Source organism: Eucalyptus grandis, chromosome 5, assembly GCF_016545825.1.
Source record: "Eucalyptus grandis isolate ANBG69807.140 chromosome 5, ASM1654582v1, whole genome shotgun sequence".
NCBI lineage: Eukaryota > Viridiplantae > Streptophyta > Magnoliopsida > Myrtales > Myrtaceae > Eucalyptus > Eucalyptus grandis.
Window position 1 is genome coordinate 54,758,694 of NC_052616.1, and position 70,523 is coordinate 54,829,216.

The 70,523-nt window shown below is 39.9% G+C and overlaps 2 protein-coding genes across 2 annotated transcripts; both read left to right on the top strand.

Moving 5' to 3' along the window:
* Positions 1-21,578: 21,578 nt before the first annotated feature.
* Positions 21,579-25,028, top strand: LOC104447063 (putative cysteine-rich receptor-like protein kinase 35). Its single transcript, XM_039314155.1, is given in 8 exon segments — positions 21,579-22,193; positions 22,584-22,703; positions 22,855-22,976; positions 23,440-23,650; positions 23,805-24,042; positions 24,152-24,159; positions 24,162-24,301; positions 24,686-25,028. Coding segments are annotated over 8 exon segments (1,605 nt in total). The 5' UTR covers positions 21,579-21,664; the 3' UTR covers positions 24,923-25,028.
* A 31,076-nt stretch (positions 25,029-56,104) lies between these two features.
* Positions 56,105-59,650, top strand: LOC104447048 (putative cysteine-rich receptor-like protein kinase 35). The gene is made up of 7 exons (XM_039314153.1): positions 56,105-57,033; positions 57,290-57,418; positions 57,707-57,828; positions 58,093-58,303; positions 58,474-58,711; positions 58,827-58,977; positions 59,089-59,650. Exons 1-7 carry the CDS (start codon positions 56,112-56,114, stop codon positions 59,425-59,427), a joined length of 2,112 nt encoding a protein of 703 aa, XP_039170087.1. The 5' UTR covers positions 56,105-56,111; the 3' UTR covers positions 59,428-59,650.
* Positions 59,651-70,523: the final 10,873 nt, after the last annotated feature.

Sequence of the window (70,523 nt, forward strand, 5' to 3'; positions counted from 1 at the left end):
TAATCTGGACCGTCGTACCAATTGTCAAATATATAATAAACTTACTTTAAGCTGTAGGAAGTGTATAGGTCCACAAATGTTTGTTCTTAGAGATCAAATGTTGATGTTGAAAAGATGCCACGCTTCGTTCGGGAACACCACTTTGAATCTTTCAAACATGAGTTTTTCGAAAACACGAATAATGTTACGAGTTTGGACATGGCAACAGATCGCATTATGTGCACATAGACAACCGGTTGGGGACATGCCAATGAGTCGTCAAGATTCGTCTACCTAAAACATTACGAGTTTGGACCAGCTTTTTTCTATAGACAAGGCCTTAGAGATGAAGACTCTTCCTCATTATTTTTTGGCCAAAATATCTGATATCCCACCCTTTGATGGGATCATGCCTTTTTATAAGCTAATCTTGGGTATGTTTCTTATTGATTAAATTTCTCATGTGCTTCATACTATAAGACTAGAAGGAAATAAACATGCAATAGATATAGCTACTTATGATCTAGACCTTAAATCAGTTTACAGGCACATGAAAGACAGTAATCAATACCATCATGGTTTAACTAAAAAGGGCACGAGATGCAAAAGTCAAAACCCGCAGATAAATCAAACAGAACCTACATTGCATTCGCGTGCTTCAATTTGACTTTATCTTTATCAGAGTCAAAGGGAAGGCAATGTGAACATGATTGAACCAACTCAAAAAGGAAAGGGAAAAAGCCATAAAAAACTCTAAAGTTTACCCAATGTGATAAATTTATCCTGAATTTTTTTTGTGAACAAAATAAAAACCCCAAACTTTACCAGTTGTAACATATTTACCCCAACTTTACAACTGAAAAGCATTTTCGTCATTCAATTTTTAATTTTCTTTTTCTTTTCTCTTATTCTCCCTTCCAGCCGGCTCAAGCAGGGGCCACCCTCCCCTAGATCGAGCCTCCCAGATCTGGCGAGGGCAACCCTCGCTGTTGCGACCTTCCTAAAGGTGAATTACTCAAAGAAGGCTAATGGATTACTAAGTCCGAAGACTTGGCACAAACCCTCCCAAGTCCTACTAATCGCGACTTGATACTAAGAAATTAATCCATTTAAATATGCAATTATACTCAATTTGGAGCCGCCACTAACCAATTAGGGCTGGTTAGAAACTCAAGTAAAGTATGGGAGAATACTTTACTTTTGCGAACTAGAGATTCAGTAGGTCCGGGGACATAATTACGCTAGATTAATCTAACGCCCTTTCGGTACCTTTTTTATTTTAATTTCAAAAAATATTATGCAGGCAATGTTGATTAATTTTAACCTAAGTTGCTAACATGCAAATGGTGGTCATGCGGGTGCATAATCAATAAAATAACATTCAATAAACCAAAGTGATATATTGCAAGAAATTCTAAACTACAACTACATTGAGGTCCACTCTCTAAAAAAACTTACAAAAATGCTAATAAAAATGCATGCCCTAAACATGATTTTTTAAATGACATGACACCTAATTTTTTATTTTATTTTTTGCAATCTTAATTTAAAATTAATATGCATGAATTTTACTTTAATAACATGTGAGATGCAATTCATATGGCATAACTTAAATCATTACAATATGTGTGCAATCTAATTTATATAATCCTAAATATGCATGTGCTACATGATATGGGATGAATGACATGGTAATTCTATATGCATGTTCTTTTTATGATTTTTCAATGATTTTTTCATTACACGTATGCAACCTACATTAAACAATGATGACATGAAATTGGATCAATTACTTTTGTGTTTTTTTTAAATGACTTAATAATTCTTATTAAGAAAAACAATATAATGATGCAATACTAATCTTTGGCTTTTCTTTTTTTATGAAAAAAAAAAACTATACGACGGGAATATTAAAACATTAACCTATGAACCACTAATTAAAGCGCAACATGTGGTGTGTGACATCCTGAATTTCTCAACCTGACAACTGAGACTTTTTAGGAAAAAGTCCGTTTAGGATCGTCTTTATTCAAAATTTGTCAGAGATTGTTTTTATTTTAAAATTGGGATGCAAGTGGGGTATACTGGAGAGGAAAAATATTAATTTGACCGATGATTTGACAGTTGAATTTTCAGAGGCCAGATTAAATTATTTCAAGAAGAATTGAAGCCCAAATTGTACCATCTCCCTTCTAAATTCGTAACATCCCATTGGACCCAACATTTGGACCTATTAAAGCTTCTAGAAGGGGCATTTTTGGCCAAGAAATTGTGGGTGGAGGACAGCTAGGTGGTGGGCCATGTTTGTGGGGCCAAGGAGTGAGAGAAAGAGAGAGAGAGAGAGCGAGAGAGAACCAGCCCCCCTTCTTCCCTTCTCTCTCCCGTCGCTATATCTCTCATTCTTCTGCTTCTTCTTCTTACTTCGGACGACAACAGCAACCGAAGAAGACCCCAGCAATTGAAGAAGTCTGGCCAGCAGCTCCCTCGCCGTCGCAGCCGGCAGCCGAAGCCGTCGCAGCCTTCACACGCCACCGCGACGCCGTCGCCCTGTTCGCGCGCACCTCCGCCTCTCTCCTCCGTTCCCTTGCTGTTCGACGCCCCTGCAAGCTGAAGACTGGCGAAGCTAACTCGCCGTTGAAGCCTCACCACCGCACGCCGCAACCGGAGTCGCCACTGTTGCAAACCGTTGCTGCCCGCCGCGGCTCCACCTATCTCCGTCTCCCTCTCACCGTTGTCCCTGCTTCAGCCGAGTTCCAGCAGCTTCCTCGAGTAGTTCAGGCCACCGCCGGAGCTCCCTCCGCCACCGTACGCCGCCGCCTGGACCGTTGAAGCTCAGCTGGACCACCACTGGCCCTGTCCAGCTCAACCCGGCGCCGGATCCACCCTCAACCAGCAGCGAGTAGTGAGCAGGAAAATGGGTATCGCAGTGACTATTTGGCCCGTTTTGGCCGGCTTCCCAACCCCGGAAGCTAGGCTCGCCTGGGAGATTATTGACCCTCGTGTCATCCCCGTCGTTTTGAACTGTTCGGCTCGTTAATCAAGTGAGTAATCTCACTAATCCATGCTTAGTTTGTTAATTATGCTTAGCGGTTGATTAGATTTAATTAAATGCAATTAGGTGGTTAGATTAGAGTAGATTAGTGATTATTAGACAATTGTAATGCATATTAGACATTTTGATTGTGCAATTAGCAAGTAGACGTAGTCTACTATTTATTGAAAGTATCTCATGATTTTTCCCGACCCTTAACGGGCTTCAATTAGGCATTACGGGCCTAAATTGGATTTTTAGTATTTAATTAATAATTTTCGAAATTAATTAATTAAATATTTATTTTTCCAAAATTCAATCGGAATGGCCGGTGACTGGAATTTCGTGCTGATCATCGTGGCGTAGTCCGTTTATTTATTTGAGCTTTAATTTATGCTGAATTGATTTAATTGTGGATTTTTAGGATATGTTCCTAAATTGATTATTTGGGTAAATTGAGTATGAATTAAGGTTGTGGATAATTACTTTAGAAATGGGATAAATCATCTTGAAAGGCACGTTGCTCGGTGAATAGTACATCATCTCAGAGAATGCACGTGGCTCCATGATTTGGTATATCGCTTTGGAGAATGCACGTGGTTCGATGATTAGTACTTCGCCTTGGAGAATGCACGTGGCTCGGTGACGAAGTATGTCGCCTTGGAGAATGCATGTGGCTCGGTGACTAGATGTATATATCACCTCGGAGAATGCACGTGACTCGGTGACGAAGTATGTCGCCTTGGAGAATGCATGTGGCTCGATAACTAGATGTGTATATCACCTCGGAGAATGCACGTGGCTTGGTGACGAAGTATGTCGCCTTGGAGAATGCACGTGGCTCGGTGATTGGTTCTATCAGTTAGGACTAAATAGTAATAGCTTGAATGACCGGGAAATGGTCATGCTGATATGTAATCGACTAGGTCAATTGATCAATGCTTTGATATGATGTCGTGAATTGAATTGATTGAGTGATTGATTAGTTGATGTAATGTGAGGCATCTGTGAATAACCGTGATTTGCAGGATGGAACTGAGGCAAAAGTAAGTTCTCTGACCTATGCGTGTTTAGGCAGCCTATAGTATAATGGTTTACTAATCGGGCCTTAGTGTGGTAGAATTTGCTAAGACATAATCTCATCTCGGTTGTGGGATAATATTTCAGGTCCCTAAAAGACGATCATGGAGGACCGGAAGTCTTGGAGTTCGGAAGGTGGAGACTAAAGAATCGGCTAACGTGTCTGACTAGTTGGTCATAGGACAGTTCCATTTTTGTTGAGCCAGTCTATTTTGTAGACAATCCAGTGTTGTATATAAACCTATGTGTTTATAAGAAAACTTGTTTGGTTGTAATTGATTGCATGCTTTTCTATCCCAAGTTAAATGTTGTTAGGGGATTTGTTTCGCTTCCGCATGTGATATAAAAATAAATGGGTCGGCAACGTGTCCTGAGAAGTTGCATTTCTATCAATCGCAGTGGGATGTGTGCGTGCTCTTAGATGATTGAGCAAATACTTGTTTACTATATCTTGTATGACATTTCGAATCTAACTGCTAGACTTCCTAGATTATACTTACTCTCGTTCACATCCTTAAATCACTACTTAGAACTTGAGAAAAGCAAACAACTGGACTGGCGAAAACGTTACAACATAATATTAGGCATTGCTCGACGGATGCTCTATCTTCATGAAGATTCTCGGCTTCAAATCATTCACTGTGATTTAAAAGCCAGCAACATCTTACTGGACAACAATATGAACCCAAAGATTTCGGATTTTGGCATGGCAAGGATTTTCGGAGTTGATCAAACTAACGCTAGCACTAGAAGAATCGTAGGAACCTAGTAAGTTTTGCATTTTTCCAAGTTTACTACTAGGTTCTTCTGGTTAAGAATTGATAAGGGTATAAGTATAGATGACTGTTATCCATACATTTATGGTTTTGGTGGTGGTTTTCAGCGGTTACATGTCCCGGAATATGCGATGCATGGGCAATTCTCTCAAAAGTCCGATGTTTATAGCTTCAGCGTCCTCCTCCTCAAGATCATTCATGGCAAGAGGAATGACTACTACTACCAATCTGATGGAGGTGAAGCTCTCGCAAGCTATGTAAACTTTTTTTTCTTTTAAAAAAATGATTTAATTGTTTTGTGCTCACAAGCAACAATATTGTTCTGTGGTTCACTTGTTGTGTCCAATTGAACTGCTCTAGGCTTGGAAACATTGGAGAGACAATGTGCCTTGGGAAATCTTGGACCCGGTATTGGCAGAATCTTATTCCAGAAGCCAAGTGCTAAGATGCATACACATTGGCTTTCTATGTGTTCAGGAAGATCCGGTTGATAGACCGACCATGGCTAGCATAGTTCTTGCGCTGAGCAGCCAAACTCTTAGTATGCCAGTGCCACGGGAAACTGCCTTTTTCCTCCGAAGATGGACGGAACCACCAAAGAACATCATAGCAAATGACCAAGGACATGATCAAAATACCAACGGCTCCACACCTTTGTTGGTCAATGGAGTGTCGATCACTAAACTCTCCACTCGATGAAGCACGTGAACATCTATTCATGACATGATTTCATCTGCTTTTGAAGCTAATTATGTGGATGTTGCGTCCATAAGTACTATTTAGTTTTACATGAACTGTTTGATGAGTGCGGTTGTAGTCACTAATAAACTGGTAGTAAAGCGGTTGTTTCCTTTTCTCTTTGTATTATGAACAACTTTTGTCTCTTAGAAAAAAAATTTAGTCATGATAAGATATTTATGCTCTCTTTCTCCAACTCTTTTGCCCTTTTCTTATTCTCGAGTTCACACCAGATTCATTTATGATACGAACTTGAACGTTCAGATTTGTTGATTGCATTTCGCTGATAGTTAGTGTATCGACCGGAGAGATTTGTGCACGAAACCATTTGAGCTTCATACATTTCTTCTAGCTACCCCTTGCCCAATGTTGCCCCCGCCACGCTGAAGCACCATCTTTGGCATTGGCATAACCCGGTCAATGGAGTGTCGATCACTGAAGTCTCCCCCCGCCACGCTGAAGCCCCAATGTTGCCCCCGCCATTCTTTTTTGGGAGATAGGAAGGTTAGAATTGGAGTGGGCGTGGTTGGTGGGAGAGAGAGATTGACATGGTGATGACGGCGATTGAGATGGTGACGACCAATGGGAGTATTGGGCTGTGTGGATTTCATGTACCGGTGTTTGTTTTGGGTCACTGTTAGTGTAAGTGTTTTTTCTTTGTGAGATATATAATGTGTACATTTAGCTGACCAGTAACTTCATATACGGCTAAATCTTCCTTTTGCTAATTGACCACCTAATTGGCATCAATATCAACCTCAAGTGTAATTGAAAAATTAGAAAGGCAGTGTTACATTTTTCGATCATATAAAATGGATGGAATTAATTGAAGCACCCGATTATACTTATTGGATAAATTTGTGATCAAGATTAATTGTGTAATTTCATTTTATAGCTTAGCAAATTGAAGATTGTAAACTCTAAGGGTATAAATAATATTCAAACCGAATTGAATTGAAAATTTTGGATGTCTCCAATTCTATTTTCATTCCAATTTGGGTAGTCAGCAAAAAAATATGTACCTCGACAATTCGGTTTGATTCAATTCAGGTACAACACCCGCGTTGACCCGAACCGCATTAAAGAAATCCTAAACAATTAAACAACTCAAGATGAAGAATGCATTAATCCAAAATGAAAGCTCAGATTATGAAAAGCAGAGTGCAAATGGCATCTTTGATCTCACCAAAGTCTCCAACCTAAACTGTATCAATCTCTCTATCTTCTATCGCGACCAACCTTTCTTGTCCAGAGGGGAAATGACATAAGTTTAGAGGTATGCTTAAATGATGACCTTGAGGCATTTGATTAAGTGTGAACTCTCCCAAAACCTTACCTCGCATGTTGTTGGGGCATACGATATTAAGTTAAATTAACACTGTGATGAGTCACCATAAGCTTATTGTGGCCAACTAAAAACTAAGTGAGATATGTGAGTATACTCCACTTTCTACAAAACTAGGGAACTTAAGGCCAAAGACTTGATTACATTAGTCAATTAACTAGTGCCCCTTCGATACCTAATTTCATTTATGTTGACACCTAAATTTTGATGATCTAATCATTTATTGCATAGAAAATTAGGAGTCAATTTTATCCCTGAAAAAAAATCAGGTATGTTAGTGATTATGAAAGACGTCAAATGCTTTCAGAAGTCACTCGATGCTCGGTTTGGAATTGAAATTGAAATGACGGTGATATAATATCATCCGTGAACTTTATTTTTGGCTCAGTAGGGTACCTGAAATTTTTTTAGAAGTGCTTCTTCGCTGAATAGTGCTAGATGTAGTTTATTTTTACCGTGTACATTGACAACTCAACCATTATTGAACCAAACCCATGTCGTGAACTTTCAGCTCACTTAATTCGCAATGGATGTTAAGTGGGCTATATCATTCTCTTTTTATGAAGAATTTATTCCAATTTTGTCTCTTCAGCTTATGAACGACTGTGGTCAGCGACCTTTATTATCATAAGAGATGGCCGCGCCCCTATCGTGCGGACGACGTAAACAAACAATTTTACAAGATGAAATAAGAGGTGGAGAGTTCATGAGATCTTATCCCCTTTCACAAATTTCTTTTCAGGGTAGGCTTCCCAACGGGCAAGAAATAGCTGTGAAGAGGCTATCCCAAAGCTCAGGGCAAGGCGTCCAAGAATTTAATAATGAGATTGTGTTGGTGGCAAAGCTTCAGCACTAAAATCTAGTGAGATTGCTCGGATTTTGCTTGGAAGGAGAGGAAAAGCTACTCGTATACGAGTTTGTGCCCAACAAAAGTCTCGACTACTTCGTGTTCGGTTAGTTCCACTTACACTAGCTTTATTTTCATCTATTAGTTATAGATGATTGAGCAAATACTTCTTTATTATATCATATATCATCTTTTGAATCTAACTCCTAGACTTCCAAGATTATACTTACTCTCATTCACATCCTTAAATCACTACATAGACCTCGAGAAAAGCAAACAATTGGATTGGCCAAGACTTTACCACATAATATCAGGCATCGCTTGAGGGATGCTCTATCTTCATGAAGATTCTCGGCTTCAAATCATTCACCGTGATTTAAAAGCTAGCAACATTTTTCTAGACAATGATATGAACCCAAAGGTTTCTGATTTTGGCATGGCGAAGATTTTTAGAGTCGATCAAACTAAGGCAAACACTAGAAGAATTGTAGGAACCTAGTAAGTTCTCCATTTTTTGGAGTTTAATATTAGGTAGCTTATGCTTAAGAATTGATAAGGGTACTAACATTGACAACGGGCATCCCAACATGTATGGTTCTAGTGGTGGTTTTCAGCGGGTACATGTTCCCGGAATATGCGATGCATGGGCAATTCTCTCAAAAGTCCGATGTTTACAGTTTGGGCGTCCTCCTCCTTGAGATCATTTGCGGCAAGAGGAATGACTACTACTACCGATCTGATGGAGGTGAAACTCTCGCAAGCTATGTTAGTTTTTTATTATTATTATTATTATTATTATTATTATTATTATTATTATTATTATTATTATTATTATTATTATTATTATTATTATTATTATTATTATTATTATTATTATTATTATTATTATTATTATTATTATTATTATTATTATTATTATTATTATTATTATTATTATTATTATTATTATTATTATTATTATTATTATTATTATTATTATTATTATTATTATTATTATTATTATTATTATTATTATTATTATTATTATTATTATTATTATTATTATTATTATTATTATTATTATTATTATTATTATTATTATTATTATTATTATTATTATTATTATTATTATTATTATTATTATTATTATTATTATTATTATTATTATTATTATTATTATTATTATTATTATTATTATTATTATTATTATTATTATGCCAAGTGCTAAGATGCATACACATTGGCTTTCTATGTGTTCAAGAAGAGCCGGCCAATAGACCGACAATGGCAAGCATAGTTCTTGCGCTGAGCAGCCAAACTCTTAGTCTGCCAGTGCCATGAGGACCCGCCTTTTTCCTCGAAGATGGACAAGAGCCGAATAACATCGTAGCAAATGACTAGGGACATGATCAAAATAGCAACCGCTCTGCACCTTTGTCGGTCAATGGAGTGTCGATCACTGAGGTCTACCCCCGATGAAGCACATGAACATCTATTCACGACATGATGTCATCTGCTTCTCGATCTAATTATGTGGATGTTGCGTTCAGAAGTGCTAATTTTTTTTTTTTTTTGGTCGAAAAGTGCTATTTAGTTTTACATGAACTGTTTTATGAGTGTGCTTGTCATCACTACTGATAAACCAGTAGCGATGCGGTTGTTTCCTTTTCTCTTTCTATTAGAAAAGCCACCTTTTTCTGATTGGATAGTGTTCTAAATTTTTTCTTTTAAGTAAAAAGTATCATCCAACATGGACAAAGTGGCACCAAGAAAAGAACAAACATTGGTGAGGTTGGGCCCCAATTCCGTCACATTCCGGAAGCAGCTTGGCATTGTATTGGTCTCGTCGGGCATGCCTCTAATTACCTGGCGCGCATAGCCCAAAAGTGGTAGCTACATTTTCTCAAAAGCAGCCACGTCCTGTCTTTATCTTTGTTTTCTCTATCATTGTCTTTTCTGTTCTATTGAACAATCTAAGTGATATTTATATCTGCGGACGTAGGAAAGTCAATAGTTGAACGCGACCTTAAATGAAAGCACGCTAGACCCGACCCCACCGAAAACCAGATACACCCCAAGTTGTCAGGTCGGTTTAGACCGGCTCGGGCTTTCGAGGATTTTTTTTCTCCTTTGTATTTTAGTTTTTTTCCCAAAAAATAGTAAAAAATGATCTTTTATTTTCTCCACACGATTTATCCCACTTTAACAACGAGGAAAATGATATTGTATGTTAGCATCAGCAACAATTGTAGCAAATATATATACACCATGAAATCCCTTAATGAATGGGATTCTACAACAAAATTGTAAGGAAATCAAAATATGATAAAAATAAAAGATTACCTAATATTACAATCTTACAACTATGTAAAGAGAATATTTTCGACAACTAAAATATCTCTAGGTCAATGTTTACAGATCATTCACTCTCCTAACAGGATTAATCTTGGTACTTCACCCGTCCGTATGGATAATGACAGTGACATCAACTCCCCAACATGATGTGGACAAGTTTCCTATCATTCACTCCAAAAAGGATCGATGTTGGCTTGAAATGTTTTTGCAGTGTTAAATCTTCACATGATTCTTCAAGGTATATAAAAATGCGAAAAGGATTGTCTTCCGTTTTATTTATTCATTTATTTGGTGATGTAAGAAGTCATAATGCTCTCGACTTCGGTTTCACTCTCTTGGAAATGCCAGAGTACCTTGAAACAGATTTGTCTAATGATTAATTTTGGGAGTATCTTGCATTTTTTCTTTAATCTCATTGTCCTTAAGCTAAGACCATGTAAAGTTTCTTATTTTCAATCTTATTTTTGCCATTTTTGGATTGAATCCTTAAAAATTTTGTTTTGATGAATTATAGTACTCTTTGAGAATTCTTGGGAACAAAAGTGAGAAGACACACGCGCGCGCGCGCACACGCACAAAAACCCTAACCGAAGAATTACCCGAAATCCTTTACTTATTATGTGAATTGAACCGACTTGAAATTTTTGGGTCTTTTCGGTCAGGTTGGGCAGGGAATTTTTGTCCATTTACTTTTATAACATACTTAACTTGTTTGCGACATGGATTCTGTCCTTTATTTTATGTTTATTTTTTTCACCTAATAATTACCGCTTATTCATGAGCTTTTGGGATTATTACCTTGCTTAGTTCATGTCATTTTAGAATCTTATGACAGAACTTAGATTCTTTAAATGTGCAGCTAAAAAAACTTATAACAACTATCTCATTGTATCCTCACCGATTCCACATCTCTATTAGAACAACTTTTTCATCTTAAAAAAACATTTTTTAGTCATGATAAACTATTTGTCCTCTCTTTCTTTAACTCTCTTACCCTTTGTTTTATTTTCCAATATACTAAATGAAGCTTAAGTTTGGTTCACTTGTTAACAAAGACCGCTCAAACAAGAAACAGCTAGGTAGGTGTATCACGTGAATGCAAATTAAACATTTCCCGCCCTTGACGATCGAGCTGAAAAGTGGTTTTCCAAGTTGAAGTATCAAAAGGTTCTTTTTTGTTGGCTTTCTTTTTTAATTATCCGAGAGCCATTAATGCAAAGATCCGGTCATCTAAAAACCCATGGAGCACTTTATAAGCCCCATGAAAATAGTAAAGTTTAGGGATAAGCATGGCATGATTTGTTTAGGTTTTTGACGTCAAACCAAATCACATCGTATAAATACAATTTAAAGAAAAATGAAACCAAATCAAACGTTGTTGTGGTTAAGAACTGAATTGAACCTTTTTTTTTTTTTTTTTGGGCTTAGTTCAGTTTGAAATAGAAATCGAACTGGTTTCTCTTCTTTCATTTTTTCTCTCTTCATTTTTTGTAAATTCATGAGATTAAACCCACTAAAGTGGCCTTGAAGGAGCATTGATTTCGAGGGAAAAAACCAAAGTGTACACCCACAGCATCTAAAAAATTCAAAGAAAGTGAAAATCAAATATATTTCAAACTTAAAAACAAAACAGGCTACTCCATGCATATATTATATTATAAGAATCTAAACAGCCTATTAAAATGTGAAGCCTAGAGGCGCTATAAGAAAATAGGTTAAGGCGACATAATGAACCAAAGCTGACAAATTTCAATTTACTTCACTGAGGGAGGTTCCATTTTTATATTATGGGTATTGGTTTATATGTTTCCAACGAATCAAAGTTAAATTTGGAAACATTAGCTAATCAATCCTATCCGGTGGCACTAGAAATAATACTCTATATTGGATTTTGTCACCTTAGGGTGAACCAGTTTGTCACCTTTTACCACACCCTTAGGAGATAAAAATGAAGTTTGTTCACCTTAAATAAAACTTAAGCCACTCGCTATTAATCCAATCAAAGAGGGGACTTTTTGAATCTACAACGAAAAACATGAAATTTCTCGCCTTTGGTCAGATTAAAGGCAACATAAAAATGTGACCAAAGGCCACAAACTACTGTTTTCGTGGCCTTACGTATGCTCTTGATTGGATTGGCTATAAAGATTTTCTTTGAAGACGAGAGAAAATAGAATCAAATTTTCATTATATAGTCAAACGTGCATAAAAACTTCTAAGTGATATATGAAACTTGTCCCTCTTGATGTAAATGGCTGAATTTTGTACGTATACAACAAGTGAGTTACCATTTAAACCATTTAATTCCAAAAGCACAGTATTGAGGGAATTATAGTCTTCTAATTAATATTCTAAAAGAGCCCTGGGTTCTAGATTAGCAAATTGAATATAAAGCTGGCACTTCTGTGGAAGGAATTATTCGACGAGCAATTCGACGGAGTTCTCTACATATATCTCTGAAAGTTTGATGTCGGAGCATTCGGAGGCAATATCGGTTCAACGAAAGTTCTATCGATCGCATAGTTACCAATCAACACTTCGGTAACCATACCGATACTTTGGTAATCGCGTGTTTTGAAGGGTGTCCACATTCATCAAATCAAGCAAGTCTTGGATAGCTACACCCACTAATATTTATTTCTTATATTTTCAAGGTTTAGTAAATGTGTATAAGGTTTCTAGAGTATTTATTTATGAGTCATTTGTCTTCCCAAAGAGTCTTATTAATTACTCATACTTGGAGGGTTGTTCCAAGTTCGTCTATATAAACATGCTATGATAAATAAGAATGTAGATTTATTTTGAGTGATAAGTCATTTAACCCTCGGCTTGAGAACAAGAAGTATTTCTTGTTATGCTCTTATCTCTTAGGTGGATTCCTACGAGTGGCAAGCGATATATCCAATTTAGTTCTCACTTGTGTTACCTCCTACTTCTCTACACTTTCTTTAGCATCAAATCGATATCAGAGCTTTGGTTCAATGGCTGGTCATCATCGACGTGGACCAAAAGTTGTGTCTTCTATAGCTCAGGAAAGAGACCTACGAGACGTGGAGGTGGATGATTTAAGGAGACAAGTGCAGCAACTATAGGAGCATTTGCAACGCTCCGAACATCTGGAATGTGATGAGTCGCGTCATGATTTAGAAGATGGTCCCTTTGATGAAGAGGACATCAACCTATTTGTGGGTGCTCGAAGTCATGCTTCAAGTGAGGAAGAAATTCCTCGACGTCAATATCAAAGGTTTCATGGAATTGAGCAAGATTCCTAAGTAAAGGTTGATAATCCTGAATTCGAGGGAAGATTCAATTTTCCACTTTTATCTTTCAATTTGATAACCACATCTTTCTTTCCTGGGATCAGAATCGCATCCCACATTCTATCATTCGCACCCCAATCTGGCATCGCGAGAAACCTCCGACATACACCACCGAGCATCCGGCACCCCTACATTCCGAGCATCTCGTATCCAAACTAACATCACGAGGCATCCCCTGGGCACAAACCTCTGAGGCTTCCGGCACCCAACCATTCCGGGCATCTTGAAACTCCCGAGGAAATCCGAGCATGTATCGTAATACAACCGGGCATTCGGCACCCCCCATCCCGGGCATTATTGGCTCACCTCCAACAGTTTCCTCATTCATCATAATTCATATTCACCAATTTATGTCTCACAATCAACATGGCACATGATGTAATGGCAACAAAGTCAAATTCAACATTTGATTCTATATACAATGCCAAATATCATCACATGTGCAGCAAGATTTAATCACTTAAATCAATATAATTCATGGGGCTCATCCAAAACAGAATAGTCATAAATTACAGCATTTTGAAATTCGCTCATTCCAATTTGCACAGTTTTAGAAAATATTCTATTTAAATGCCCAAATGACTTTAAAAAATTATGAAATTCAAACATGTGATAGTTGAGACATAAATGCAGACATTTCGTGAAGAACACTGCACCAAAAGACCCTCATATCATGCGGTATAGACCGAACATCACAGCACCATTATCATAACCACTTAACTTGCACAGTTTTCGAAACATTTTCAGTTAAATAGGCAAATGAACTTAAAAAATTATGAAATTTGAATATGTTGCAGAGAAGACATAAGGAAAGATACTAAGGACACTTTGCCGCAAGAACTTCATAAAAAATGATATGGCCCATGCATTGAAACTGACTAAGTCTGAACGCGTCAGATTACACGGTTTTAGAAATATTTCCGATTAAATACCCTAATGACCTTCAAAATTCATGAAATTCGACTATGTTATAGTCAAGATCCTAAGGTAGGTTTTTCATGAAGAAATAAAAATAAAATTCATTCTAGGTGATTAAATATAGGCGGTTAAAACTTCTGTTTCAATACCGAAGTTTCCAGATCTGACTACTTCCGAAAAACCACGATTTTCCCTATCTATTCTTGTTAGTTTTCTCTAAATTTTTGATATGTTAAACCTCAAGATTTCCTTTACATATTTTTTTAAGAAATCGAAGTGAAATTTCAACAAAAAGATAACATTACAGTCCATGCATTCATCAAAGGTAGTTACCGAAATCTCCAGATCCAATCTCTCCGAAGAATAAAGATTTCACCCACTTATACTTGTTTTTTTTTTTTTTTTTGTCTCAAATTTGAGTATGTTATACTCCAAGAAGTCTTTCATTTAGAAGTCAAAGCCAAAATCCAACTCAAACATAACATGCAAGCCACTAAAACACTCAAGGTCAAGCTGTTTTCTCAAGAACAGTTTACTAGTTTTGGAATACCACTCTTAAAACATCAGTTTTTCACACCCTAAACAATCCGAAATTTATCATCACTCACTCATACATTCTAGGCACAACATGCAAAAGTAGATTAAGGATCCCAACTTGTCTCTAAACCGAGCAAACACGGCGACGAACGACGACGAACGGCGGACGCACGGCGACGAACGACAGACGCACGGCGGACGATCGATGAACAGCTCTCCTCCTTTCCTCTCTTCTTCCTTTCTTTCTTTCTTTCTTCTCTTTCTCTCCTCTCTTTCTCTCTTAGTCGAACCTCTCTCTCTCCCTCTCATTCTCGCTTAAACCGGCACCATCATCCCCTAATTTCTTCCCCTCAATCATTAGCTATCATTAGGTATGCAAGGAGGACACTTGGCACACTTCAAAGGACAAGTGGAGGAGGGCATGCAACCGGTCTCTTCCCCTCCCCTTTGCACGGTCGACACCCCCTCATGGGCTTATGGGCCGGCCAGCTTGGCCCATCTTAGGCCCATCCCTTTTGGGCCTAAGACCCAAGCTTAATTAACCTAAGATTAACCCTTTTAAAAACTAATTAAATCCCTATTAAATTAAAGTACTAAATTGCAAATTAAAATAACTATACACTTGAAATTATAAATCCATAAGTTCCAATTTATCATACATATGGCCAAAGATAAAACTTCCTTTTCCAAAATTCATCCATTAAAGACTTGGCCATACATCTCATCGCAAATCATGGATTAGAAGGCTACAAAATACAATAACGGTTCGACTTTGGTCGCCTTGAGTGTCTGCTCTGTTGGTGCCTGGTCCCCCCCCCCTTCCTTGTAAGTTTCTGCTAAATCTATATATTTCTTACCTTTACAAAAAAAAATATATTATAATAACGGTACTTCCATCGCTTATCCATGGCTCATGGCATATTTAGGGATTTTTATGAAATTCTAGGATGCCACAATTGATCCGTAGATCTAACAGTAATAGTAATCATCTCCCTCGTTGTATTTGACTCCATTGCATATTTGCTCCACCACGGTTTCATCCGGCATGGCTTTCGCAATCTGGCAGATATAGTGAAGACCGACGATGGTAGTAGCCACGATTCTCTTAAAAGAAGCCATTTTTTCGTTTCTCCATACCTTCGTTTCTCTCTCTGACTTCCTGTTTTCTTTGCTGGAATGCCCCAGGCCTTTAAAATGCTGAGCTCAGTTGCAGCATTAATTGTCACGCCCTCCCTTTTCGTAGTGACGTCTACGATGACGTGCTTCACCTAAAACTCATCGCTTGTCCTTGCTTGATCAGTGATTACCATGCTCGGTTCTTACTGGATTAGAATCTTGATGCTGAAACTTATTCACTTGGTGTGCAGCCGAAGAATTCATGATGCTCTTGTCGTATCCTAGTTTTACATCTTTCTCTAAATACATAATAAAGGTATTTGTGTCGCAATGCATTATTTTCCTTTATTTTCTCTCACTAGAATCCAAACAAAATATTAACTCAATCTCCACAAACCCTATCTCTTTTCTTCTCTCGTAATTATTTAGATCCCTTCTTTACTTTCGAATTCTTCCGGCCAAAGGATATTATTCTTCATGGGAAATACTCTTCCCTTTGTGATTCAAGGCGAAATGAGAGAGTGGCACCATGCGGACACTATTTATATTATGTCAATTGCTATTACTAATTCATGGAAAAGAGAAAAATCACGATAAAAGAAAATAAAATGAAACCCTGGAACATACAGACCCACAATGAAACCGACGAGCAACGTTGGTATTAATTTCTCGTTAAGAATTATTCTGCAGATGCAATAATCACTTGGCAGACGCATGCTTGCAGGGTAAATTAAGGAATTTGACAATCGGAACGATTCCCACTGTTCGATTCTACTGGTTCTAAGTTTTAGGATATGCAGAGTAAGTTCTAAGTTTCAAAAATTGGGAAATTTGTTATGACGATAGGTTCTAAGTTTCAAGTCCACCTGAAACCTAAAACAAGTCTTTATGTTTTTCTTGGTCTATATCTTCGTGAGATCTTGCAGTATTCCATAGCGTCCATTGATGAATATGTAACATAAAACTTCTAGTCTGAACTTCCATTTGCAGCAATTTCAATGAATAAGACTTTTTTTTTGGTAAGGAATGAATAAGACTTTTACTTTGTTAATATTTCATAATTTTCATATGTCTAAATATGAGTTTTGATCCATGGATAGTTAGAAATGATGGTCATTAAAGGTAATAATTTATTGTAGTTGTTCAATTAAAAGTACATGTGGAACTTAGTTAGGCCCTTGGACCGACCCTAGAATCTATGGCAAGATAGGTTTAGATTCAAAAAATTAGGGAATTTGTTCCGACGAATAGGTTCTAAATTTCAAGTGGAACCTAAAACTGTTCATCCCTAATAAACACACCAATGCGTTGATAGCTTTTTCACTCAAGAATTGATTTATTTGAAAAGAGGAAATAATTGAGAGGAAAAAAATACAGTTGTATTGAAAAGGCATTAGTAAAATCGGTACCAATCTGTTGTTACGTTCTTTTATAAGCCAAATGAACTAGTTCACACCCTTAACTCAATTGATGTTGCTAGTATTTCCATTGGCATTGGGTGGTCATTCCCTGTACAATTTTTTTGGCGATCGTTTCATATGAATCATTTTTATACACATGAATGCGTTACGTAATGTGATAGTCATGTGCATTGATGCGACATTGTCCCTTGCAAGCAACAATAACGTCTAATCCATATGAACAAACCAAAATTCTAAACTGTTAAGCTAATAACATGCCTTTTTGTTTTGGTCTAAACTTATTGAGTCTGATTTATATAATCAATTTATTAAATGATATGTTAGGCTATTATTGACTTTTAAATATGACCAAACTTTGTCAAGGATCACCGACAATCTGAAATAAGTTATTTTGGCAATGTGTATTTCCCAGGGGCTGCAGCTCTTTTCGCGGACCACTTCCTAAGAAAGGTTATGGACATATACAAAAGAATAGACCTATGGAAGTTCTGTGCTTTGTGCAGTAACAACAAAACATCAAACATCAAATATGTATGTATGTATAAACACACAAGAAAACAATGCGCATGAAAACTTATTTTCTAATCTTTCTATTATATAAGAAGATTCAAAAGGAGGCCGCATCCGTACCTTTTTCTCAATTATAACTCGAACTAATATATATATATATATATATATATATATATATACATATATATAATATTTGTAAGACTAATCATAATCACACGATACTAACGATGGATAAAATTGTAATTCCATCGTAGTTAATAAAACAGGAATGCAATTTCTGATTAAATTAAAGTTTGGTTTTACCTTATGATGATTTAATTTACTGCTTCATTAATAGATCGAAATCTGTAAATATAATCTCTTTCTTAATGTTTATTTCGATCTTTTTCCCTTTTTTGCCGATTTAATATAAATGGAAGAATCAGTCCCCCTCGTTACTATGACCTAGTCATTGAAAAGAATTGGTCTATATATAATTTAATTCCCTCTATGCTAATACCTTTTTAGATAAGGTAATGTTTTGGGCACCTTAAGTCAAAGCGATCACGAAAAGAGTGTATGTGCTTTTTACGCAACTTCTTTCCCTTTTATTTGCAAACCCAATCCTATCAGAGTTGCATAATTTTTAAATAAGGTAGACTATAATTGAAATGTGTATCGTGAAGCAATTTTGAGAGTGAAATGGTCGTGACCCTACTTTTCCGCCTGTGCAATAATCACACCAACGGGCCATTTGGTGGTCAAGTCAACGGAAAAAATGAACTGATGTTACTCAAGTCCTTGGAGGGAGGCGAGACTTCCAAGTGGAGTCAAGTCACTGCGCCTCGAATGGGACAAGGCTCGACAACTCCCGCGTCGGAGGGAACTCTTCTTTTCTTTTGTTTTTTGTCCGTGGAGGGAAGTCTTTCACAAAGACCTAGCCGTAGCAAAGCCCCCACGGTTTGTATAAAATAAAAGGCAAAAAATCATCAACAGTTCTTGAAATATACCCGTTATTTTATCCTAAATTTTTTTATAACATGAAAAATTCTAAATTTATATTTGAGTGACATATTTACCATCCATCGATAAGGACGGTTAAAAATTTGCCTACATTGTTGCCGGAAAACAAACATTATTAATATAATGCTCATGTAATTTAAAGAAATACAATCAATGTTATTTTAATTAAAAAATCATCTCATGAAACCTTTTACGGAGGGTAAAGGTTTTACATAACTACAAATTTATGATAAATGCATCATAATGAGCATAGTTTGGCATTTCTAATATCACAAGCCGAAAAATAAAACAGTAAAAAGGCCAGAAAAAAAGTTAAGAATTGATTTATTTGAAAATAAAATGAAATTGAGAGGAAACACTATATATCAATATCGAAAAGATATTAGCATTGGGACATGACTATCCATACAACATAATAACATTGGTAGTAATTTTTCGTTACATCCTATTTTGAGCCAAACAAAGTGCTTCATATCCTTAACTCAATCAATCTCGCCAGCATTTTCATCGGCATCGGGAGGTGATTACTTGTACAAGTTCTTGGGCGATCATTTCGCATGATTGAACACGTTACTTGATGTGATGGTCATGCGCGTTGATGTGACATCGTCGCTAGCAAGCCACGGTAACATTGGAACCATTGTTGCACTTTATTTTAGACGGTGGGACTGGGTCAATTGGCCAACCGTGCTGCCCGATCCAACGGTCATCCAAACCCTTGGTAGCCTTGCCCTCGTTTGGTCGGCGCCAGGCTAGCATTCATGTTATTCTTGAGTGAGTCAGAGTGATAATCAATACAAGACGGCGGTATTGCATTTCCCCAACCGCACGCAACATCTTTTGATCCTGATAGTACATGTTATGGTAGGCATAATTTAAAATTCTTGATATCACAAAAAAATTCAAAGTAAATTTGTGAGGGTATGATTTGAATTTTTTTATGATTTTTTCTCTAAAATAAATAATAAAAGGCTTGAGAAAAAAGTGAAAAAAGTTAATAAATGAATGAGGAAGAAAATGAGGGGAAAGAAAACACTTGTATGTAAAAGATATTAGTATTGGGATGTGACTACCTACACAACATAGTAACATCAGTAATAATTTCTCGTATAGTTTTCTTTTTTTTCCCAAGCCGAATGAACTAGTTCACGCCCTTAATTCAATCAAAGTTGCTAGTGTTTCCATCGGCATCGGGAGCGACTCCCCATGCAAGTTCTTCGGCAATCATTTCACACAAATCACTTATATACATAAGAAGACGTTATGTAATACGACAGTGACATTGTCACTTGCAAATAGTAACATCAAAACCATTACTGTCCATTAGGGTTGATATTACAAAAAACCATAAATCGGTATATTTGTAATAAATTTACTCTAAACAAATTTTTTTACCACAAAAACTTCAAATTAGTATTTTTATAACAAATTTACCCTATAATAGTTTTCGTTAGATTGAATTAATACCAACAAAAACTACAAGATCGTAAACCCAAACTGATACATTTGTCAATTGTAATGTGTTATTAAATTCAACAATTCAACAATAAAATTAAATGGAAATTAACAAAAGGTAAATAACATAACAATTTGAGATTTTTGGTTATAAAAAAATTAATTTGAGATAAATGTTTTATTTATATATCATTTTGCAGTTTTTTGTGATATTAATCGTGTACATTATTTTCAAGTAGTTACTCGGTCAATTGAGCAACCATGTTACACGATTTGTCGGTCATCCAAACCCTAGACAACCTTGCCCTCGTTTGGGGGCGCCGGGCGAGCATTCTCGTTATTCTAGACTGAGTCCAAGTGAGGTGACCAATGCAAGACGACGGCATTGGCTTCCCCCAACTGCACGCCACACCTTTTGATCCTGAGACTGTTCCTTCTGTTGAGATATCTCCCTTTTGTAATGACGAAAAAAGTCCGGTTTTACTTATATGAATGATAATCCGTGCGAGGAATCGAATTTGTTACATGCGTCTAATCCATACGGACAAACCAAAATTCACAATTGTTAAGCCAGCTTCACGGGTTTTTGTCCTGGGCTTAAGGTATTAAAACTGCTCTATATAATCAATTTATTCAATGACATGTCGGGTTATTAAGGGTTTTTGAATATGACTAAATTATGTCAAGGATCACCAACAATCTAATATATCTATTGGTAAATCGTCTTGTAAAGTAGTTTTTATTAAATCAAGCTATTTTGTTTAAGGTTTTGACTTGTCGACATGTAGTACTTTCCTCTCTTCTTCTTTTTTTACCCCTCACCTTTTCCCCTTACAAGTGAATTCCACTGCACAAACGCCAACCACGTAACCTCTGCAGTATTTAGCCTGACAATCTCCGACCCTGCATCAAGCAAAACCATCCTAAGCACCACCAGCACCAAAACCGTAACATGGCTCACTCATCATCCACCCTTTATTTCCTTATTTCTTTGAGTGTTTTGATCCGAACCTACCCATCCCATGCACTATTCTGCAACAACACAATCGGAAACTTCACGTCGAGCAGCCCCTACGCAAAGAACCGCGATGCCGTCTTCAGTTCTCTAGCCTCTAATGTGGCTGCACATGATGGGTTCTACGACACGAGCACGGGCTAGAACCCAAACACCATCTATGCCATCGCTTTTTGCCGAGGGGATTCATCGGCAGATACCTGCGAGAGCTGCGTGAGCTCCGCAGTCCGAGATTTGGTCATGAAGTGCCCTTACCAGAAGGCGGTTTTCTCCTGGGGAAACGGAGATCCGCCGTGCTTTATCCGATACTCGGACACTCCAATCTATGGGATACGGCAAACGAGTCCTAAGTATTTGATGTTCAACCATGGCCACCGCATCACCATGGACCAACACCAGTTCGATGAGGTGTGGAGGAACTTGATGGAAAGACTAGTGAACAAAGCTTCAGACGGCACTTCAAGGCTCAAGTACGCCACGGGACAGAACAACTTGCCGGACAACAAGACGATCTACTCATTGTTACAGTGTAGTCCCGACTTGTTGCCAAACGATTGCGAGAGTTGCTTGAGGGAAGCCATTCATGATTACTATAGGTGTTGCCACGGATGGCAAGGCGGTTATGTTTACAAGCCGAGCTGTAATTTCCGATGGGAATTGCACAAGTTTTTCGAGTCAAGCCCCAGTCCATATTCGTCTTCTCCACCATCTCCATCTTCTCCATCACATCCAGCTACTCCGCCGTCTCCCAAAGAAGATATTGCCAAAGGTACGGCGTTTAAGCTCATGGAAAAAATAATATCCTCCTATGTACATGGGCTAATATGGGCAATTTGTGCATTGCAAGGGCAAAAACTATGAGAACCTAAATGAAATTTTTTATGTATCAAGGTCAAAAGTGTATGTAAACCTTCATCAATTTATTTGAGTGGGCTAATAGCTAATGGATTTTGCTAAAGAATGCCTGCAAGGCACTTGTTAACAAGCCATTTAAAGTAACTTCGAAGTCTACTATACAATATTTTTCTCTTTTTAAGTGTAATCAACACTTTTTGGAAATCATAATATTCCCTGTTAGGTGTGCTGGGCACTCACTCTTTTAGGATTGCAATTTAATTGATGGTTTTAGTTATGCTGACAAAAACAGTCATCTGATCAGGCACCTTGGCTGCTATCATCTCTTCAGTCGCTGTTTTTGTAATGCTTCTCTTCATCAGTTGTTGTTACCTTCGGAGGAGGCCAGCAGAGAAGAAATATGAAGCTGTACAAGAAGGAAGTGGTAATGATTGTCCTTTTATAAAAATAAACACAAAAATGAAACTTTCAAAAAAGAAACTTTCAAATGAGAAACTCAAAACATTTTGAAGCTATGACCGGAAGACACGAAAAACAAGTCCAAGTCTAAACGACTTTGTTGTTCACTCATGAAGGTGTAAGCGAGATCACATCCTTGAAGTCCTTGCAATTCGATTGGGATACTTTGCTTGCCGCCACAAACAATTTTTCTCAAGAAAACAAGCTTGGCCGAGGTGGATTCGGGGAGGTTTACCAGGTATATTAGTGATTATGAAAGACGTCAAATGCTTTCAGAAGTCACTCGATGCTCGGTTTGGAATTGAAATTGAAATGATGGTGATATAATATCGTCCGTGAACTTTATTTTGGCTCAGTAGGGTACCTGAAAAGTGCTTCTTCGCTGAATAGTGCTAGATGTAGTTTATTTTTACCGTGTACATTGACAACTCAACCATTATTGAACCAAACCCATGTCATGAACTTTCAGCTCACTTAAATCGCAATGGACGTTAAGTGGGCTATATCATTCTCTTTTTATGAAGAATTTATTCTAATTTTGTCTCTTCAGCCCTACGAATTACTGTGGTCAGCGACTCTTATTATCATAAGAGATGTCCACGGCCCTATCTTGTGAACGACGTAAACAAACAATTTTACAAGATAAAAAAAAGAGGTGGAGAGTTCATGAGATCTTGTCCCCTTTTACAAATTTTTTGCAGGGTAGGCTTCCCAACGGGCAAGAAATAGCTGTGAAGAGGCTATCCCAAAGCTCAGGGCAAGGCATCCAAGAATTTAAGAATGAGATTGTGTTGGTGGCGAAGCTTCAGCACCGGAATCTAGTGAGATTGCTCGGATTTTGCTTGGAAGGAGAGGAAAAGCTACTCATATATGAGTTTGTGCCCAACAAAAGTCTCGACTACTTCGTGTTTGGTTAGTTCCACTTACAATGGCTTTATCTTCATCTCTTAGGTATAGATGATTGAGCGAATACTTCTTTATTATATCATATATCATCTTTCGAATCTAACTCCTAGACTTTCAAGATTATACTTAATCTCATTCACATCCTTAAATCACTACACAGACCCTGACAAAAGCAAACAATTAAATTGGCCAAGACGTTACAATATAATATCAGGCATCGCTCGAGGGATGCTCTATCTTCATGAAGATTCTCGGCTTCGAATCATTCACCGTGATTTAAAAGCTAGCAACGTCTTGTTGGACAATGATATGAACCCAAAGATCTCAGATTTTGGCATGGCGAGGATTTTTGGAGTTGATCAAACTAAGGCAAACACTAGAAGAATCGTAGGAACCTAGTAAGTTCTCCATTTTTTGGAGTTTAATATTAGGTAGCTTCTGCTTAAGAATTGATAAGGGTACTAACATTGACAATGGGCATCCTATGGTTCTGGTGGTGGTTTTCAGTGGGTACATGTCCCCGAATATGCGATGCATGGGCAATTCTCTCAAAAGTCCGATGTTTACAGTTTCGGCGTCCTCCTCCTCGAGATCATTTGTGGCAAGAGGAATGACTACTACTACCGATCTGATGGAGGTGAAACTCTCGCAAGCTATGTAAGTTTTTGTTGTTGTTATTATTATTATTATTATTATTATTATTATTATTATTATTATTATTATTATTATTATTATTATTATTATTATTATTATTATTATTATTATTATTATTATTATTATTATTATTATTATTATTATTATTATTATTATTATTATTATTATTATTATTATTATTATTATTATTATTATTATTATTATTATTATTATTATTATTATTATTATTATTATTATTATTATTATTATTATTATTATTATTATTATTATTATTATTATTATTATTATTATTATTATTATTATTATTATTATTATTATTATTATTATTAAATTGTTTCCACTCTCAAGCAACAATATTACGTGTTCACTTGTATCCATGCTTGGAAGCATTGGAGAGACGATGTGCCTTCGGAAATCTTGGACCCAGCATTGGGAGAATCTTATTCCAGAAGCCAAGTGCTAAGATGCATACACATTGGCTTTCTATGTGTTCAAGAAGATCCGGCTGATAGACCGACAATGGCGAGCATAGTTCTTGCGCTGAGCAGCCAAACTCTTAGTCTACCAGTGCCACAAGGACCCGCCTTTTTTTTTTCCGAAGCTGGATGGAACAGCCGAATATAGCAAATGACCAGGGACATGATCAAAACAACAGCGGCTCTGCACCTTTGTCGGTCAATGGAATGTCGATCACTGAAGTCTACCCCCGATGAAGCACATGAACATCTATTCACGGCATGATTTCATCTGCTTCTCGAGCTAATTATGTGGATGTTGCGTCCATAAGTGCTATTTAGTTTTATATGAACTATTTGATGAGTGCGCTTGTCGTCACTACTAATAAACCGGTAGCGATGCGGTTGTTTCCTTTTCTCTTTGTATTAGAAAAGCCACCTTTTTCTGATTGGATCGCGTTCTAAATTTTTCTTTTAAGTAAAAAATATCATCCACCATGGACAAATTGGCACCAAGGAAAGAACAAACATTGGTGAGGTTGGGCCCCAATTCCGTCACATTCCGGAAGCAGCTTGGCGTTGTATTGCTCTCGTCGGGCATGCCTCTAATTACCTGGCGCGCATAGCCCAAAAGTGGTAGCTACATTCTCTCAAAAGCAGCCACTTCTTGTCTTTATCTTTGTTTCTCTCTATTATTGTCTTGTTTCGTTCTATTGAACAATCTAAGTGATATTTATATCCACGGACGTAGGGGCGTCAATAGTTCGAACCCGACCTTAAATGAAAGCACGCCAGACCCGTCCCCACCGAAAACCACACACACCCCAAGTTGTCAGGTTGGTTTAGACCAGCTCGGGCTTTCGAGGATTTTTTTCTCCTTTGTATTTCAGTATTTTTTTCCCAAAAAATAGTGAAAAATGATCTTTTATTTTCTCCACACGATCTATCCCACTTTAACGAGGAAAATGATATTGTATGTTAGCATCAGCAACAATTGTAGCAAATATATATACACCACGAAATCCCTTAATGAATGGGATTCTACAATAAAATTGTAAGGAAATCAAAATATGATGAAAATAAAAGATTACCTAATATTACAATCTTACAACTATGTAAAGAGAATATTTACGACAACTAAAATATCTCTAGGTCAATGTTTACAGATCATTCACTCTCTAACAGATCAATCTTGGTACTTCACCCGTCCGTATGGATAATGACAGTGACATCAACTCCCCAACATGATGTGGACAAGTTTTCTATCATTCACTCCAAAAAGGATCGATGTTGGCTTGAAATGTTTTTGCAGTGTTAAATCTTCATATGATTCTTCAAGTTATATAAAAATGCGAAAAGGATTGTCTTCCGTTTTATTTATTCATTTATTTGGTGATGTAAGAAGTCAGAATGCCCTCGACTTCGGTTTCACTCTCTTGGAAATGCCAGAGTACCTTGAAAAGATTTCTCTAATGATTAATTTTGGGAGTATCTTGCATTTTTTTCTTTAATCTCATTGTCCTTAAGCTAAGACCATGTAAAGTTTCTTATTTTCAATCTTATTTTTGCCATTTTTGGATTGAATCCTTAAAAATTTTGTTTTGATGAATTATAGTACTCTTTGAGAATTCTTGGGAACAAAAGTGAGAAGACACCAAAAAAAAAAAAAAAAAAACCCTAACCGAAGAATTACCCGAAATCCTTTACTTATTGTGTGAATTGAACCGACTTGAAATTTTTGGGTCTTTGCGGTCAGGTTGAGCAAGGAATTTTTGTCCATGTACTTTTATAACATACTTAACTTGTTTGCGACATGGATTCTGTCCTTTATTTTATGCTTATTTTTTTCACCTAATAATCACCGCTTATTCTTGAGCTTTTGGGATTATTACCTTGCTTAGTTCATGTCATTTTAGAATCTTATGACAGAACTTAGATTCTTTAAATGTGCAGCTAAAAAAACTTATAACAACTATCTCATTGTATCCTCACCGATTCCACATCTCTATTATGAACAACTTTTTCATCTTAAAAAAACATTTTTAGTCATGATAAACTATTTGTCCTCTCTTTCTTTAACTCTCTTACCCTTTGTTTTATGCTCCAATATACTAAATGATGCTTAAGTTTGGTTCACTTGTTAACAAAGACCGCTAAAACAAGAAACAGCTAGGTAGGTGTTTCACGTGGATGCAAATTAAACATTTCCCGCCCTTGAAAATCGAGCTGAAAAGTGGTTTTCCAAGTTGAAGTATCAAAAGGTTCTTTTTTGTTGGCTTTCTTTTTTAATTATCCGAGAGCCATTAATGCAAAGATCCGATCATTTAAAAACCCATGGAGCACTTTATGTCACGCCCCGAACCTCGAGCGCGTCAACATCCCACCATGGTCATTCAAATGCGACGTCCCAGGTTAAGTCGCCGACCCAATTTCTTTTATTATTGCGCAAGCGGAACGTATTATAAAACCCCTGACAATAAAATACGGGATAGAAAAGCATGAAATAATTTCACAACCAATCACTTACATAAACCAACGGAGTTACAGACGAAGGCCTATAGCCAAAAGTCTACGAAAGACTGGCTCTTAAAAATGAACTGTCCTACGACCTACAAGTCGGACACGCTCTCCAATCCTTATGACTTCACCTCTGCAACCCCTCAAGGCCAACCAAAGATATCTGGCCACTCCGTCCACCGGGGACCTGAAATTTTAATCCCACAACCGGGATGAGAAAATGTCTCAGCAAGTTCAACCCCCTAAACCCCTATTAGAAAGAAAATACGCCCCGAGTGGCCTAACCACATCACACAGAAGACTTACCTCGCATTAGCCTTCATCTGCAGGTTAGCACAATTTATATAATTCAACCACATGCAATTATGATAACCAAACAACTGCGGCACAATCAAATCATCGGAACAATTCAACTACTTGGATCGTCTCAGCGATCAATCGACTCGGCCGATTATATGTCATTCTAGCAAATCAATCATTGCTCTCAATCACGGCCCTACGGGAAGGTTTAACAAACGGTGGCAATCTTTGCCCCACTCGGCACGACCTTTAATTAGGTGGTTCATCACGGCCTCCGGGCACGACCTCTAATAGGTGGTCAATCACGGCCTCACTTGGGCACGACCTCTCCTAGGTGGTACATCACGGCCTCCTTTGGGCACGACCTCTCATAGGTGGTTCATCACGGCCCTATTAGGCACGACCTCTCATAGGTGGTCCATCACGGCCTCACCGGCACGACCTCTAATAGGTGGTCCATCACGGCCTCACTTGGGCACGACCTCTAATAGATGGTCAATCACGGCCTCACCGGGCACGACCTCTCCTAGGTGGTACATCACGGCCTCCTGGGCACGACCTCTAATAGGTGGTCAATCACAGCCAATCTTCCATCAATTTCTACACTTAGGATTTTATAAAGAATCCCTATTTATCACAATCACACTCCATTTGCCACAATCAGTCATCAAATTCAAATTCTAAATACACAGCAGCGATCAGCACGAAATTATGGGAGAATAAGGTTCCAAAATAATTTTCAGAATTTATTAAATAATTAAATTTAACTCCGAAAATTAATTAAATAATAATATCCATGTATTTCACGATCCACACTCAATTTATAATATCCAAACGTCAATTTCAAAATCTGACTACACAAGCGGCGACCGGTACGAAATTCGAGAATTTAGGGTCGACAAAATTTTCGAATTTAATAAATAATTAAATTTATTCCGAAAATAATTAAATAATAATATTTTAATCATTTCGAATAATAAAATATTATTAAATTATTAAACAATTTCGAAATATTTATTTAATCCCAAAAGTAATTCATTTATGTCAAATCACCATTATACTAATATAAACATCAATTTAACCTTAACCAAACATACTTTAAGTTAATCTAACCTCTTAATCTAATTCACAATTAAATAAACTCAACTAACCACCTAAGCTTAATTAACTTAAGCTAAACACACCTAAAGCATAATTAACCCTCTAAGCGAGGTTTAGTGAGCTAAACTCACCGGATTAGCGAGCCGAGCGGACCAAAACGACGAGGGCGATGCGAGGATCAACTTTCCTCAAGGTGGGCCGAGCATCCGGGCTCGGGAAGCCGGCCAAAACGGGCCAAACATGGGCTTCCATACCCATTTTTCTAGTCACTGATTTGGGGCTGGAGGAGGCGGATCCGGCGCCGGAATGGGCGGAGGAACGGCGAGAGAAGCGGCGGCTACGGCTTGGTGGGCGGCGGTGGCTCGGCGGGACTCACGGTGGCCGGAGGTGGCGATCGCGGCCGAGCTGGCCGAACAGCCCTCGGGACGCACGAGCGAGGCCCACCGAGATGGCGGGCGTCGGCCAAGCGCGGGCGGCGCGGGCGGACGGGCGGCGGCGAGCTCCGGCGAACGGGCGACGAGCGACGGCCATGGCTGCAGCTTCTTCGACAAGCTCAAATCTAATGGGTCTTCGAGCAAGAACCCGAGATGGAGGAGAGAGGGCGACGGTGAGCGGACACGCGGCTGCGCGCGCGAACGGCGGCGACAACGACGGCACCGGCGGCGAGCGATGAGCGGCGAAGGAGGCGGACGACGAGGACTGCTTCGGCTTCTTCCTCTGCAAATTTTCTGGTCTTTCGCACAAAGAAGATGGAGGAGAAACCAACGGAAGGGAGAGAGGAAGGAGAGAGAAGGGGGAGAGAGAGAGATGGGACCATTCCCTTTTCTTTTCCTTTTTCTTTAATCCCACAAAAATGGCCCACCATGACCTCATGGATGATGTCATACTCCACTCACTCAAAACTCCCACAACCTTATTCCAATGGGTTCAATTCCATTTTCCGCCGGGGTCCAATTTTGTACATCCAATTTCTTCAATTTTCATCAATTCTCTTCCAATTGAATCAAATTGAAGTCCACAAAATTAGTCCGATGTCACCACACTTCAATTCACATCTTCACTTGTCTATAGAACCAACTTAAGTCCCAAAAGCAAGACCAAAGGCGGGCCTACTAATTTCTCAAGCCAAAATAACCTATCTCCGATCTTTAATCGATTTTAATTGTGTCGTAATGACCCTTGCAAACTAGCTCGGTTGAAAGGTGAAACTGGTCAAATTCTCGAGTACGATGCATTAGAAACTCTTAACGACTTCACCCGATAGACTAGTTTCCACATGAGTGGCCAACTCAAGGAAAAGAACTATATGCGTGCCAACGAAATGCTCGTCTCAATTTATTGAAAATAGAATCGGAAAATCGGGATGTCACAACTCTTCCCCTCTTATAAAAATTTCGTCCTCGAAATTTAAACCTTTAGCAATTCTTAAACAAAAAAAGGTGGAGGTACAATCGTCTCATATAATCTTCTCTTTCTCAGGTTGCTCCTTTTGTAACAATCTTTGCTAGATCATTGCTATCTTGCCCAAACCACTTCGGATCCAAAATAGTAAACACTTACCCACTTAAAATTCCAAAGGTCTTCAACACAAAATCTACGAAGCTAAACTAGCGATTCGGCGATCTCTAAAGCTGTCTCGATAATTGCACAAGCTGAATCACTGATTTCTAAACCAACTCTGGACCTGCGATTTTCTGATCTCTGATCTCATCTCAACCGACTTAAGTCCTGTACACTCTACTCTACACTAATTAAAGAGAAACTATCTGACTGATCTGCTGAAACTAGGAACCTCTAGTTAAGATCTGATATAACTCTCACACTGATCTCGGCAATTGCAATCAGCGACTCTTGTGCGGCCACGGCTGCGATCTTTCTTTCCCCAACTTCATCTCGGCAATCGAAATTCCACACTCTCGCTATACCTTTGCTTAAGAAAGAACCATCTGAAAGCTCTGCCAACTTGGAACATCTGATCTAGATTTGAAATACAATTCATCCCCGGCACTTCATGCAGATGATTTATATGATATACCCACACTTCGGTATACTTACTCTAATCGAGATTTTTTCGTCTTTGTACTTAGGTGAGTTGACTCTGTTCCTCTGTCGACCACAACCCCAAAAGGAATCGATACTCTTCCCGACTCCTTAATAACCTGTCATAACATTCCATCATGCTATACTTCCATTCCCACACAGGACTCTCTCCAGTACTTGAAAAAGCTTTCCTAGCTTACATTACCAAATTCTCACTTCTTTGGCGCATCCGACACTTACAACTTGATCGGTGATATCCATCTTCATACCGATCTACCAATCCCGATGATATAGATTCTGACTCATTTTCGTACTTTTTGGGCAACGCTGAAGTTGCTATGATGAGCTTCCCATAAGATCTCTTCTTTAACCTCTGTATCAACAATTACATACAATCGTCCTCAGAACCTTAGCGTTCTGTTATCAAAAATCTGAAAATCAACCTCTCTCATCTACATTCTCTTATAGAATCTTCTGAATTTCTGAATCTATCCAGAAGCGATTTGATTCTGATCGAACTTTCGGCTCAATTCGAGGGTAGTCTTAAGATTCAAGGTGGCTTACCTTAAATTTGAAAATCGAATTTCGAACTTAAATAAGATCCAATCCTTAAGTACCAACTGTGCAACTAAGGACTCTCGACTCAGTACATCTGCAACTTTGCTCACCTTTCCAGAGTGATATCAAATATCCTAGTCATAATCCTTAAGGAGTTCCATCCAGCGAAGCTGTCTCATACTCAACTCTTGAGGTCTCAACTGACGGGACGCGTATGCAACAACCCTATCATGTTGTATCAACACGCAACCCCATCCTTTAAACGACGCATCTCTATAGATCTCATAACTTTCGGGGCTAGATGGAACGGTCGGCACGGGTGCGGTAGTCGGCTTCTTCTTAAGCTCTTGAAAACTACGCTCGCACTCATATGTCCACACAAACTTTTCTTACTTCCTCAATAGTCGAATCAACTGCAACGCTGACGTTGAAAACCCTTCCATAAAACTTATGTAATATCTGCTAATCCCCAGAACTTCTAATCTCTGTCACTGTAGTCAATATTGGCCAACTGTTCACTACTTCAATCTTGGGCGGGGTCTACGGAGATTCCTTCTCCTGAAATCACGTGACCTAGGAACGCAACACGAGTCATCCCAAAACTCACATTTGCTAAGCTTATTGTAAAATCCAAAAGTACTCAAGGTCTAAAGTACCATCCTCGAATGTCTCTTGTGCCCCTCGGCACTCTTTGAACACACCGGGATAACTTTGCGAGCATGATCACAACCGATTCAAGTACCCTTAAACATTCTACTCATTAGACCCAAACAACCAACTAAGGTGTCCATCAAACCACACGGTATTACAATGAACTCATAACCGCCGTATTGAGTGCGAGATGCTAACTTCGGTATGTCTTTCTTCCTGATTCTCAACTAATGATACCCTGACCTCCAGTCGATCTTAAGAAATATCGATGTACAAGCACAATGAACCAACTTTCTTCCTCACGAATAGAACAGGTGCTCCCCAAGGTGATACACTGGAAAGTATGAATCTCCTATCCAACACTTCCTGCATTTACACCTTTAGTTCTTTTAACTCAGGTAACACCATCCGGTAAGGAGCCTTAAGGACTGGCTTTGTTCCGGGTGCTAATTCAATCACGAACTCTATGTCTCTTTCGACAAACAAACCGACAATTCTTGAGAAAATACCTTAGAAGACGTATGTACCACGATTAAGTTTTCCATATTCGGCTCCTCAACTGACACATCCATTATCCATTATAGTTACCAAGTAGATTCGGTAACCAACAACTAGAACTAAGTCATCTTCAGTGACGAATAACGAGGATTGAAGTTCCTCTTCAACTTTCAGTGATTCAAAACTTTCACACGCTAAGCGAACAAAGGCGAATTATGTTACTACTACGATTCAAAACAATAGAAAGCTCCTTGAGCCAAACCCTTTCATAAATGACTTCCAAGTCATACTTAAGCAACCCTTCAAGTACAACTATAGTTAGAGACTCATCTTTCTATCACTTTATTACCACAACGAAAATCCTATAACCTTCACTGAAAATTCTGCTGTACTACTCTGATAACAACATCTCAAAAACATTCTTCTTCGATTGATGCATGGTCAATCCCTTCATGCTCCTCTAGCCGTCCTAGCGGTGTCCAATCTGCAAGAATAACGGTGCTTACGCTCACCTGAACTTTCGCAGACAGCTCTCATGCTCCCTTTTTACTCTGACACTAGGCTGACTCATGCCTCCTTTCCACTGACTCGGCACACAATCAGGGAGTCATTTACCTCTTATCAAGGAATATCATGCACCCTTCTTTGCACTGGGGTCTGTTCCAAGTACCCCATTAAATGTCCCGAAGCATGTTTCCTCTATTCTGTCTCATCAACGGCGGGGCAGAGACAGCTATAGTTCCATCCATCTATACGAGCCATCTTTGATCAAATGGCTTTCGGCGACACTTGTAACAAGTCATTTCCCTCTTACAAAGACGAAACAGATCCATGTCTTTTCTTACGGACACAACACACATCGATCGAGTTGAGCACGACTTTCCAATTCTACTCTTCCGGTTGGGTGAAACGGGGCATCTTTCTTCTGACATCGGCCTTTCTCCCCAACCGATTTTCATCTCTGTCTAAACTGAACCTTGACTCAGATACAGAGACTTGATCCTCGATTACAACTCCAGATTAGGCCTCAACAGGCGCGGCAGTAACAACAGCGGTCACAACACTGGCAGCGGTAGAAACAACGGCAACAACGGCGGCTCGATCCTGAACTTACTAACCCAACAAGCTTCCAAGGAACACTATTGCCTGAATGATCCCATCAAACCTAGGATCACTCGGTGCTACTACACTCTAAGTACCAGCCTATAGCGGTACTCTCACACTCGCGCCTGGTCTAAGCCTACGCTTTACCTCGGATACCAACTCTTATCAGCATCCTACCCCGAGGTATAGGTCCTATCGTCCTCTTCCAAGGAGTTCTCCACTCCCGGTCACTCATCCTACGGGCTCTTTATAGACACACCTTTCCGATTCCAACATCGGGTTAGAATTTGAGTGACCCCACAAACAAGCTACCAAGCAGCTATCAACCACATGCATCGGCATATTAAAAGCCTTTCCTACTAACTATCCCATGACTCATCGCACCTTATCACTCCATACACGAGACCATGCTCGATACCACTTAAACGGGGATGTCACGCCCCAAACCTCGAGCGCGTCAACAAATTACCATGGTCATTCAAATGCGACGTCCCAGGTTAAGTCGCCGACCCAATTTCTTTTATTATTGCGCAAGCGGAACGTATTATAAAACCCCTGACAATAAAATACGGGATAGAAAAGTAGGAAATAATTTCACAACCAATCACTTACATAAACCAACGGAGTTACAGACGAAGGCCTATAACCAAAAGTCTACGAAAGACTGGCTCTTAAAAATGAACTGTCCGACGACCTACAAGTCGGGCATGCTCTCCAATCCTTATGACTTCACCTCTGCAACCCCTCAAGGCCAACCAAAGATATCTGGCCACTCCGTCCACCGGGGACCTGAAATTTTAATCCCACAACCGGGATGAGAAAATGTCTCAGCAAGTTCAACCCCTAAACCCCTATTAGAAAGAAAATACGCCCGAGTGGCCTAACCACATCACACGAAGACTTACCTCGCATTAGCCTTCATCGCGAGGTTAGCACAATTTATATAATTCAACCACGTGCAATTATGATAACCAAACAACTGCGGCACAATCAAATCATCGGAACAATTCAACTACTTGGATCGTCTCAGCGATCAATCGACTCGGCCGATTATATGTCATTCTAGCAAATCAATCATTGCTCTCAATCACGGCCCTACGGGAAGGTTTAACAAACGGTGGCAATCACTTTGCCCCACTCGGCACGACCTTTAATTAGGTGGTTCATCACGGCCTCTTGGGCACGACCTCTAATAGGTGGTCAATCACGGCCTCACTGGGCACGACCTCTCCTAGGTGGTACATCACGGCCTCACTGGGCACGACCTCTCATAGGTGGTTCATCACGGCCCTATTAGGCACGACCTCTCATAGGTGGTCCATCACGGCCACTTGGGCACAACCTCTAATAGGTGGTCCATCACGGCCTCACTTTGGGCACGACCTCTAATAGATGGTCAATCACGGCCTCACTGGGCACGACCTCTCCTAGGTGGTACATCACGGCCTCACTGGGCACGACCTCTAATAGGTGGTCAATCACAGCCAATCTTCCATCAATTTCTACACTTAGGATTTTATAAAGAATCCCTATTTATCACAATCACACTCCATTTGCCACAATCAGTCATCAAATTCAAATTCTAAATACACAGCGATCGGCACGAAATTATGGGAGAATAAGGTTCCAAAATAATTTTCAGAATTTATTAAATAATTAAATTTAACTCCGAAAATTAATTAAATAATAATATCCATGTATTTCACGATCCACACTCAATTTATAATATCCAAACGTCAATTTCAAAATCGACTACACGGCGCATCGGTACGAAATTCGAGAATTTAGGGTCGACAAAATTTTCGGAATTTAATAAATAATTAAATTTATTCCGAAAATAATTAAATAATAATATTTTAATCATTTCGAATAATAAAATATTATTAAATTATTAAACAATTTCGAAATATTTATTTAATCCCAAAAGTAATTCATTTATGTCAAATCACCATTATACTAATATAAACATCAATTTAACCTTAACCAAACATACTTTAAGTTAATCTAACCTCTTAATCTAATTCACAATTAAATAAACTCAACTAACCACCTAAGCTTAATTAACTTAAGCTAAACACACCTAAAGCATAATTAACCCTCTAAGCGAGGTTTAGTGAGCTAAACTCACCGGATTAGCGAGCCGAGCGGACCAAAACGACGAGGGCGATGCGAGGATCAACTTTCCTCAAGGTGGGCCGAGCATCCGGGCTCGGGAAGCCGGCCAAAACGGGCCAAACATGGGCTTCCATACCCATTTTCTAGTCACCGATTTGGGGCTGGAGGAGGCGGATCCGCGCCGGAATGGGCGGAGGAACGGCAGAGAAGCGGCGGCTACAGCTTGGTGGGCGAGGCGGTGGCTCCGGCGGGACTCACGGTGGCCGGAGGTGACTGAATCGCGGCCTGAGCTGGCCGAACAGCCCTCGGGACGCACGAGCAGAGGCCCACCGAGATGGCTGGGCGTCGGCCAAGCGCGGGCGAGCGCGGGCGGACGGGCAGCGACGGCGAGCTCCGGCGAACGGGCGACGAGCGACGGCCATGGCTGCAGCTTCTTCGACAAGCTCAAATCTGATGGGTCTTCGAGCAAGAACCCGAGATGGAGGAGAGAGGGCGACGGTGAGCGGACACGCGGCTGCGCGCGCGAACGGCGGCGACAACGACGGCACCGGCGGCGAGCGATGAGCGGCGAAGGAGGCGGACGACGAGGACTGCTTCGGCTTCTTCCTCTGCAAATTTTCTGGTCTTTCGCACAAAGATGATGGAGGAGAAACCAACGGAAGGGAGAGAGGAAGGAGAGAGAGGGGGAGAGAGAGAGATGGGACCATTCCTTTTCTTTTCCTTTTTCTTTAATCCCACAAAAAATGGCCCACCATGACCTCATGGATGATGTCATACTCCACTCACTCAAAACTCCCACAACCTTATTCCAATGGGTTCAATTCCATTTTCCGCCGGGGTCCAATTTTTGTACATCCAATTTCTTCAATTTTCATCAATTCTCTTCCAATTGAATCAAATTGAAGTCCACAAAATTAGTCCGATGTCACCACACTTCAATTCACATCTTCACTTGTCTATAGAACCAACTTAAGTCCCAAAAGCAAGACCAAAGGCGGGCCTACTAATTTCTCAAGCCAAAATAACCTATCTCCGATCTTTAATCGATTTTAATTGTGTCGTAATGACCCTTGCAAACTAGCTCGGTTGAAAGGTCGCTTCCGGTCAAATTCTCGAGTCGATGCATTAGAAACTCTTAACGGCTTCACCCGATAGACTAGTTTCCACATGAGTGGCGAACTCAAGGAAAAGAACTATATGCGTGCCAACGAAATGCTCGTCTCAATTTATTGAAAATAGAATCGGAAAATCGGGATGTCACAACTCTTCCCCTCTTATAAAAATTTCGTCCTCGAAATTTAAACCTTTACCAATCCTTAAACAAAAAAAAAAAGGTGGATGTACAATCGTCTCATATAATCTTCTCTTTCTCGGAGTTGCTCCTTTTGTAACAATCTTTGCTAGATCATTGCTATCTTGCCCAAACCACTTCGGATCCAAAATAGTAAACACTTACCCACTTAAAATTCCAAAGGTCTTCAACACAAAATCTACGAAGCTAAACTAGCGATTCGAGCGAGTCTCTAAGCTGTCTCGATAATTGCAACCGAATCACCGATTTCTAAACCAACTCGGACTGCGATTTTCGATCTCGATCTCATCTCAACCGACTTAAGTCCCGTACACTCTACTCTACACTAATTAAAGAGAAACTATCGGGCGATCTGCTGAAACTAGGAACCTCTAGTTAAGATCGATATAACTCTCACACCGATCTCGGCAATTGCAATCACCGACTGTGCGGCCACTCCCGGCTGCGATCTTTCTTTCCCCAACTTCATCTCAGCAATCGAAATTCCACACTCTCTGCTATACACTGCTTAAGAAAGAACCATCTGAAAGCTCTGCCAACTTGGAACATCTGATCTAGATTTGAAATACAATTCATCCCCGGCACTTCATGCAGATGATTTATATGATATACCCACACTTCGGTATACTTACTCTAATCGAGATTTTTCGTGCTGTACTTAGGTGAGTTGACTCGTTCCTCGTCGACCACAACCCCAAAAGGAATCGATACTCTTCCCGACTCCTTAATAACCTGTCATAACATTCCATCATGCTATACTTCCATTCCCACACAGGACTCTCTCCAGTACTTGAAAAAGCTTTCCTAGCTTACATTACCAAATTCTCACTTACTGGCGCATCCGACACTTACAACTTGATCGGTGATATCCATCTTCATACCGATCTACCAATCCCGATGATATAGATTCTGACTCATTTTCGTACTTTTTGGGCAACGCTGAAGTTGCTATGATGAGCTTCCCATAAGATCTCTTCTTTAACCTCTGTATCAACAATTACATACAATCGTCCTCAGAACCTTAGCGTTCTGTTATCAAAAATCTGAAAATCAACCTCTCTCATCTACATTCTCTTATAGAATCTTCTGAATTTCTGAATCTATCCCTTTGAAGCGATTTGATTCGATCTGAACTTTCGGCTCAATTCGAGGGTAGTCTTAAGATTCAAAGGTGGCTTACCTTAAATTTGAAAATCGAATTTCGAACTTAAATAAGATCCAATCCTTAAGTACCAACTGTGCAACTAAGGACTCTCGACTCAGTACATCTGCAACTTTGCTCACCTTTCCAGAGTGATATCAAATATCCTAGTCATAATCCTTAAGGAGTTCCATCCGGCGAAGCTGTCTCATACTCAACTCTTGAGGTCTCAACTGACGGGACGCGTATGCAACAACCCTATCATGTTGTATCAACACGCAACCCCATCCTTTAAACGACGCATCTCTATAGATCTCATAACTTTCAGGGCTAGATGGAACGGTCAGCACAGGTGCGGTAGTCAGCTTCTTCTTAAGCTCTTGAAAACTACGCTCGCACTCATATGTCCACACAAACTTTTCTTACTTCCTCAGTAGTCGAATCAACTGCAACGCTGACGCTGAAAACCCTTCCATAAAACTTATGTAATATCCTGCTAATCCCCAGAACTTCTAATCTCTCGTCACTTTGTAGTCAATATATTGGCCAACCTGTTCACTACTTCAATCTTGGGCGGGGTCTACGGAGATTCCTTCTCCCTGAAATCACGTGACCTAGGAACGCAACACGAGTCATCCCAAAACTCACATTTGCTAAGCTTATTGTAAAATCCAAAAGTACTCAAGGTCTAAAGTACCATCCTCGAATGTCTCTTGTGCCCCTCGGCACTCTTTGAACACACCAGGATAACTTTACTGAGCATGATCACAACTGATTCAAGTACCCTTAAACATTCTACTCATTAGACCCAAACAACCAACTAAGGTGTCCATCAAACCACACGGTATTACAATGAACTCATAACCGCCGTATTGAGTGCGAGATGCTAACTTCGGTATGTCTTTCTTCCTGATTCTCAACTAATGATACCCACGACCTCCGGTCGATCTTAAGAAATATCGATGTACAAGCACAATGAACCAACTTTCTTCCTCACGAATAGAACGGGTGCTCCCAAGGTGATACACTGGAAAGTATGAATCTCCTATCCAACACTTCCTGCATTTACACCTTTAGTTCTTTTAACTCAGGTAACACCATCCGGTAAGGAGCCTTAAGGACTGGCTTTGTTCCGGGTGCTAATTCAATCACGAACTCTATGTCTCTTTCTGACAGCAAACCTGACAATTCTTCAGAAAATACCTTAGAAGACGTATGTACCACGATTAAGTTTTCCATATTCGGCTCCTCAACTGACACATCCATTATCCATTATAGTTACCAAGTAGATTCGGTAACCAACAACTAGAACTAAGTCATCTTCAGTGACGAATAACGAGGATTGAAGTTCCTCTTCAACTTTCAGTGATTCAAAACTTTCACACGCTAACTGAACAAACTGAATTATGTTACTACTACGATTCAAAACAATAGAAAGCTCCTTGAGCCAAACCCTTTCATAAATGACTTCCAAGTCATACTTAAGCAACCCTTCAAGTACAACTATAGTTAGAGACTCATCTTTCTATCACTTTATTACCACAACGAAAATCCTATAACCTTCACTGAAAATTCTGCTGTACTACTCTGATAACAACATCTCAAAAACATTCTTCTTCTGATTGATGCATGGTCAATCCCTTCATGCTCCTCTAGCCGTCCTAGCGGTGTCCAATCTGCAGTAACAGTGCTTACGCTCACCTGAACTTTCGCAGACAGCTCTCATGCTCCCTTTTTACTCTGACACTAGGCTGACTCATGCCTCCTTTCCACTGACTCGGCACACAATCAGGGAGTCATTTACCTCTTATCAAGGAATATCATGCACCCTTCTTTGCGGGGTCTGTTCCAAGTACCCCATTAAATGTCCCGAAGCATGTTTCCTCTATTCTGTCTCATCAACGGCGGGGCAGAGACAGCTATAGTTCCATCCATCTATACGAGCCATCTTTGATCAAATGGCTTTACTGGCGACACTTGTAACAAGTCATTTCCCTCTTACAGCACGAAACAGATCCATGTCTTTTCTTACAGACACAACACACATCGATCGAGTTGAGCACTGACTTTCCAATTCTACTCTTCCAGTTGGGTGAAACAGGGCATCTTTCTTCTGACATCGGCCTTTCTCCCCAACCGATTTTCATCTCTGTCTAAACTGAACCTTGACTCAGATACAGAGACTTGATCCTCGATTACAACTCCAGATTAGGCCTCAACGGGCGCGCAGAACAACAGCGGTCACAACACTGGCAGCAGTAGAAACAACGGCAACAACGGCGGCTCGATCCTGAACTTACTAACCCAACAAGCTTCCAAGGAACACTATTGCCTGAATGATCCCATCAAACCTAGGATCACTCGGTGCTACTACACTCTAAGTACCAGCCTATAGCGGTACTCTCACACTCGCGCTGGTCTAAGCCTACGCTTTACCTCGGATACCAACTCTTATCAGCATCCTACCCTGAGGTATAGGTCCTATCGTCCTCTTCCAAGGAGTTCTCCACTCCTGGTCACTCATCCTACAGGCTCTTTATAGACACCTGCTTTCCGATTCCAACATCAGGTTAGAATTTGAGTGACCCCACAAACAAGCTACCAAGCAGCTATCAACCACATGCATCAGCATATTAAAAGCCTTTCCTACTAACTATCCCATGACTCATCGCACCTTATCACTCCATACACAGACCATGCTCTGATACCACTTAAACGGGGATGTCACGCCCCAAACCTCGAGCGCGTCAACAAATTACCATGGTCATTCAAATGCGACGTCCCAGGTTAAGTCGCCGACCCAATTTCTTTTATTATTGCGCAAGCGAACGTATTATAAAACCCCGACAATAAAATACGGGATAGAAAAGTAGGAAATAATTTCACAACCAATCACTTACATAAACCAACGGAGTTACGGACGAAGGCCTATAACCAAAAGTCTACGAAAGGCGGCTCTTAAAAATGAAGCGTCCGACGACCTACAAGTCGGGCATGCTCTCCAATCCTTATGACTTCACCCTCGCAACCCCTCAAGGCCAACCAAAGATATCGGCCACTCCGTCCACCGGGGACCTGAAATTTTAATCCCACAACCGGGATGAGAAAATGTCTCAGCAAGTTCAACCCCTAAACCCCTATTAGAAAGAAAATACGCCCGAGTGGCCTAGCCACATCACACAGAAGACTTACCTCGCATTAGCCTTCATCTGCAGGTTAGCACAATTTATATAATTCAACCACGTGCAATTATGATAACCAAACAACTGCGGCACAATCAAATCATCGGAACAATTCAACTACTTGGATCGTCTCAGCGATCAATCGACTCGGCCGATTATATGTCATTCTAGCAAATCAATCATTGCTCTCAATCACGGCCCTACAGGAAGGTTTAACAAACAGTGGCAATCACTGCCCCACTCGGCACGACCTTTAATTAGGTGGTTCATCACGGCCTCACTGGGCACGACCTCTAATAGGTGGTCAATCACGGCCTCACTGGGCACGACCTCTCCTAGGTGGTACATCACGGCCTCACTGGGCACGACCTCTCATAGGTGGTTCATCACGGCCCTATTAGGCACGACCTCTCATAGGTGGTCCATCACGGCCTCACTGGGCACAACCTCTAATAGGTGGTCCATCACGGCCTCACTGGGCACGACCTCTAATAGATGGTCAATCACGGCCTCACTGGGCACGACCTCTCCTAGGTGGTACATCACGGCCTCACTGGGCACGACCTCTAATAGGTGGTCAATCACGGCCAATCTCCCATCAATTTCTACACTTAGGATTTTATAAAGAATCCCTATTTATCACAATCACACTCAATTTGCCACAATCGGTCATCAAATTCAAATTCTAAATACACAAAGAGCGATCGGCACGAAATTATGGGAGAATAAGGTTCCAAAATAATTTTCAGAATTTATTAAATAATTAAATTTAACTCCGAAAATTAATTAAATAATAATATCCATGTATTTCACGATCCACACTCAATTTATAATATCCAAACGTCAATTTCAAAATCGACTACACAAAGAGCGACGATGCGAAATTTGAGAATTTAGGGTCGACAAAATTTTCGGAATTTAATAAATAATTAAATTTATTCCGAAAATAATTAAATAATAATATTTTAATCATTTCGAATAATAAAATATTATTAAATTATTAAACAATTTCGAAATATTTATTTAATCCCAAAAGTAATTCATTTATGTCAAATCACCATTATACTAATATAAACATCAATTTAACCTTAACCAAACATACTTTAAGTTAATCTAACCTCTTAATCTAATTCACAATTAAATAAACTCAACTAACCACCTAAGCTTAATTAACTTAAGCTAAACACACCTAAAGCATAATTAACCCTCTAAGCGAGGTTTAGTGAGCTAAACTCACCGGATTAGCGAGCCGAGCGGACCAAAACGACGAGGGCGATGCGAGGATCAACTTTCCTCAAGGTGGGCCGAGCATCCGGGCTCGGGAAGCCGGCCAAAACGAGCCAAACATGGGCTTCCATACCCATTTTTCTAGTCACTGATTTGGGGCTGGAGGAGGCGGATCCGGCGCCGGAATGGGCGGAGGAACGGCAGAGAAGCGGCGGCTACAGCTTGGTGGGCGAGGCGGTGGCTCCGGCGGGACTCACGGTGGCCGGAGGTGACTGAATCGCGGCCTGAGCTGGCCGAACAGCCCTCGGGACGCACGAGCAGAGGCCCACCGAGATGGCTGGGCGTCGGCCAAGCGCGGGCGAGCGCGGGCGGACGGGCAGCGACGGCGAGCTCCGGCGAACGGGCGACGAGCGACGGCCATGGCTGCAGCTTCTTCGACAAGCTCAAATCTGATGGGTCTTCGAGCAAGAACCCGAGATGGAGGAGAGAGGGCGACGGTGAGCGGACACGCGGCTGCGCGCGCGAACGGCGGCGACAACGACGGCACCGGCGGCGAGCGATGAGCGGCGAAGGAGGCGGACGACGAGGGACTGCTTCGGCTTCTTCCTCTGCAAATTTTCTGGTCTTTCGCACAAAGAAGATGGAGGAGAAACCAACGGAAGGGAGAGAGGAAGGAGAGAGAAGGGGGAGAGAGAGAGATGGGACCATTCCCTTTTCTTTTCCTTTTTCTTTAATCCCACAAAAATGGCCCACCATGACCTCATGGATGATGTCATACTCCACTCACTCAAAACTCCCACAACCTTATTCCAATGGGTTCAATTCCATTTTCCGCCGGGGTCCAATTTTTGTACATCCAATTTCTTCAATTTTCATCAATTCTCTTCCAATTGAATCAAATTGAAGTCCACAAAATTAGTCCGATGTCACCACACTTCAATTCACATCTTCACTTGTCTATAGAACCAACTTAAGTCCCAAAAGCAAGACCAAAGGCGGGCCTACTAATTTCTCAAGCCAAAATAACCATTCTCTGATTTAATTGCTGAAAAACTCTGATTGCATGAAAAATCTTCCAAAGATGATTCAATGATCCTGAAATGATTTGTGACACACCCAGACTTCCAATTTCTGAATTCGATCTCAATTCCGCGGTTAATTTCACTTTGGCACGATACCAGCGCGGTCCAACCTACCGGGTAGCCTTTAGAGATTTTTATGCATTTGACCTATGGTTGATCATCTCAAGCCACAATGTACATCTTTGAAACATTGGCGACTTTCGGTTGTCGGGGTAATCTCAAGGTTTCAAATACGAACACAGGGTACCCAATTGATAGAAAAGTCGGTCCAGTGCCGATCGACATGAATTGTGCGATCTGGTGGAATCACCCACACCTGATCACATGCCTCTGTCGAGTCGACCTATCTCCGATCTTTAATCGATTTTAATTGTGCCGTAATGACCCTTGCAAACTAGCTCGGTCGAAAGGTCGCTTCCTGGTCAAATTCTCGAGTCTGATGCATTGGAAACTCTTAACAGCTTCACTCGATAGACTAGTTTCCACATGAGTGGCCAACTCAAGGAAAAGAACTATATGCGTGCCAACGAAATGCCCGTCTCAATTTATTGAAAATAGAATCGGAAAATCGGGATGTCACACTTTATAAGCCCCATGAAAATAGTAAAGTGTAGGGATAAGCATGGCATGATTTGTTTAGGTTTTTGACGTCAAACCAAATCACATCGAATAAATACAATTTAAAGGAAAATGAAACCAAATCAAACGTTGTTGTGGTTAAGAACTGAATTGAACCATATTTTTGGGCTTAGTTCAGTTTGAAATAGAAATCGAACTGGTTTCTCTTCTTTCATTTTCTCTCTTCATTTTTTGTAAATTCATGAGATTTTTTTATGTAAATTCATGAGATTAAACCCACTAAAGTGGCCTTGAAGGAGCATTGATTTCGAGGGAAAAAACCAAAGTGTACACCCACAACATCTAAAAATTCAAAGAAAATGAAAATCAAATTAATTTCAAACTTAAAAACAAAACAGGCTACTCCATGCATATATTATATTATAAGAATCTAAACAGCCTATTAAAATGTGAAGCCTAGAGGCGCTATAAGAAAAATAGGTTAAGGCGACATAATGAACCAAAGCTGACAAATTTCAATTTACTTCACTGAGGGAGGTTCCATTTTTATATTATGGGTATTGGTTTATATGTTTCCAACGAAAAAACATTAAATTTGGAAACATTAGCTAATGAATCCTATCCGGTGGCACTAGAAATAATACTCTATATTGGATTTTGTCACCTTAGGGTGAACCAGTTTGTCACCTTTTACCACACCCTTAGGAGATAAAAATGAAGTTTGTTCACCTTAAATAAAACTTAAGCCACTCGCTATTAATCCAATCAAAGAGGGGACTTTTTGAATCTACAACGAAAAACATGAAATTTCTCGCCTTTGGTCAGATTAAAGGCAACATAAAAATGTGACCAAAGGCCACAAACTACTGTTTTCGTGGCCTTACGTATGCTCTTGATTGGATTGGTTATAAAGATTTTCTTTGAAGACGAGAGAAAATAGCATCGAATTTTCAATATATAGTCAAACGTGCATAAAAACTCCTAAGTGATATATGAAACTTGTCCCTCTTGATGTAAATGGCTGAATTTTGTACGTATACAACAAGTGAGTTACCATTTAAACCATTTAATTCCAAAAGCACAGTATTGAGGGAATTATAGTCTTCTAATTAATATTCTAAAAGAGCCCTGGGTTCTAGATTAGCAAATTGAATATAAAGTTGGCACTTCTGTGGAAGGAATTATTCAGACGAGCAATTCGACGGAGTTCTCTACATATATCTCTGAAAGTTTGATGTCGGAGCATTCGGAGGCAATATCGGTTCAACGAAAGTTCTATCGATCGCATAGTTACCAATACTTCAGTAACCATACCGATACTTTCGTAATCGCGTGTTTTGAAGGGTGTCCACATTCATCAAATCAAGCAAGTCTTGGATAGCTACACTCACTAATATTTATTTCTTATATTTTCAAGGTTTAGTAAATGTGTATAAGGTTTCTAGAGTATTTATTTATGAGTCATTTGTCTTCCCAAAGAGTCTTATTAATTACTCATACTTGGAGGGTTGTTCCAAGTTCATCTATATAAACATGCTATGATAAATAAGAATGTAGATTTATTTTGAGTGATAAGTCATTTAATCCTCGGCTTGAGAACAAGAAGTATTTCTTGTTATGTTCTTATCTCTTAGGTGGATTCCGACAAGTGGCAAGCGATATATCCAATTTAGTTCTCACTTGTGTTACCTCCTACTTCTCTACACTTTCTTTAGCATCAAATTGATATCAGAGCTTTGGTTCAATGGCTGGTCATCATCGATGTGGACCAAAAGTTGTGTCTTCTATAGCTCAGGAAAGAGACCTATGAGACATGGAGGTGGATGATTTAAGGAGACAAGTGCAGCAACTGTAGGAGCATTTGCAACATTTCGAACGTCTGGAATGTGATGAGTCGCGTCATGATTCAGAAGATGGTCCCTTTGATGAAGAGGACATCAACCCCTTTGTGGATGCTCGAAGTCATGCTTCATGTGAGGAAGAACTTCCTCGACGTCAATATCGAAGGTTTCATCGAATTGAGCAAGATTCCTATGTAAAGGTTGATATTCCTGAATTCGAGGGAAGATGCAATCAGAAGCATGCTGTAGAAAGAGTCTTTGACTACAAAGACATTTCGAATGATTAAAAGGTGAAGCTAGTTGCTATCAAACTTAAAAAGAATGCTTCAATTTGGTGGGAGCACTTGAAGAAACAAAGAGCTCATGAAGAAAGAAGCCGTATCGTAACGTGGGAGAAGATGAGGCAAGAATTGAAGAAGAAGTTTTTACTACCAAACTATCATCAAGATACTTTCCTTCAATTCCACAATTTCAAACAAAAGGAGCTATCCGTGGAAGAACATACCGCTGAATTTGATCACCTCATGATGGTTTGTGATGTTTCTTAAGGAGAGGAGCAAACTATTGCCCGTTACCCTAGTGGACTTCGATATGAAATCAGTAATGTTATCCAACTTCAACCTTATTGGACTGATAATGATGTTTGTCAACTTGCACTTAAGGTAGATCGACAACTTAAAGAGGCTCATGGGCATACCTCTCAATATCGGAATAAAGAAGACTTTTCTAAGGGCGAGAGAGCATCTACTTCTATGTTCGGGCGACCGCTTCAAAGTTGACTCCTAAGAATGATGAAGTGTCAAGTTCCAAGCGCCATAGCTCTATCCGATGTTTCAAATGTCTAGTTTTGGACATATTGCATCCAAATGTCCAAATCACAAGATCATCTCTCTAGTATAAGAAGAACTTGAGGAAGAGCAATGTGAAGATTTCCTTGGTACAAATGAAACATCCGAGGAGAAAGATGAAGTTATCTATGGAGATCAAGTTGAGTTTCTAATTCTTCATTGCGTCTTGAATGTTACTCCTAGTGAGGATGGTATGTGGCTTCGAAATAATATTTTTTGTACTCAATGCACTTCTCATGGAAAGGTGTGTGATGTCATCATCAATGGAGGAAATTGCATGGTGGAGAAGTTGCACCTCAAGACGGAAAAGCACCCGCAACCTTACAAGCTCTCTTGGCTTCACAAAGGGAATGAGGTAAGGGTTGATGAGCTATGTCTTGTTCAATTTTCCATCGGAAAAATATATAAAGATGAAATGTGGTATGATATTGTTCTCATGGATGCTTGTCATTTGCTTCTTGGGGAGGCCATGGCAATTGGATAGAAAAACTAAGCATGATGGGTTCAAGAATACTTATGCTTCTAAGAAAGATGGAGTTAATCACCTTGGGTCCTTCTAAAATGAAGAGCACTCCTAAACCATCTAATGGGGAAGGAAATAATTTACTTTCTAAATCTAAAGTTGATAAGGCTTTGGAAGAATCCTCAGAGGCGTATGCTCTTGTGGTGTTATAAGAGAATGAAGAACACCATGATGTCCCTTCTCAAGTAGAACCTCTTCTTCAAGAGTTTAAGGATGTTGTTCTGAAAGAGATTCCGCCCGATCTTCCACCCATAAGAGAAATTCAGTATTGTATTGATTTTGTTTTGGGAGCCACCATTCCAAACAAGGTAACACATCAAATGAGCCCTAAAAAAGCATGAAGAGCTTCAATGACAAGTGGATGAACTCGTGGCTAAATGAATGGTGAGAAAAAGCATGAGTCCATGTGCGATCCCTGCTCTTCTTGTGCCAAAGAAGGATGGGTCGTGGCATATGTGTATCGATAGTCGAGTGGTAAACAAGATAACCATCAAGTACCATTATCCTATTCCTTGATTTGATGATCTTCTTGAACAAGTCCATGGTGCTATTATTATTTCTAAGATTGATCTTCGAAGTGGATATCATCAAATTCGAATGAGAGCTAAAGATGAATGGAAAACTGCCTTCAGAACAAGAGATGGCCTCTATGAGTGGATGGTCATGCCTTTCAGCCTCTCTAATGCTCCTAGTACATTTATGCGCCTTATGAATCATATCTTCAAACCATTCATTAGCAGCTTTGTTGTTTATTTTGATGACGTTCTTGTTTGTAGCTCTATTCATGAGCAACACTTGCAGCATCTTTTCCAAGTTTTCGAGGTTCTTCGGGAGCAAAAGTTATATGTCAACTTAAAGAAGTGTCACTTCTTTACTAATAGCCTTGTCTTCCTAGGCTATGTTATTTCTAAGGAGGGCATCAAGATGGATTCTAGCAAGGTGAAGGTGATCATAAGTTGACCCATTCCAACCTCTATTCATGATATTTGAAGTTTCCATGGTTTGACATCTTTTTATCGCCACTTTATCAAGCATTTCAATATCATCATTTCTCCTATCACCAAATGCTTGAAGAGAGAAAGTTTCAAGTGGACTAAAGAGGCACAACGAAGCTTCAAACTCCCTAGAAAGGTAACTGTGGCTCCAATTCTTGCATTTCCAGATTTTAATAAAGTCTTTGAAATTGATTGTGATGCTTCTAATGTGAGAATTGGTGTGGTTCTTAGTCAAGAAGGAAAGCCTATTGCATTCTGTAGTAATACAGAATTTGAATAATTCCCACAAGAATTACTGTACTTATGATAAAGAATTTTATGCTACTTTTAGAGCTTTAGATCTTTGGAAATAAGACGATGTGAGCTGTTGTTAAGATAAGTTTATGCTTTTGAAAGGCTTAAAGTGGTAAGTTCATTAGAAAATTAATCGGAGAATATGCAGTAGAAAGGTGAAATAGAGTGGAAGCTCTTATTTATTTTTATAATCAGAGGGTATAAACTCATACCCATTTATCTGAAAATCCATAAAACACCATGCAAGGTACACGAATAGATAAATATTTAATTCAAGCTTTTGATAGATGCAATTTGCTTTGAAGAGTCGGTTTTTTGAAGAAAATATGTCAGGATGCAAATATTACTTCATCATCTAACATGATGTACAAAACAAGCTATTCAAGTAATTTATTAGCTTCTCTCTCCTTATAACTTGTATCGATTTAATATAATCTCCGAAAGACATTTTTGTTTTTGCTTCACGCTACATAACGATATTATGTCTTAATATCTTCTTTCAATGGAATATAGGGAAATAGTGAAATGTAGAAAGCAAAGTTGATTTTCTTATTTCAGAGGGGTGGCATCCTCCACCCGCCTTTGCCGGATGGCCTTCACTACCGACCTATGGAGAGCTGGCCCCCCTCTCGAGTGACTCGCGTTAATGCTGCTGCTCGACCACATTCAATCATTCATGAAACTTCTAATGTCAACATAACATGAAGAGCAAACTCAAACAAGTAAAAAGAAACACACTGATGCGCCAATTTCTAGCCAAAACGAGAAAAACCCACAAAACAGCTTTTTGAGCTCTCTCACTCTCTCTCCCCTCACAACTCTGCCGCCTCTCACCACTCGGGTGATGTGTATCTCGCGGCTTTTGCCGTCGATATCGCTGTCGATGTATCATAGAGAACTCCACAAAGAACTTCTATCATTAGTGGTTAATAGCCATCTGTAAATCGAAATTTAGGGTCAAGGCTATGCTTAGGAGTTCAATATACGGTTGATCCATTCAATTTGCAAGTCATTTCCTTCTCATATCAGAAGCCTTCTACGTCGAATCATTGCTTCAGAGACTTTGCGCTCGTCCTTCTACCATATCGTACTCTCCCATTCCATTTCTATCGGCATTGCCCACTAATCATACGTCAAAATCAGAAATAGTTTCAACTTTCTTTTTCTTTTTTTGTTTACTCCCAGCAATAATGATGTAATAATTGTACATATTCTTTTCGGAAGAAGAGACTTTTAAGCTGATGAGAAACATAGTGACCATACTAAAGATCATCCTCCGATGGAATATATAGGTAGAAGGTACTTTTGTTTTTACCCGTTGAAATTAAAATGTTATCAAAAATTTTTAAAAAATATTAAAATATTATATGAGCGAATTTATATGTCAACTAGTATATTCTATTCAAGTTTCATATTTTTAGAGTTAGAAAAATTAAAGTGTGAACCTAACAAGATTAGGAGTAAGGAAAAGTAAATTCCAATCCAGATGTGTTATGACCTACCTCTTGGAGAAGAAAATAGGTTTAGGGGTATTGCCTAAAATACAGGCCTACAACCCATGATCAGATATAAGTTCTCCCAAGCCTATACCCCACACGACATTGGATGTTCAAATTGAGAGTATGAAAATTTTCTAAAGAATGAGTCACCACTAACCTATTGAGGTCGGCTAGAAATCAAGTGAGGCATGAGAATATACCTCACTTTCTACGCAACCGGAAATTTTAGGTTCAGGGATTTGATTACACTAATTAAACTATTAGTGCTATTTTGGTACCTAATATTGTTCATTTTGAAAAAAAAATGATTTTTGTCAAGTAGTCTGCATTAATTTTACACCTATCCGACTAACGTGTGAGGTAATCATGTGAGTGCACAATCATTAAAGTAACAAACAATAATCGAGAAAGACATTGATTAAATTGCCAGGAAAAGAAGCATTTAACAATTAAGATTAATTCCTAACTAAGCTAACGGGAAGTCATAATAAACGTATCAATAATGCACAATCAAGGGCATTTGTCTCTAAAGACAATTGAAACCCTAAGGTAGAGCCCTAAGGACTTGGTCAACCTTAAGCATAATTTTAAACCGAAAAGACTCCTACTTTTTAAAAGAAATTAACCTAAAGGATTAATTTGAACTTTTTTTTTTTATGAATGTTAATTTAAATTTTTATACGATTTCTTTTTTGGGATTTTTTGAAAAAAATTTTAAAATATTTTTCGAATTTTTTAAAACTTTGATTAATTAATTAATTTTATTTATTTTTTTCAATTTTAACTGATTTTTTTGTTCTTTTTAATATTTATTTATTGTTGATAAAAAAGGGATTCGGACCGGGTCAAGAGACCCTACCCAACTAAACAGACCCGGACCCTATTGTATCGGGTTAGACCATAAACATTAACCCTAAAAGGCCGCTCAGAATTAATTATAAAAGCCTGTGAATTTTTTTTATTTTTTTAAGTCGTTTTCTGGCCCACATTTGAAATGAGCCCAGCCCACAACAGAACACCTATGCGCACTTTTCATTTTTTTTTTCTCTCCCTTTTTATTTTCTTTTAATACTTTTCTCTTTTTTTTTTGTCCTTTTCCGTTTTGTCTTATTCTCTACATCTTCAACTCCCTACTCCTGTAACTCGCCGAAGGTCTCCACAATATACCAGCCTTGCCTCTAAAAACATTTGATGACTCAAAACATTACAAGAACCTAAGCTTAATCAAAATGGCTTAGGCTCCCCACACCTATCTACTCCACTCAGACCATCATCTACTAGGATTTACTCCTAACGTCGTAACATCAGCTCGTTTGTTAGAACAAGCATGTAAGAAAAAACTGTTTCGATATGAAATGGATATATCCATATATCTCGAATTTTGATTTATAAAATGATAAAGTATGGCAAAATCTATACCAAGAACTGGTTCACGTATGAATGCCCGTAGTGGTTCACGTAAAAGTACATGTAAAATACCAAAGGGAGTTATTCATGTTCAAGCAAGTTTTAACATATCATTGTGACTGTTACGGATGTACGGGGTCGGATAATTTCTTGGTCCTCCGCCGGTACTTGTGAATTCAATGGTACAAGAAGGGGGACACCATTTGCTGCTCAAACCGCAGCAGGATCATAAGCAAACCGAAGTAGATGCCCACAATAGTCAATGCTCAGGTCATGGGCACACCGTTCTCCACTCGCCCACAAATGCCATCGGTGACTGGCTTGGCGGCCTCAAGCCGCGGACATTGCCGGCGGCGAAGGTTGAGAATAGCGACTCCAAACTCGTGCCTAGCTTCAGTCGATTCCACCGAGGTCGGGGACGGCGACAACGAATCGCAGAGGGCGGATGACGTTCTGGGGGTGCAGGGCGACGTCGATCGGCTGTGGCTCTAAGGTTTGGTGTGGGGGTTCAAAGGCGACCGTGCCCAGGTAAGAGAAAGAGCAAGATGCTTCTTTTTATTCTTTCCGTGAGAGTAAAGACACCATGGATGGGTCGGGGGACGTCATTGGAGGAAAAGAGAAGTAGGTGACGAGGAAGGAGTGAAGTAAGATTTCGGAAATGGAATGCGAGAGCAGTCGCCGGCAGGAGGTAGCTAGATGGAGATGGTGGAGGTGGCTAGTCGGGTGAGTTTCAAGAGAAAAAAGATGGGAAATGCTCTTTTCTTTTTAAAGAAAAATGCACCCTGAAGATGGTGAGCGATGCTTCTTCCTCTGGAAAGGCCGTGCTCTCCTTTGTGATGCTTAGAAATGACGCTTCTCTGAAGCATGGAAGAAGATTCTGGGCCAGGCGAAAATCGTCTCGGTGAAGATGGTCCTCTCCCCCCTTATCCCTCTCCGGCCGGTGCGCGTGGCTTCCCCCGACCACCAACTCCAGTCGAACGCTCCCCCTGCCTCTGTCCTTTGTTGCTGCATTCTTTTTCTTCTTTTTGTTGGTCCTGCGCGCGCAGGATAACTTGGAGGAAGAAGACAAGCCAGGGGGAGCAGGCCGGGCCGAAGAGAGAGGGAGGCTGGGCCGGGCTGCGCGAGAAGGAGAGGAAGAGAGGAGGGGCGGGTTGGGCCAAGGTCAGATTCGGCCCGACCCAGCCCCTCTCGCGTTTTTTTTTTTTTTTTAATATGTATTTGAAAAAATAAATTAGGTGTCAACAGGATGTTTATAGCTTAATTGGAAAAAGTACCAAAAAATTCATAAATTTAATGTATTGATGTCAATTTAGTCTTAAACATTTTAATTGAATTAATTTAGTCATAAATTATTTTATATTTGTACTAATTTAATTCATCTAGTTAATTTAGGTAGAAAGTTACTAATGCAAATGCTGACCGTCCTACGTGACACACCAGCTCTGATGTAGACATTTTCAATAATCTTTGCTAATTTTTTGAATTTTTTTATAATTTCTTTTTTTCATTTTTATTTTTATTTTTTATTTTTTTTCTTCGTTTTGGTCGATGAGGGTCACCAACAATCCTCACCGGCCATTGGGTGATGGCTAGAAATCTCTCGCTAGCCACTAGTAAGGGTCATGGCCCTTGTCAAATCTAGACTGGGGCCACCTCACCAACCAAAATGAAGGAAAAAAAAAAAAAAAAAAAGAAAGAAAAATAATAAAATAATATAAAATAATAAAACTCAAAATAATAAAAATTCAAAAATTATTGACATATCATCAAAATATCTTTTTGTACTTTTTTCATCATAATTTAATATTATGTAAAGAAAACAAAGCACTCATGGTTTAGTCATGTCATGCAAAAACACTTTGACCTGGTCCATAGGAGCTTATGTTGGAAAAGATCAACTTTGAATATTTCGCCATATACTTTTCGTTGCGGTCCTTTTCTACCCCAATCCCAATCTCTATCATGGGATATGGCATTCTCTGACCCGTTGTACCAAACTGATTAAAGTACTTACGAAACTGGGCTCGACGAAGATTTATTGCAAAAGTCAAGGTCAACAATTGTGACAAAATCAATTATGTCCAAGACAACAGCCTTACGTACGCGGGCATGATGGTTCATGTGACAAGAAAAATTGTTAACAATTCAAGAGGAACAAAAAAGTTTATATTCAACAAAACAAATCATGCGTAAGTAGTCATTCGCTTACGAGTCTCACTCTAATGCCATAGCTTTTGATAACTGTTCACCATAAATGTCAAAAATCCAACAGGAGATGTCACTCAAGTGATAAATTTAAAAATTACTGCATTTAAGTGAATGCTTTTAATAGTAATAGCATTCCTGCAATCAATTAAAAGATATAGCACTCTAATGAGTATCGTACATAAGTTATGGCACTTATTATATTTTCATCCCTATAATTGAATTTCCACATAATTTTATGGGCAAGTATTCAAAATCTTGGTTAGTATGAGATCGAGAATATTATTTTTAATAAAAGAAAACGTTTTTCATTTGTTGTTAGGTGATAAGTTGAAAAGTTCTCTAAACTCATTGAACGTTTCAAGTTAATCGTTGAGAAAGAGTAATGCTAGATGTACTAATTAATACTATAAATATCAGTGAAGCTACCTCTTGTACATGTAATTCATTTAACGCAATGGCCATGGATGACATAATTATTTTGTTTTCCAAATAAAAAAAAATTTAGAGAGGGAGAATTTAAGAATATGTAACTCCATTGTATATGTGCAATTTATCATAGCTTGGATTCTTTACTTATAATGCACCATGTGATCCTATCAAGTCGTTTCTTCACGTGGTCCGACTAGGGGTGTGCAAAATACCCGGGAACCGCCCGGACCGCCGGGAACCGGACCGAACCGCCCGGAACCGGCGGTTCTTGAGGGAACCGGTCCGGTTCCCGGGTCCAATTGTTGAGAACCGGTGGGAACCGGTTCGGTTCCCGGTTACGTGGGCGGATCCGCCCGCCCGCCCACTCGGACCGGACCGGTACCTATTTATAATTAAAAAAATACTAAACAAAACAAAAGTCGCGACTCGCGGAGCCCTAATTCGCGAAACCCTAATTCGCATCTCTTCTCTCTCTTTTTCTTCCTCAGCCTTCGATTCTCTCTGTTTCTTCTCTTCGTCTTTGATTCATCCCCGAGTATCCACGCCGCCGCTGCTCCTCCTCCGCCACTGTCTTCCGTTGGAGGGAGAGATCTTTGTCTTCCGTCAGTTTTAAAGTCAAACAAAATCATCCAATCGATGGTGGTCCCGTAAAACAGAGGAAAGCTTCTCGGGGTCCTCCAATTATTTCACCCACGAACGAGAAGAGAGCTAGAGAGCTAGAGAGAGAGATGGAGATGGAGGGAGGGCTGGGGTTCGCTGCCGTTCGTGGGGATGATAATGGTGGTTCGGTTCAAGCGAGCAGCATGGTGGTGGCGAAAATGGCCAATGTCCGACGGGCTCAACAAGTACACCTTCGCCTTCTACCGTAATGCCCTCTCCTCTCTCGTCCTCCTTCCTTGCCCCTTCATCATCTCTCGCAAGTTCGTGCTCGCTCATGCCTGTCACTCGCTAGCTCCATTGATGGCAGGCGAAAGGGGGAGAAGGGTTTTAAGTTCTTGACTTGTTTGTTTGCTCTATTCTTGACTTGTTTGTTTGCTCCATTGTGGGAACCGTTGCATCAATTCTTGGTGCATTAGTAATCACTGTGTACAAGGGTCCAACAGTTCTCCGCTCGCCTTCGCTGCCTTCTTTTGTCCATCCCCGTCACCTTGTCTCTCTTCTCTCACGACAATTGAATTGGGTTCTCGGTGGGTTTCTCCTCGTGAAACCAGAATTTTTGGCATCAAAATCGGTTCCATGGATCCACCTAGGAACCGGACCGGACAGTCCGGTTCCCGGGTGGATCCATGCAATAAACGCGGGTGGATCCCGGTTCCGATTTTTTGAACCGGTCCTTAGCGGCGGTTCCCGGTTCTAGGTCGGGAACCACCCACCCGGACCATGCACACCCCTAGGTCCGACCCAAAGTTCCAAACTCATCCGCGTAAAGCTAGATGCACGCGTTGCTCCTACGAGCAACTTTGGCCTCGATGAGACTGACCACGCGTTTGTGGAAAATGCTTAGCTAACCGTACCGTTAGCTTGGAAAATGGACGGTCAATCCTCAGCCACACATCTTGGATGAAAGAGAGGGAGACTTGTGTCTTGCTCGGAAACTTCCAATTGTTTGCGTTTGAAAAAGGAAACGTTCTTTGACCGTCACACCGTGTGAGGCGGTGATGCTAGCACCACTCTTTGTGGAAGGAACAGTATCCCGCGCCATTTAAGCCGCTATCGTTGACCATTCCCTGTGGAGGGAAAAATCTACCAATGAAAGTTGAAGATCTTGTGATGGTCTTCTTCCTTTATTTTCTAACCTACTTCAATCTCTATCAACCTTGTCAAAAAAAAAAAAAAAAAAAAATCTCTATCAACCACTTTTTTTTTCTTTTTTCTTTTTTGGCTCCATGCACTACTAAAATCCAACCATGACCTCCACAGAGGACGGCTCATACGTCTCATCTTCAACAATGGAGCTGAAACAGCCAGCATCCGCCATGTCTGCACAGCCTCCTTCAATCCCTCCTTTTCTTCTTCGTCTTCCTTCTGTCCTTCTCTGTCTTCTCATCCTAACGTTCGACCTCTCAAACGCTCAATTCTGCTACGACACGGGCAACTTCACGGCCGCCAGCACCTACGCCAAGAACCGTGAGCTTGTCCTCTCTTCTCTCCCTAGCGATGTGACTTCGAAGGGTGGGTTCTACTCTGGGAAGGTAGGGAACGGCTCGGACGTTGTTTACGTGCTCAGTTTCTGCAGAGGCGACTCTTCAAATGACAGTTGCTTCAAGTGCCTAAACTCTACTGCTGAAGATTTGAGGATCAAGTGTCCAAACCAAAAAGCTGCGGTCAGCTGGGGGACAGAAGATCCTCCTTGCATCATCCGTTACGCTGATGGTCCGATGGACGGCGTGAAGCAGGCATTTCCGACACTAACGTATTATAACACAGGCAACATCACGATGGATCAGGATCAGTTCGATCGGACATGGAGGAATTTTACAGAGGAGCTGGCAACAAGGGCTTCAATGGGGACGTCAGAGCTCAAGTTCATAGGAGGGAGAACGGTGTTACCGAACACCCAGACCATGTTCGCGCTGTTGCAGTGCAGCCCTGATTTGTCTCAGATTGATTGTCGGGTTTGCTTGTGGGAATGCATAAACGATTATCAAGATTGTTGCCATGGAAAACGAGGCGGGGGTGTTAACAAGCCGAGCTGCATTTTCCGATGGGACTTGTACCCGTTTTTCCAGTCTGATCCCATCAATCTGCTGCCATCTCCGCCACCACCAACTGCAGTCACCAAGACCGACCCTGCTGCTCCTCCACCTGCAAATGCACAAGTCACCAACGGTTGGTTGAATTTCAATGTTACTGCTGATTTTAAATTCATGAATCACAACTCTCATTCAAAGTCCGCACCTGCTATGTGGGATAAAGTTTTATCCGAGACACATGAAATTTTCTATCCATGTATCAATCAATGGGGATAAGTAGAGTTGAATGTTTGGATGTCCATGCCATGGAAAGAATCATTTTTATTCTGAAATGTTAACAATCATGAGTTTCGATTTCAAATTGGATTAAACGCATTGCTTGATGTTGGCAGGTAATATCTCGAAGTCATTACGCATTGTGGTTGCTGTGATAGGTTCAGCAGCTCTCTTTGTTGTGGTAATTGTCTCCGTTTGTTGCTTGATTAGAAGGAGAAGAAGTAATCCATTGATGGTCTCATCTGGTTAGTGGATTTATTAATAGTTTTGTGTTATTCATCTTAGTTCTGTTTGACTGACTTCTTATCAAGCTTAGCATAAGGATTAAGTAGTGTGGGAAGGAGAACTGCGTGATTTTGATTTATATTCGCCTTCTGAGAGATGGTGCGGAATCTAAAACCAATCCTACGTTTTTGTTAAATAATTACGAAAACCCAAATGGCATGTTAAGAACAAAATGTTGACTTTTTTTTTTTTTTTTTTTCTGATCGGATTCTGGAGATCTCATGTTGATTGCTCTGCATTTTCTTCAGCAAAAGACGAGGTCAAAACTGCTGAAAGCTTACAATTCAAACTAAGCGAGATCAGGGCTGCCACAGATTCCTTTTCAGAAGGCAATAAGCTTGGAGAAGGGGGATTCGGGAAAGTGTATCGGGTATAAGAAGTTGGCTGTATCTTTCTCTTTTTCTAAAGAATTTTGATGATAAATTTTCTAATTTTGTCTCTCTAGCTATAAGAATGACTCTGGTCAGCGCTTACTTGTTATCATTAAAGGTGTCCTCGGCACTCTTGTGTGGACGACGTAAACAAACATTAAATATCGCTTAAAAGTTCAGGAAGTCGTTAACCTTAAATAACAAATAAAGGACATGACTTGAAGAGTTCGTGGGATCTTGTCACCATTCACAATTTTTTTCAGGGTAGGCTTCCCAACGGGCAAGAAATCGCTGTGAAGAGGCTATCCCAAAGCTCAGAGCAAGGCCTCCAAGAATTTAAGAATGAGATTGTGTTGGTCGCGAAGCTTCAACACCGGAATCTAGTGAGACTGCTTGGATTTTGCTTCGAAGAAGGGGAAAAGCTACTGGTATATGAGTTTATGCCCAACAAAAGCCTCGACTACTTCGTGTTCGGTTAGTTCCACTTCATTGGCTTTATGCTGAGCTCTTAAGTTAATGTCTGATATAGATGATTGAGCGAATACTTGTTTACCATATCTTATATGTCATTTCAAATCTAACTTCTAGACTTCCTATATTATACTTACTCTCGTTCTCGTTCACATCCTTAAATCACTACTTAGACCTTGAGAAAAGCAAACAATTGGATTGGCCAAGACGTTACAACATAATATCAGGCATCGCTCGAGGGATGCTCTATCTTCATGAAGATTCTCGGCTTCGAATCATTCACCGTGATTTAAAAGCTAGCAACGTCTTGCTGGACAACAATATGAACCCAAAGATTTCGGATTTTGGCATGGCAAGGATTTTCGGAGTTGATCAAACTAACGCAAACACTAGAAGAATCGTAGGAACCTAGTAAGTTTTGCATTTTTCCAAGTTTACTACTAGGTTCTTCTAGTTAAGAATTGATAAGGGTATTAGTATAGATGACTGTTATCCATACATTTATGGTTTTGGTGGTGGTTTTCAGCGGTTACATGTCCCCAGAATATGCGATGCATGGGCAATTCTCTCAAAAGTCCGATGTTTACAGCTTCGGCGTCCTCCTCCTCGAGATCATTTGCGGCAAGAGGAATGACTACTACTACCAATCTGATGGAGGTGAAGCTCTCGCAAGCTATGTAAGTTTTTTTCTTTTATTTTTATTTTTTTAAATGATTTAATTGTTTTGTGCTCACAAGCAACGATATTGTTCTGTGGTTCACTTGTTGTGTCCAATTGAACTACTCTAGGCTTGGAAACATTGGAGGGACAATGTGCCTTGGGAAATCTTGGACCCGGTATTGGGAGAATCTTATTCCAGAAGCCAAGTGCTAAGATGCATACACATTGGCTTTCTATGTGTTCAGGAAGATCCGGCTGATAGACCTACCATGGCAAGCATAGTTCTTGCGCTGAGCAGCCAAACTCTTAGTCTGCCAGTGCCACGGGAACCTGCCTTTTTCCTCCGAAGCTGGACGGAACCACCACAGAACATCATCGCAAATGACCAAGGACATGATCAAAATACCAGCGGCTCCACACCTTTGTCGGTCAATGAAGTGTCGATCACTGAACTCTCCGCTCGATGAAGCACATGAACATCTATTCATGACATGATTTCATCTGCTTCTGAAGCTAATTATGTGGATGTTGCGTCCAGAAGTACTATTTAGTTTTACATGAACTGTTTGATGAGTGCGGTTGTAGTCACTAATAAACTGGTAGTAAAGCGGTTGTTTCCTTTTCTCTTTGTATTATGAACAACTTTTGTCTCTTAGAAAAAAAAATTTAGTCATGATAAGATATTTATGCTCTCTTTCTCCAACTCTTTTGCTCTTTTCTTATTCTCAAGTTCGCACCAGATTCATTTCTGGTACGAACTTGGACGTTTAGATTTGTTGCTTGCATTTCGCTGATAGTTAGTGTATCGACTGGAGAGATTTGTGCATGAAACCATTTGAGCTTCATACATTTCTTCTAGCTACCCCTTGCCCAATGTTGCCCCCGCCACGCTAAAGCACCATCTTTGGCATTGGCATAACCCGGTCAATGAAGTGTCGATCACTGAAGTCTCCCCCGCCCCGCTGAAGCCCCAATGTTGCCCCCGCCATTCTTTTTTTGGAGATAGGAAGGTTAGAATTGGAGTGGGCGAGGTTGGTGGGAGAGAGAGATCGACATGGTGATGACGGCGATTGAGATGGTGACGACGGCGATTGAGATGGTGACAACCAATGGGAGTATTGGGCTGTGTTGATTTCATGTACCGGTGTTTGTTTTGGGTCACTGTTAGTGTAAGTGTTTTTTCTTTGTGAGATATATGATGTGTACATTTAGCTGACCAGTAACTTCATATACGGCTAAATCTTCCTTTTGCTAATTTACCACCTAATTGGCATCATATCAACCTCAAGTGTAATTGAAAAATTAGAAAGGCAGTGTTACATTTTTCGATCATATAAAATGGATGGAATTAATTGAAGCACCCGATTATACTTATTGGATAAATTTGTGATCAAGATTAATTGTGTAATTTCATTTTATAGCTTAGCAAATTGAAGATCGTAAACTCTAGGGTATAAATAGTATTCAAACCGAATTGAATTGAAAATTTTGGATGTCTCCAATTCTATTTTCATTCCAATTTGGGTAGTTAGCAAAAAAATATGTACCTTGACAATTCAGTTTGATTCAATTCAGGTACAACACCCGCGTCGACCCGAACCGCATTAAAGAAATCCTAAACAATTAAACAACTCAAGATGAAGAATGCATTAATCCAAAATGAAAGCTCAGATTATGAAAAGTAGAGTGCAAATGGCATCTTTGATCTCACCAAAGTCTCCAACCTAAACTGTATCAATCTCTCTATCTTCCATTGCGACCAACCTTTCCTGTCTAGAGGGGAAATGAAATAAGTTTAGAGGTATGCTTAAATGATGACCTTAAGGCATTTGATTAAGTGCGAACTCTCCCAAAACTTTACCTCACGTGTCGTTGGGGCATACGATATTAAGTTAAATTAACGCTATAAGGGTTTTCAAATGATGAGTCGCCATAAGCTTATTGTGGCCAACTAAAAACCAAGTGAGGTATGTGAGTATACCCCACTTTCTACAAAACTAGGGAATTTAAGGCCAAAGACTTGATTACATTAGTCAATCTTGATTACATTAGTCAATTAACTAGTGCCCATTCAATACCTAATTTCATTTATGTTGACACCTAAATTTTGGCGATCCGATAATTTATTGCATAGAAAATTAGGGGTCAATTTTATCCCTGCAAAAATATTAATTGTATATAGATTCAGGTGCATTTATTTTTTAATTTATATTTTTTGCATTTTATTGGATCGGCGGTGAATGGATTTGAATTAGTGGTTCCAAGCTTTAATTTGGCAGGCCAGACTAAGCTCATGAAGCAAGTAAATTGGTCCGAGCCTGTTTTCTTTTAATAACAAGAATTATCTAAATGGAGATTTGAAATGATATTACGGTGGATTTTTGGAATTTAAGAAAATCGGGTTGCAATCTTATCTTTAGCCGATAAAATCAGGAGATGTGGAAAATAAAAAAGTAATATTGTGTGCGAAAAAAAAATCTTCGCGTATGCTGATTTGAAAAGGAAATTAAAACCTTAATTTCGGCCTATTAAAAGGTTTTTCATGGTAGGGTTTTGGGGGGCCACACGTATTGAATACACAGCCACATTGAGAAACGAGATCTGCTCTTTCGGTCCCAACTCTGGGATTGCTCTATCACCGCCTCCCAAGATCCATTAAGTCATCATTGTTTCTGCCATACTTCCACTTCCACGTTGCTCCTGCAATTACCGGTGCCCAACAATTTCTGGCCTACTGTTCCAGCCTTCAGTTCTTCATCCACCAACGTACAGCCGTGCTCCGCCAGCATCACTCCAAACTTGACGACGAAGCTGCTGTCCAGACGTGTCATGAGCCCGATGCTCAGCAATTCCAGGCGAGTTCTTAGTCCAGCGAGCAATCCTCAGCAAAGTTCAATCACCGACGCAGTGAGATCAAAATTTCGTGGCTGTCTGTTGCTGCTTCGAATTTGCCATTGATAACTCATCGCTAGCCGTCGTGAAAAAAATTTCGGTCCACTGCCATCTGCAAGTCCCTGCACCGCGAGCTTTAAGCTGCTCCTCGCCACACGCGCGAAGAGGTTAGTAAAAACCAGGGAATTCTCAGCTGAACAAACCAAGAATTCTTGCACATACACGAACGGAATCTCGGACAAGGCAATAGCATTTGGGGAACATTCGCTACAGGACGTGGAGGAGGGGGGCCTCTTCTCTTCGGTTTTCGGGGTCGGCAAATTATAAATTTTAGAGCACATGAGGAATACACGTGAGAAAAAAATAGAGAGGGAGTTCGGCCATTAGAGGAGTTATTTGCGTTACAATTCGTGTGGCTGGTCTGGGTCGACTTCATCGGAAGATTCACGATTGGCGCGTAATCACTTCTTAAGAGACGATCCAGAGAGGAAAAGAGAGCAACCAAAAGCATAGAAAAAGGGAGAAGCCTTTGAAGCGGTGCTCTTTGTCTGGAGTGGTCCAAGGCGAGAGAGACAGAGGAAGCTTTTGCAAAAAAGACAAGAAAGGGGAAGCCGATCCTTCATCAATATCACATATTAGCATTCCACTGATATTCTTTTCTTAATTTTTTTTTTTTCAGGTTCTGCCCACATCCTCGTCATTGTAGAAAACGCCAAGGAGAGCCCCCACATTTGAGTATTAACAATCCCAAGAGGCTTCACGGAGAGTGATCAGGGAACAAATATCGAACCTCGTAGATTCAAATTTATTGCCAAGTTTCCAGTGATGTCCTCATCAGTTGCCGTTGTGGTACTTCGCCATATTGTCGCACCAAGCGAGTGCCCCCAAGCCTCGCCATCCTTGCCATGGCATGCGCCGACCCGAGACCCATCTGCTGTGCCGAGCCTCACCCACAAGCTATTCCCGGTCATCTGTCAAGCCGATTCTGTCGAGCTCGAATGTGACAATAATTCTTGCAATATTATATAATTATTTTATCCAAATTTGATTTCGGTATTTTATTGCCTAATATGCGTCTATTAATAACTTTCAATTAGGATTTATTTCCTAATTCGCAACCGTATATAATCTTTGATTCCATCTATAAGGCTTTAGATGGAATTATTAATCACGCAGGAATAAAATTGATATCTTGATCTCTAAGGCTTAAGATCAATTTATCGATTTTATTAGCGAAAACAATCAAGTTTGATTAGATATCGTTTCCAAACTCGAACAATGGATAATATATTTGATGACCATGGATGATTTGGTGTTTATCTTTTAGTTGCCTTATTTATTCCAAAAATACAAAAAAAAAAAAATTGCATTTGCATATCATCTAGATTAGCATTGATTCCCTAGATATAATTACATGATGGAATAGTTAGATTCTTCTTTAAATGCATGTTTAGATAGTATCTAGGTTAGATAATTTCTTTGAATCAAATTGCATGTTGAGATAAATTTCTAAGTTAAGATAGGATTCACATAAGTCTATTTCCTAACTTAAAATAGATAATATTTCACTTTAATTAGATTTTTATTTTTAGCAATTTTTAATTTCGAATTTTAATTAAAAAAATCATCATGCGTATGTCATGTAGATTAGGGCATCCTTTGTACGTCATTGCACATTAGGATAATTTTAAGTTTAGATTGATTTAGATAGACTGCATCTTAGGTTAGAGATTGCTAAGTTAAGATAATATCTTGGTTTAAATTAGGGTTTAGCCTGACCTAATCCTTAATATAAGTTGGATAGAATCTTAATTTAGCTAGATAATTTTCACATTTTTCTAATTTCGAAATTTCATGGAAAGTACCAAAAATTATCTTAGAATAAATCAATTTCATTCTTTAGGATAGTTTGCATTTTATTTATGTCATGTAGTTTAAGCCATATTACCATGTCATATTATTTCATGTTACATTAGTAGTATGCATTGCATACTGCATGATTTTCATTAATCAAGTGAAAACAAAGAAAGAAATTGCGTGTTAATTAGAAATCATATCTAAGGTTGTTGATATGGATATTAATTTAACATTGCAGATGTTTTCGTTGCTTTGAGGTAAGTTTTTGCAATTTATTAATTGTTTTCTTGGATGTTAAATTGGTGGTTTGCTCACCCGCATGATCGCCTCACATGTTAGGGAAATAAATTTAAAATCAATTTAAGCCGCCTGCAAAAACATTTTTGAAAATAAAAGAATGGTACCGAAATGGCATTAGAGAAATCTAGTGTAACCAAGTCCCCGTACTCATAGTCTCTGGTTAGTATGAGTAAGATAATTCTCCAATTATTTTACTTGGGTTTCTAATCGACCCACTAAAAATAGATTAGTGGTGACTCATAATTGAAAATCAATTGCATGTTAAAAAATTGAACTTAAGTTACGAATTGGTATGTGCTTGGGAGAGCCCGAGTTAAGTCTAGGCTTAACAATTCATTAGCCAAATTTTATGTGGTTTACACCCGAAATTTTGGTCGCGACAATTTAATTATCAACTAAAATGTTTAGGCAGCTCTTATGATTATCGAACATAAGTTTTTATCCCTCACCATGCTAAAAGGAAGTAGCAATCAATATGTTGAAATAGTTGCCTCTAAGACTATTCAAAACGTATTGTAAAACATTAACAACTTGTTTAAATTTGAGCACAATTTTTTTATTAAGGATTTTCACACATTTTAAGATAAAAGTACTTAAAAAACTACTTTTAAATCTTTTTTTTTCCTATTTTTCATATTTTTTTAAATTCTTAAATTTTTAAAATTTTAAAATATTTTCTAAATGAATTAATGTTTTAATCCGAAAATAGGGCCCGGTCAGAACATGGGCTGAACTTAAGACTTAGGGTCTAGGCTAAGGGGCGCAATTGAACTCATCCTCAAGCCCACTTCAATTCCTAAGCCCACAAAGCTCACTACTCGTCTTGGCCGCTCACCGTACTCACTCCGAGCTATTAAAATAACCTGAAAAAACCAAATCGTATTTTTCATGCGACCAGAGATAAGAGGCCATGAGCCGGCTTGTCTCCGGCCTTCACTCCGTCGTTGGTCCGCCTGCCGGCCTTGTCCATTAGGCTAGTTCCGTTGGCCACGTCCCAGCCCCTATTTTCATCACCGTCCACCACGAAGACACACGACACGCAAAAGAAATAGCACGCCACTCCGCGGATGGCAGCAATGGAAGTCCACCCACATGTCAAACGACCGACAAATGCCGGAGGCTAGGCGCGGAATAAGGGCAAATTTCATGAGTCGTCGGCGGAGGCTCAAGCGTGTCCGTCGCCAAAGGCCACTCGTTCACTCTCTGTCTCACCCTCCCTCTCCTTTTAAAGCCACCGGCACGCATGGCAGTTGCCGCTGCCGGCGTGGCCCCCGACCAGACACTCTCACTAGCTCGACGGCCTCTGCTCTGCCTTGTCTCCTGTGCCTCCGTCCTTTGCTAGCGTCGTCTTTTCTTCAGCTAGCGTCCGAGACAAAGAGGAAGGGAGGAAGAGAGAAAAGGAGAGGGCCGGGCCAGGGAAAAGTGAGGATGGGTTCATCCACCTTTTTTTAATTAATAATAAATTTTTACAATTTTATCATAATTAAATTTTTAAATAAATTTTAATGCTAGTAATGCAAATGCTCCTTATACTTATGCAGATTAATGATTTTTTTTTTTTTTTGCTAAGGTTTAAAAATTAATCCTCAATTTTCTATGTAATTAATGAATAATTAAACAAGTTGCCAAAGGTCCTCCTCAATCGCTCTTCTTCTTCTTCTTCTTCTTCTTCTTCTTCTTCTTCTTCTTCTTCTTCTTCTTCTTCTTCTTCTTCTTCTTCTTCTTCTTCTTCTTCTTCTTCTTCCTCACTTTTTTTGCTTTGGGTTTGAATTTCTGCGTGAGGCACAATAACGATTTTGCTTTCGCCATTTATTGCGAGTACAATATTGTTCTTGCGTGCTTGGATTGCAGGTTCTTCTACGTGATAAACTGCAGAATTAGCCATGAGATCACGGATGAGGTTTTCGAGCAGAGCGAGCGGTTTTTTATTTGCCGATGAGAGCCGTCGACTCATGATCAATCTCAGAAAAGGGAGACGATATATGGTCAATGCTTGATCAGCAGCGTTTTGGCTCTGCTAATGGGGACTGTTCTGTTGTACAGGAGGCTTGGGAAGGAAAAAAAGGAGGCTGTCGAAGAGAGTTTGAGACATGAAAACATCATCACAGAACTCCATTGAAAATTAATTTCATCGTTCCAACCTCTAAAGCTGCTCGAGAACACTTCGTAATTGTTCTTTGATGATAAAGACCATGACAACGACTGCAGCGATGACGGAGGGCGGCAGAGGTGGCAGGGGTAGCGACGGCGGCGGAGGTGGGGGCCGGGACGCAGGCGGAGGCAGTGGCGAAGAGACCAACCATGTAACATGGAGAAAGGCGAACTCTATCAAAAGTTGCGAGCCTCTGTGGCCCCCATCTTCCTCCTTGTTTCCAAAATGTTCAAACACTAATAACAATAGCATAACTAGAATTTCGTCCCATCAACTCTAGCCACCGTCTCTCACTGTCAAGCTCCCCCACGCTACTTCAAATGCCGTCGCCGCCGCCAGCAACTAAGCCTCCTCTCTTTCTACCACCTACAGCATATGAAACTCGGCAGCACAGCAGCACCCCTGTGGAGGCTTCACGTCCAGATCTCGAAGCTTGAAAACCAGATATCCAGCAGATCTGGAGGCGACAGCTCCTCCATGGTCATTGAGGACGAAAGGCGAGGCCGAGGCCCAGTGGGAATGGAGGACCTATCGAGCTTGGTGGCGATGCAGCAAATTGAGTACAGAGAGAGAGAGAGAGACAGAGAGAGAGAGAGAGAGATGACAGGGGCCTCAGGGGTTGGGGAGAGGGGACGGGAGCGAGATCGGCCGGGGTCGGAGACCATGGGGAGGCGGCCGAAGCTAGAGGCGACTCCGTGGGGGAGGTGGGGCGGGGACAGGAAGAGGTCAGACGAGGAGGGCTGAGGAGCGGGAGCTAGGGATAGGAGTGAGGAGAAAAGAGCCGGAAATTTTAGGTCGGGTCGGGTCAGGTCAGGTCGGGTCAATTCATGTTTTGGATAGGGTACATTTCTTGGTTTTGACTCTCTTATTTATTAATGGTCGTTTCAGGCCCAAGGTTGATGGAAGCACCGATATCATCGTTGGGAAGCATCGAAGCTACACTTCAAAGGGATGAAATTTGTCATTGAAATTTTCAAAATGAAGGAAAACTGAAAACCTAAATCGAACCGAACCTTGTTTTAGGTTAGGATAGGGGTGACAAATGGGTGGATTAGGTCGGGTTGAAACTAGTCCAACGCATATTAACCCAATTTCATGTAATATAATTTCGACAATCCATACTCGACTTGATCGTGACCCAACTCATACCTAACCAAACTCATATTAGTAAAACACATCCATACTTAACCCTAATTATGAAAATAAATACCAACTCATTTAACCCATACACTCTTCATGTTAATATGTTATTTGGATAAAATTTTATATCAAATTAAAAAGGTAAAATAAAAAAATATGAAGATGTAAGTTAATTAAATGAAAATTGTAAAATCAAAAGAAAACAATAAAAATAAATAAATAAACCAAAGAGATTGAAGGTGACTGCACTCTTTTATTTTATTTTACTTTTTTTAAAAACATCTTTTTTATTTTTTTTCTTCTTCTATGCCACGTCGTCGGCCACAGTGGTGGCCAGTGACTAGCTGGAATCGAGCTCAAGCCTCAACAAAGGCAGGCAAGCTCGAGTCTAAGGTTGGAGCCATGCCAGAGGTCCATGAGGCTTTGATCTTGCCAAATTGGTGAGTTCAAGCTTGCCCGAGGTCGATGACCTCGAGCATTGCTGACCTCCGCGTGCTTGTCCATCGCATGTGGCCAGCCACCGATGGGAAGAAAAAAAAAATGGAATGAAAAAAGAAAAGAAAAAGAGAAATAAAGAAAAATCAAACAATCAAAAACATTAAAAAAAATAAAAATGACCTGTTTGTAATTAACTTAAAACTTGTTAGGTAGCCCATTTAGCCTAAGATCTATTTATTATGTGGGTCGAACGTGGTCTATCTCACATCCACTTAGATCAATTTATTTCAACTTTTTTTCTTTTTACAACCTATTTTTAACCCATATTTTCACTATTGAGTTGACTCATTTATAATTCACTATAATAAATTTGACTTAAAATATGGATCCGTGATCCATTTGGACAGCTCAAGATTCGGGTCAGATGCTGTTGAGGTCTCAGTTCGGGTTGCGGCAAATGCATACCCAAAATGTTTTAGTTTGGTCCGAGTATCACGGAACCGGCACCGAAAGGTTAACAGCCAAGCGCTGGTACGAGCGTAAGAAGGGGCTTTGGTCGAATAGACAGATTCGTCTTGCATGAAAATGCATGGAAAAGGACGCGTGGCTCATTTGCATGCTGACGCATTTGCTAGTGGACGCGCGTTGTATGACCAAGCTTATGTTGAGAGACTTTTAGAGAGATTGGTCCATGTGCATTCATCCGACGATCAGAGTGAATTAATTCTAAACTTTTGGATCATTTACTTTCCTTTTACCCTTTCACTCTTTTTCTATTTTATGTTTTTATTTTCATATATTTATTTGTAGACTAAAATTCAGGTAAGAACCGGAAAAGCACACGGCCCAAGCTAGTCACGAAAAGGCAAATTGACCCGGGCCACAAGAGTTACGAGTTGGAAAAGATCAACTTCCAATATTCTATAGTTTCCTTTCGTTATAGTCCTTATTTTCCTCCAATCATGTTTATACGATAATATTATGTAATATATACTCTGAACCTTTGCACCAATTGCTTAATGTAAATATGAAATCGTAATTGGTTGGTCTTAGACAAAGATCAACGTCTCATCGCAGCAATGAAGATGAACGATTGTGACAAACTTAATAATGCCTAAGAATTTGACTTTAAGGTGCTTACTAATAGAGCCTTCATGAGATTATAGCACTCCAACAACATCGAGAGTTTCTCGAATAATATGATATCTTAGACCGGCTAGTATTATCAATCCCGGAATTATACTAGTTACAACACAGGGTGGAGATAAACCGCTTCTTGGTAACCCAATATAGCTTCGCATATCATAATTTGCCTCGACCCACTTTCATCTCTCATCAAGTCACTGAGAAGCACGGAATCAAGAAGATGTCATTTATTATGGTCATTCAAACTCACGGATTATCGTATTTCATGGCTTATACTATCGGATGGAATGAATATACGTATAAAAGGAGCAGTAATGACAGCAATCTCCGTATAGTAATCCTTAGTGCCTCAAAGGGACGAATCATGAATCTCAAGATATACATGCGTAGTCAAATAAGAAATGGACAGAGAAAACGATGAGGGTGGCCAAGTGTATCGTAATGGATTATGCTTTCTCCCCCCGATGGTGTCGCCGAGAAGTTGATGTGAAGCGAAGGCACCAGGAAGCGGCAAGCAACAAGGGGAGACAGCAGCAGCGAACAGCGACGAATGGCAGCAGATGGCAACGGACAGCAGCGGGCAGTGGCAACGAACAGCAAGCGGTAGCAGTAGTAACGCAGCAGCAGCGAACATAAATAGACCGCAACAAATAGTGACGAACAGCAACAACGCAGCAGCGAGCAGTAGCAAGCAGCAGCAGACAGTAGCAAAGAACAGCAGCCAACAGCAGTAAAGCAGCGACGAACAGAAGCCAACAACGATGAACAGAAACAATGCAGCAGCGAACAGCAGTAAACCGCAACAAACCGCGATGAACAACAGCGAATAGCAGCGACGCAACATGTTATCCTGTCATTAAGTTCTCAACTCACTTTCCAAGGCCATGGAGAAATCAATCTTAAATGCCTACGTATTCAGAATGGACTTGACCCAGAAATTTTGGAAGTTATCACTACGATCATTGAAAGATGAATGAGAAAAAATAAGAAGCTTCTAAGCAAAACGAAAGATCTCGAACTGTCTGAAGGAGATTGAATTGAAGGAGGAGAGTACGAGAAATGGAAAAATAAAATAACTCAATGCCCATCTTTTGTACTGACAAGATGACAAGGTTAGGTTGATAGATAATCCGGAAAAAAAAAAAAAAAAAAGCTATACGCTTTGGTAGACATACGAGGAAATATGAATGGAAGGATCCTTGCCTTTCCCATCAAAATCTAACAAAACTTCGGTCAATCGCTGAGCCATTTTCAAGCTGGATTTCTGGAGGTGCAGTTCATGATCTCGATTTCTAATACATGAGGCAGAAATAAAGTGGCGCGGATTACGTAAGAACGGATATATCTCATCGTATACAATGAAAAAAGGCAGATAAGAAGAACTCAAATTCCTCAATACGATAACTCCGCGTACAAATATTGCTAATATTAACAGCCTTTCCATGTCTGGTGGATCAAAACATATTAGCCTCGAAGTAAAGACACTTTGTACTTTATTTATTTATTTTTAAGTCAAGACACTTTGTACTTTTATTTGTAAAGGAAATAGGTGTTTGATTATTGTCCATCAGTGATCTCAGGGGAATGCCAAGGATCCACTGGGCCTAAACTTCGGCGACCGCCATCTCTGTCTCACTG

Excerpts from the sequence above, each read along its gene's own strand:
- LOC104447048 (XM_039314153.1), top strand. The coding sequence starts at position 56,112 with ATGACCTCCACAGAGGACGGCTCATACGTCTCATCTTCAACAATGGAG. Across the intron at positions 58,712-58,826 it reads AGAAGAATCGTAGGAACCTA|CGGTTACATGTCCCCAGAAT; the intron begins GTAAGTTTTGCA and ends GGTGGTTTTCAG. Across the intron at positions 58,978-59,088 it reads GTGAAGCTCTCGCAAGCTAT|GCTTGGAAACATTGGAGGGA; the intron begins GTAAGTTTTTTT and ends GAACTACTCTAG.